The sequence below is a fragment of the Lichenostomus cassidix genome, chromosome W (assembly GCF_008360975.1).
Source record: "Lichenostomus cassidix isolate B80296 chromosome W, HeHo_3.0, whole genome shotgun sequence".
Lineage (NCBI taxonomy): Eukaryota > Metazoa > Chordata > Aves > Passeriformes > Meliphagidae > Lichenostomus > Lichenostomus cassidix.
Window position 1 is genome coordinate 8,450,691 of NC_139510.1, and position 72,089 is coordinate 8,522,779.

Sequence of the window (72,089 nt, forward strand, 5' to 3'; positions counted from 1 at the left end):
ACCAATGTTAGCATGGAAAGTGCTGGGATATATACATGTCTGGTAAAAATTAGGTGGAGTTTTGATTATAAACGAATCGCACTAGGGGTTATGACATGGCAAAGCAACTTGGCAATAAAAGTCTCACCTTACCAAGCATCAATTGACATGTGGGATGGTCCACCCTCAAAAATAAATTGCTCATTCACAGCCCAACATGAATGTAGCAGCATGTTCACGGTTACTTGGTGGAAATTAGCTAGACAGATAATGTGGGAAAGGCCGGAAGGAAAGAGTGACCTGCAGGCAGGAAGCAATAGTGGAATTGGATGGTTAAATGATACTCAGGCACGTGTAGGGAAAAATGAGGGATTATATCTCTGTGTGATAAGCTGTGGTTCTATGATGGGGTACGGGAAGAGAGAAGTACAAGGAAAAAGTCATCTAATGGATGGGTTAAGACCTACCCATGGGATTTACCAGGCGGTCCGTGGTACTTCTGTAGTTTTAGTTTGCCAACCAGAGCGTGGAATTGTTTTCTCTGAATTTGGATAGTGGTTTAAGAAAGGAAATGTCCAGGAAGGGGGGAAATACCAATTAGAGAAGCGATTAGGAGGCATGTTAACTTTAGTGATACAGGATGTTCAACCAGAGGATGAAGGGACATATTGGTGTTGGATTGCCCAAGATGCATGGTGGACACACGCTGTGACTTTGGTATCCCTTACTAGGGCACGAATAAATAAAAGAAGAATTAGAGATGTTGAAATTGGAAATAAAACCTGGGTTTTTCACCATAACCCAGAACAAGAAAACTTAATTGTAGGTTTAATTCGAGACTTTGGAGAAATGCAGAATGTTTCTAAAATCACTGCTTGTTTACCTCTGCCTCGAGCAGCGGGAGAACCAATTCCATGGGGAATAGTTCCCGTCACTGATTTGCCTGAGGCATATGTAAATGTAACTTGGAGCTGTAGATTGGTTCCTAATGAGTACTATGACTGGAAAGAGGGTTGTATGTTGGTCCGGAGGGTTACTGAACACCAATGCAGGCAGATGCCAGGATACTATGCATGGCTGACAACATCAAGAGGTAATAAGTGTGTTGTTTCAGGGCCTGTTTCAGAACCGTGTAACAAAGTGACTCTCAAGGAACAAAAGGTTAGAGAGGAAGAAGTCTGTCAAAATGTTACCCAGACCCAGTCTTTAGAAGACGAATGGGGAACAATTTGGGGACCAAGCCTTTTAGAAACATATAGCTACTTAGGACAAGTTAATTGGTGCATACAATGGACAGGAAGTAAAAACCAGACTTACACTGAGGTAATGAACCTCCAGACTACCAGACGGGAGAAGAGGGACCAAAAAGACATTTGGAATTGTACCCAAGTAATCACATGTGACACACCAAAAGATAAAATAGGGCTCGTACCAGTAAGAGTCTTGCTAAAATGGGGATGTGAATGTCGAGGATACAACCATACAATTACAGACCAAATTCAAGGAGATAAAAATGGGAAGAGAAACATCAATTGTAAATCTACTACTATCAGAAGTCCAGGAAACCTAGTTTGGGTTATGGGGCATGGAAAGTGGACCACCCATATGCCAATAGATGGGCCTGTCACACAAATTACTTTAGGAATTCCGACCTTATGTCCGTTTTGGAAACAGTCTAATTTGACTCGACAATCAGCTAAGACTAAACGAGACTTGGATGATGAAAACGAATGGCATGAGCCAACCAGTGGAGTTAAATTCGGGTGGGCTTTGGAATCCTTGTTTGCACCTGTAGCTTCATATCGGAACAGGGATATGCTCTACAAACTAATGGGGCAGACTGAAAGATTGGCAGCAGCCACCAAGAAAGGATTTAAAGATTTCAATATTCAGTTACAGGCTACCACAAGAATGACATTACAAAATAGAATGGCTCTTGACATGCTCCTATTGAAGGAACATGGAGTGTGTGGATATTTGAGCCAGAAAATTGATCATTGTTGCATCCATATCCCAAATGTAACTATTGATGTGGAAAAGGACATTTCACAATTAGAACAAATAGAAGACAAAACAAAAGATCTCGAAAGGGAAGCAGAACATAATTGGATTGGAGAAGTGTTTAGCTCTTTAGGAATCCAGGTATCTGGATGGATATCATCGGTGATTCAGTATGCGATAATGTTTTTGATTTTGATTCTAATTATCTTTGGAGTCTATAAATGTATTTTAGGAACCATTGGAAGGGAGCGCCTACATACCCGAAGGCTGATCAATGCAATGACCAGGAATGCAACGTCTTCCACACCTCCTCCAGCATATAGAGAAGAAAGACTTTGAGATTTGAGCATCCTTGCAACTTGGAAATTGAAGAATGCTCAAAAGGGGGGACTTGTTGCAAAACCATGAATAAAGACTTTAGTAGTAGTCATGCTAAGGCTTGGAGGGATCAGTAGGCCTGAGTGTAAACAGTGTTGTGTAGCGAAGTTGCCAGTAGCGATCAAAAGGATCAATAGAGCATACTGATGAGGGTAGAAAGACTTATCTAAGGAATGTAGCTATAGAACAGTTTGTTTATTTAAGTAATCTGCTAAGTGGAGTGTGTGACTTATCTAATAGGGTGTAGTAGATTAATGATGATAAAGAATGTTCAGTTAACGAAAAACAAAGTCACAATGTAATCATAAATCAGGTAGATGTGTCTAGAAATCAAATTCGTTGAGATGAAGCAATTTGGAAAGAAAACATATATATACTCAGTGATTTTGTAGCAGGTTGGGGCTCTGACTTTTGGACGCGAGTCCCAGGTCCCCAGGGCCCTCAATAAAGCACCGCATAAAATAACTTCGGTTGTTTTGTGTTTCCTCAGTTCGGGCAACAATGCTGTGTGGGCTGGGGCCACACAGTGGTTGTGTCAGTGGCAAGCATTGAATTGGCAAGTGAATGGAAAAGCAGTTTGGCAGAAAGAGGATTGGGAGTGGCTATTAACAGAAGCTCAGAATTGGAAAATCCAAATAGGCTGGGTTAAAGCGCATTCAAATGACCAAACATTGCATTCATTCTGTGACAACAAAGTAGATCAGCTAACAAAAATAAAAAAGATAAAAAGTGATGAATTAGAGGACCCACAACACTGGTACAGATTAGCAGAATTTTTACATTGTAAGTTAGAACACACAGGCATAAGCACACTCTTTTTTGCAGCACAAAGTAGAGGATAGCCAATAACCAGAACAATGTGCAAAGACATTCTCACACAGTGTCCACAATGCCACCTGAGGCTCAAACAAAATCACCCAGATCAAACACCACCCTTACACATCAAAGATAATAAGGCACTTTGGTCAACCTGGCAAATAGATTATATTGGACCTTTAAAAACATCTAATGGTTATAAGTACTTACTAACAGGGGTTGAAGTTGTATCTGGGCTATTAAAAGCCACAAAAAACAGACAGGCTAACACAGAAGCCACTATCTCAGGACTCAGCGAGTGGTTTTCTAGCCTTCCTATCCCAGACTTTATACAGAGTGACAATGGATCACATTTTACCAGCACAGCAGTACAAGATTGGGCCAGGAAGGAAGGTATCCAATCAATTTTCCACATACCTTATTATCCACAGGCAAACGGGATGGTGGAATGGGCCAATGGTTTGCTAAAATGTTTCCTCAAACCACAGAATTCTAACTGGGACAGACAGTTAGTTATCTTATGCACTGTACCAGATAAATAATAGATATGGGGTGATGGGTAGCCCAGTTTCACAAGCTTTTTTGAGCCCTATTGTTGCCCGAACCGAGGAAACATAAAACAACCGAAGTTATTTTATGCGGTGCTTTATTGAGGGCCCTGGGGACCTGAGGACTAATGTCCAAAGTCAGAGCCTCCCCCGCTACAAAATCACTGAGTATATATATGTTTTCTTTCCAAATTGCTTCATCTCAATGAATTTGATTTCTAGACACATCTACCTGATTTATGATTACATTGTGACTTTGTTTTTCGTTAACTGAACATTCTTTATCATCATTAATCTACTACACCCTATTAGATAAGTCACACACTTCACTTAGCAGATCACTTAAATAAACAAACTGTTCTATAGCTACACATTCCTTAGACAAGTCTTTCTACCCTCATCAGTATGCTCTATTGATCCTTTGGATTGCTACTGGCAACTTCGCTACACAACACTGTTTACACTCAGGCCTACTGATCCCTCCAAGCCTTAGCATGACTACTACTAAAGTCTTTATTCATGGTTTTGCAACACTATGTCTTTCCAAACAACTCCACATGACAAAATTGAAACCTTCCAAAATAATCTAACAGTGGGCAAACCACTTATGGTAAAGCTACCCCAAATTAGGATTGTACCAATGATGCTGACAAATACTCAAGGGCCCATGGCCTGGGTAGCTACTGATTCTAATGGCCACCAGCATAAAATCAGTTCCTGAAGGGTATTCCCCACATTTTAAACTATAACAAATCTGGTTTTGCTCTGGGCAAAACCCTATTCCCTCATTGAAGCCTCGCAAACCGTCCCTACACTGCCCCCATTTGAGAGCAGTGAAAATAGCGACGTGTTGGGAACTGAAGGCCAAAGAGAGAATAACTACTCTCAGGAAAACTTGTTTATCACTGTTTAAATTCTGCTGTTTTAGTTTTGTTAATAACCTTAAATATTTAACAATATCCTCACCAGATCAAAGACTAAGTGTGTACTCCGGACGTGAAACAAGAAACGCTTAAGCAGACGGAGAAAGAACTGTTTGCTATTTTGGGCGATATATATATGTGTGTTTAGCTATGATTAGTTTTCATATATTTTGTAGTATATAAGTTGTTTAGCTCCTTGTTCTGTTCTCTCTTGTGTCTAATTGTCCTAGGTTGCAATATAGATGTATTTAAGTATTCTATTACCACCAGCTGTGGGCTGTTAGCTGCTATCACCTGCTAATGACCCACTCTGGATGACAGACAATGGGCCATCAGGGACCCACCACATGACTCATGGACTTATCTCATCCCATTGTGGGATGCTCTGCCCAGGAGGGAGGAGCCAGGTGTTCCCACCTGGATATAACCTGGCCTTGGAAATGCCTGAGCTAGCCCTGTCTACTGGGTTCCCAGAGGACAAGAGCTACCACTGGACCTTCAGCTGGAGACCAGACCTTCACAGGATCACCGCTTGAACTGAACTACCTCAGTTGGACTGCTACCACCACCCTAACAGGGTGTCAGGTTGTATCTGACCTTGTCAGTGCTTTTCCTTGTATTATTTCACTTATTTTTACTTTCAATCTTGACTTGTGATCTCCCACTGGTTTGTTTTCAAGCCAATACACTAATAAATGGTAATCCATTTTATATCAGCCATCATTATAAGAACTTGCACACGAGACTGGGTTTCTGGGGTGCTGGTTGCTCTAAATAGGTTAACTGCCAGTTGTCACAGGCGTAGGCAACCAGTAAAAAATCTATCAACCCTGTCTCCAGTCATAACAGTCCCTAGTGGAGGAACAGCTTGCCAAGGGTCACATTGTACCAACTAATAGCCCTTGAAACTCCCCTGTCTTTGTCATCCGGAAACCTGGAACAGACAAGTGGAGGCTCCTCCAAGACCTCAGCAAGATCAATGAGGTCATTGAGGATATGGGTCCCCTGCAGCCTGGCATGCCCTTGCTCTCAATGCTCCTCAAGCTGTGGAAGCTTGCCGTCATAGACATTAAAGACTGCTTCTTCACAATCCCCCTACACCCACATGACGTCCCCCTGTTTGCCTTCTCAGTGCCATCCCTGAACCAGCAAGCCCTCCAGTGCAGGTACCACTGGTGCTTGCTACCCCAGGGAACGAAAAAATTCTCCGACCATCTGCCAGTGGAACATGGCCTGTGTCCTGTCCCCTGTCTGCAAAGAGTTCGCGGGTTGTATAATTCTTCACTACATGGACTATGTGTTAATCTGTGCACCAGATGATAAGTACCTGAATGTGACTCTAGAAAAAACTATTCAAGCCATTGAAAAGGCAGTGTTTGAGATACAGCAGGAAAAGGTTCAGCGCACCTGCCTGTGGACTTACCTGGGACTCTGCATCAGTGAACAGACCATCGTACCCCAGCAGCTCACCATCAGGGACAACCTTAGGACCCTCCGGGACTTGCACCAGCTGTGTGATTCTATCAACTGGCTTCATCCTCTGCTGGGGGTTATGACGGAAGACCTCGTGCCACTGTTTAACCTCCTGAAAGGCTGCGAGGACCTGGACTCACCCCGAGTCATCACAGAGGAGGCCCGGGAGTCCATTGCTAAGGTACAGGTTGCCCTGTCACCAAGCCCATTGGACAAATCCTGAGTTACCCTTCAATTTCATCATTCTGGGTAAGTCACCCATGTTACATGGGCTGATTTTTCAATGGGCCACAGCGCAAAAAACCCCACTTCTTATAATACAGTGGATCTACTTATTGCATCAGCCGTTCAAAACCATAACCATGCCGCAAGAACAGATAGCCCAACTAGTTATGAAAGCCAGAGCACACCTCCGTACCCTTGTGGGGCATGATTTCACCTGCATCTATTTGCCATTGGCCAATAATACTCTAGAACACATACTCCAATCAAAAGAACACCACCAGTTCGCTCTGGACAGTTATCCAGGCAAGGTTTCAATTCACCATCCAAAACATAAATTGTTTTAAAGAGAAACGACAAGAGGGATCTCACGGCACTCTCAATATGAGATATAAAGTAAGCTCCATTTTATTTCACCAAACGAGAAACTTATATACTGTTACAGATGTTTCTAATTATAGATACACACACCTGCAGTCTGCTCTCACACATTCAGGGATCCTCCTGTTAACTCCCTTATTCTTTTCTCATAACACTCCTGACTCCTAATCTTTCTCATGGCATTCTTCCCACAGAACATTCTCAGGCAAACAAACCACTGTAGCTTGTTGGAATTTTACTGAAGCCTGACCATGCTGAAGCTTTGCTCAGGCCTGCTCAGTTAGCATGAGTTTTGCTGGAAAACTGCGTTTTCCAACATTGTTCAATTCGGCTTTTCATTTGGCCCCAAAAGAACTCCAAAGTCGAACCCCTCTCAAGGCTCTAACAGTCTTTTCAGACAGCTCTGGGAGATCCCTAAAGTCAGTCATGACTTGGAAGGATCCCAGGATGAAGATGTGGGAGTCTGACGTCCAGGTGGTAGAGGGTTCCCCACACATTGCGGAGTTAGCAGCCGTTGTTAGAGCTTTCAAGAGGTTCGAAGAACCTATTAATGTGGTAACAGATTCAGCTTATGTAGCTGGAGTAATTGCCAGAGCAGAACACGCTTGGTTAAAGGACATGTCCAACCCTAAATTGTATAAACTACTCTCAAAACTTGTTTTTCTACTCTCCCACAGAAGGCAGCCATTCCATGTGATGCATGTGAGGTCAGACACCGATCTCCCTGGGCCAATTGCCAAAGTAATTGGAGGGCAGACGCTCTTGCCATGCCAGTACAAGCTCTCAACATACCGGACGCTTTTGCTCAGGCAAAGCTAAGCCATCAATTTTACCATCAAAATGTACCAGCCCTCATGAGGATGTTTAAACTGCCTTGAAACCAGGCAAGGGAAATTGTAGTGACCTGTGCTAACTGTCAGACCTACCGAGTGCCATCACTGGGGTCCGGGGTTAACCCCCGAGGTCTAGGTACCTGCGAAATATGGCAGACAGATGTAACCCATGTTCCCCAATTTGGAAGATTAAAATATGTACACGTCTCCATGGATACATTTTCTGGAGCTGTTTTTGCATCCGCCCATGCAGGAGAAAAGGCAAGAGATGTTATGAAGCACTTTTTCCTTGCTTTTTCTACCCTGGGCGTTCCTGCTGAAATAAAAACCGATTATGGTCCAGCATACATCTCTAACAGACTTCAAGAATTTTTTAGCTTGTGGGGTATAAAACATACTATAAGCATTCCCCACTCCCCCACAGGCCAATCTATAGTGAGAGGATCCATCAAACAATTAAGAGGGTCCTAGACCAACAATGGGGAAGGTCAGAGGTCAATCCTCCCATTTTGAGACTCTGTAAGGCCCTCTTTACAGTACATTTCTTGAACAATTTGTTCGATGAGCCAACCCCTCCATGTTCTGGCATTTTAGTAATTCGACTCAAGCCAAATTAAAAGAACAACCACCAGTGTTAATCAAAGATCCAGAAAGCCATCAAATATCAGGCCCTTTTTCACTAATTGTATGGGGGAGGGGATACGCTTGTGTTTCCACACCTTCAGGACCCAAGTGGGTACCAGGAAAATATGTAAAGCCCTACCTCAGACCGTCGGTGACAGCTCTTGAGCAGACAAAAGATGACACCCCGGCCACTGATAAAGAAACCCCAGACAAGGAGACCTGTGCCGCTTGGAGAAGACGTCGGCACAAGATACCAGCCACGTGAACATCTTATTATGCTGCCTTCAAGCAGTTCCCCAAACCCACAAATCCCTTATCTCTTACCCTCATGTGTTTCCCTAACCCACAACTCCCTTACCTGTGTGTTATAAGAAAAAGGGGGGGATGAGAGGGGGAAAAGAAAAAAGTAATAGAGAACCATCTTTTAATAATCTTTGCTTGAAATCCCACAGAAAAAAAGACTACCCATACCTTTCTTACCACCATGCCTGTAATTGCCTACCTCTGCATTCTCCTGCCCTCCTGGATCATGTTAGCATCAGAGGTCGCTGCGTGGATTGTCCTGCAGCCAAAAGCCAATATGTGGGTCACACTGGCAAAAGCACTCCAGCAAGACCATATGTGCCTGTCTATGGGCAGCGTCAGTGACCCACTTTCGTCGTGCCTGGTGGGGATTCCTCTCTGTGAAGACGAACCGCCTTTCGCAAACCAGGTGCCCTACCAGGAGGACACTTGGGAGAAATGGGTAAACACACTGGTGACAGCACTGGAGGAACCCCACGAGTTGCTACTACTGGGGTCCTCCTGGGCTACCCATTGCCTCAAGTTTGTCTTCAGCCTGAAACGGGGGATGGCCTTATCCTGGTCAGAACACCATAAATTGAGTCATAGTACAATCGAGACACCTTGAGAACAGGTTTACTCCATCAGTAATTGGTGCCAGGATGATAATCTCATCCTGGCAGAGTCATCCATGTGCCCCAAAGCGCTGCCTGCAGGTGTGTTGCTGATTTGCGGGAATCAGGCGTGGTCTGGAATCCCATCCCAGTTCCAGGGGGGACCATGCACTCTCGGCAGGCTTTCTGTACTAGCACCCAACAAGACCCAAATTCTATATCGGAGAAACCATACTCAATTGGCCCGCCAAAAGGGAAGAATACAGCAATTAGACCCAAATTGTGATAGCAAAATTATTAATTGGTCATTGTCTAAAATGATCGCTGCACCATTTTGTTGCGGTTTAGAGGATGTTACAGCAGACTTTACCCTGGAGCTTCTCTACCCAGCCCGGTTCAGCGCCTCAGTGCTCCAAACCCTCTGTCCCAGGGCTGCACACTGCACTCTCACCGGCCGGGGAGCCATAAGACTAGCTCTGGTTCGTCTGCTTCCACAACCGGCGGTGATAATGGAGGCGAGGAGGGTCTATACGTTGTGTCCATGGAAGATGTTTATTCGCATGGTGCAGCAGAGGCCAACGACCTCCCCGAGGCAGAGATGCCTCGAGGGCGAAGGCCTCACATGCACAGCCACATGTGGAGCATAAACACACGTGGAGCATAGACGGCAAGATGGCGGAGGGTAAGGGGTTTTATAGGGAAACAGAGAGGGGCAGGGACAGCACACTGGCCCAGTGACCTCTGGGTACAGGGGAGGTACAGGGGCGGAGTTAGGAGTACAGGAACCAATAGGGGAAACCCAAGGGAGTGGCCCACGTGGGGTTAGGGTATAGGAACCAATAGGGAAAACTGGGGGCGTGGCTAGGACTACGTGGAGTAGGGAAGGCAGGACAATAGGTGACAAGTACAGTCGTTAAGAAAGGGGTGTGGGGAACTTGCAGCTATTATCACAATAGCATTTCTCCAGCCTGGAGTGGCGGCAGCAAAAGCCTTGGGTGAACTTACCCACCTTGAGTGCTGGCTAGGAAAGCATGCTAACATTACCTTGAGTGCCCTCTCTCAACTACTTGAGGATGAAGAAACCACCAGGCACACAACGCTGCAAAATAGAGTGGCCATCAACTTTCCTTTATTGGCCCATGGACATGGCTGTGAGGAATTTGAAGGTCTGTGTTGTTTTAACCTGTCATCTCATAGCCAGAGCATCCACGTGACGATACAAAAAATGAAGGATCAAATCAAAGAACTAAAGCAAAGAACTAAAGATGGAAGGAGATGCAGACTGGCTTGAAGACCTTTTTGGACAATGGGGACTTAAAGGATGGTTGACATCCTTGGTCAAAGCTGGACTGTGGGTGATTCTAATAATTTTTATTGTTCTAAGCTTGTTTGGTTGCCTTAAGAAGTGCCTAGCTAAGCAGATGGGAGAGGCTTTTCCTTTAAACAGAGAAGGGGGAGATGTTGCACTGGATGAGACCACCTTGGGGGCTGCCGGGGAGCTGAGGGGTCCCAGGGCAGCAGAAACACGGTGTTGGGACAGCTCCGATGTTTGAAGTTACCCCCCTGAGTATTGGATGTTTTCTCCCTAGACTATGATAATCTTCCTATGTTGGTTGGCCTTGACCTGGTCCCTCACTCCACCCCTCTCTTCTCCCCATTGGTCGTTGTATCCCCCCGCCTTCTCCCCGCCCCTGTGCCCTCAGACTATTGGCCCAATATCTCTATATCAATGGTGACTCAGGGTCATTCACCCTCTTTCACTGCTGGACACTTTCGGGAATAAACCATTCTTCGGAACTCCAAGCGATTGAGCCCTTTGAATTCTTTGTCTCTGGTAAAACGCATGAGCTATCCAAAGCTCCCTGGGTGAGTGTGTGATGTGCCTCCCACCAGCACGGGTGAGAGAAGCTGTACTGGCCGGAGTGATCTCTCGGAGCCTTAGAGATGCTTTCAGTAAATGCAGAGGCCTATTCCACTCCACACCCCCCCTGTGTTATAATTATATATGTCTCTCCTGCAAGTTATTGACAGAAAATGTATATGCTTAATTTTTTTAAGAGTTGGGTGGAGAAATCAAGTTGGAATTGAGTTTTATTTTCTTTTGAAAAATCACAGCTTTTCCGGTGTCCTGATTTAAAGAACAGATGTCTGCCAAGAAAGGTGGGAACCTCCCTTGGAATGAAAAATATGACCTTCTTCCCTCTAAATTATTATAGCTTTGAAATTACGGGGCTTTCAGGCAAAGATTTGGGAAAAGGAATAATAGTTCTTTACTACTGTATATATATGTATAACAAGACAAACAAACAACTACAATGTCAGCAACAACAAACAGAAACCAGAAACCTAGTAACAGCCTTCTCTTGGCTGTCAAGCACTTTCCCCTTTGGTGTAGTTATAGTCACAGCCAGCAGGGGCGCTGTTTGCTCCCAACCAGGTAGGGCAGGTGTGATGATTCCCCCGTGGCTGCAGGGGGCGCTGTGGCGCGAGCTCAGCCGCCTCTCTCCACGTGGATAATGGCAACTCAGCTGGCAGGAGAGAGAAGGGGCTTTCCTTTGCAAATCTCACTGTGGGGGCAGCTAGTCTCAGTGCCACTCGGGAAACTGAATAGATCACAGCAGGAAACCTCAGTGCAATGGGCTGGGACAGCAGAGGCGGGCACACCGGGGGTGACAAAAAAAATGTAGCTGAAACTTCCCAGCCATAGCAGGAGCCACGGGGGTCAGGGGGACACTGGGTGTTGATGGCTGGTCCCAGGGTCAGGCTGAGCAGAGGGAGCGGCCCTGGTGGGGGACGGTGGGCTCCCTGGACAGCACGCACTGGCTCTGGGCTCCCACGCAAGCAGAGGAGCGGAGAAGCAAGCTGGCAAGCCCAGTCACAGTGCCAAAGGAAAAGAAAAAAGAAACAGGCAAAACCCACAAGGCAACAGTATCTCCAGTCAGAGGCACTGTGCCACATGGTTGCTGAGACAATCGCCCCACCGGAAGGAAGCAGCCGCCCCTCACTCCCCAACCCTCGCGGGATCCTGGGCTGGCTCCTACCCATTGCAATACTCCTGCTCCAGGGGGCGGGGGGTGGGGGGAGTGACCATTCCAGACACAAAACAAAACAAAAACAAACCAAAAAATGGACATGGGATAAAAGCCATTCCCAAGACAACCAGTAAGTCTTGAAGTATGAACACTGTTAGCTTTTGTGATAAAAGCTTGTCTGCAAGCTCACTGACAAAGAATCCCAGAAAGACATGGAGAGGAAAAGCCAAAATAATAACACCCTGACCCAGCTCATCCCAGGTCCATCACAGGAGCTATCAGCTCTGTGATGGGCCCTATCAAAGACCTATCTCCACAAGCACAGAGGAGCACAGAGGTGCCAAGGCAGGCAAAAACCCAAAGTAAGGACTTGGAGGAATAGATACCCTCTCCTAGGAGACCCTTAGCCCCATTGTCCAGATGTGACACCCATCAAGATGAGTCAACACTAGAGCACCTTTTGGAATGAGAGGTTGCTGCCTAGAGGGTGGTATGGAACAAATTATGGGATGCAGGGGAAGAGCATTTTGGGATTGCACGGGATTTATCATGGTATGTTTAGGGGAGGAGCCAAAGGTAAGAAAGGGGAGGGATTTAGGTGATATGGGGAGGAACAAATATGAGGACAATAGAGGGGTAAGGGGATAAAAGGATTTACTGCATGCAAATAGGTGATGATTGGTGCATTTTCTTGGCCATGCCCTGCACCTGCTCAGTGCAGTTGGTCCTATCTTATTAAATTCCTTTCTTACTCTTTCATGGGTGAGGGATTCTCTATGTGCTCTGTGTGTGTGCAAGTGTGTATTGGGGGAAAGTGTCATCAGACCATGGGTCAGAGGGCCTGCGTAACTATGGTGCAAGTCATTGGAGAAACTGGAGTGACTGGACTTCACTACCAGCAACTGGAGTAAGACCTTGGGTCATGGCATCCTGTGTGTCTGTGGTGTAAACAACTGGAGTGAGTGAGGGTCTGGGTGCCAGCAACTGGGCTGGGACTGCAGGTTGGAGGGCTTAGGTGCCAGTGACTGGAAAGACCGGAATGAGTGAAACTAAGTGTCACCCATTGGGGTTGGGACAGGGGTCAGAGGTCTATTTGTCTGATGCTAACCACTGGAGTGGGTGCAGGTGTGCAAGTGAGTGTGTGAGCAATAGCAAAGATCAAGCCAGACCAATTTGCGAGTAGATGAAGTGGCCTGGAAGCCAGGCATGTGTGTGTGTCTCTCTAAGGGTGAGAATGGCTACTGGGAGAGCAGGGAGTCACAGCCAGCTCTAGATGTGCATGTGAGACAATCAGCTCCAGCAACTGGAGTGGGACTGTGGCCTAGAGGGCTCATATGTTCACATGCCAGCAACTGAGAAGACTGGGATCCAGGAGTAGCTACTGGGCAGACAGAATGCCTGAGTCCAGCTGCTGGAGGGATCTACATTATACATATATATAGATATTCTCAGTAGTGGATCTCCATCCTGCTCAGCCAGAGTGAGGTGCTGTCTTTGTTATGGATGTGCTCTGTCTGTGATCTGTATGGCCAGGCATGTATATATATGGTGTATATACATGCTCTGTGTGCATATGCTTACTGGGAATACATTTTCAGTCTCGCTACTGGTTAGACTGGGGTATGTGAAGCTACACCTCACCTCTCAGGCTGTCAGATCCAGTGTGGAAATCAAGTTGGAGCTGAGAATCAAAGTTTTATTTTCTTTTGAAAAAATCCCAGCTTTACCAGTACCTCTTGCAGTATGAACACTTTCTACCTTTAATATCAAGCATTTCTATACCTTTATAAATATATACATATTTTTATAGGTATTTCATATTAAAGCTGTTTAAGCATTTCATTAAAATAATGCTTCTTTCATGTGCCATTATTTCTTTTTCTAGAGCAGAATATGGTATGTATTGAAACAATTATTGTTATAATTTTTTGCAGGAAATAATGCTATGTATAGTTGTAAGTGGAGGAATTTGGAGTATATAGAATGCTCTGCTTTCCACCTTGTTTTAAGATTAACTGGCCTTCCTAAGAGGGTTGCATGGATTTCTACAAAATCTTAAGCTATTTGTGATAGAGTTCCTTAAACAATCACACTTGCTTTATTGGAGTTCAAACTCTAGTTTTGTGGTTAAGGACAAGCTGATGACTATGTCATTAATAAAATGATTGTGTGGTAATGATATAACACATGCAAAGAATTGCAGAGAGCCAGAATGCTTTCACAGTGTGTTTATGTTGGCTAATGTGTTTGTTGATCAACAATAAAAGTGTAAAGTCAAAGGTAAGAATTCTCAAATTGCATTTCCTTTCAAAACAGTAATAAATAAACCAGAGTTCTCAGGTAGTAAAGGAAGCATACCTAGTATATCTCTATTGAACCATTTACTAGTGCGGACAGATCAAGCCAAACTAGTTTTACATTTTCGCTGCATGGTGAGAAAATGGTTTATAACTGTTCTTACTCTGATGTTGGTCAGATTTGTCACATTACCTCTAACAGTAAAGTACTCCGTGAGAATGTCGTGGATTGATGATATGATAATCCTTTATCCCCTATCGTTGGCTTATATGCCCAAGAAAGAAAAAAATGTGTAAAAATGTGTGGTCCTGTCTCTTTAACTGCACCCAGCCGCAGAGAGAAACGCGGGTTGTTTTGAAAACATTTTCTCCAAGCCTTGCTCCGGGGGAGGATTCGTCGCCCGGCAGAGACTGCGTGCTGGACGCGGGTCGGAGTGAGCTTTGTTCCCGTTTTTTCCATTCTTCTTCTTTTTTCCTCGTTTGGACCCCTTCTCTTCGATCTGCTTCGCCACCCGGAGACCCAGGAGGGCCAGAGGACAGCAGAGCTCTCCAGGGAGCTCCACCCGGCCCCGGGTGGGGGGCAAGGAGGAGAGGGACTGCGTCTGAGAAAAGGACTTTTTAATCAGGTTGAATAACTGCCTTTCACCTTGTTTTTCCCCTTCCCCTGTGCCTTGTAGGGCACTCTGCGTGGTTTTGTTAAATAAATAGTTTTTTCTTCACTTCCATCTAAGAGGTTCTGTTGGGGGTGGGGGAGGGGGTATCGGGGCCCTTCGCTCTCGGAGGAGAGAGTCTTATCATTAACCCGGGACATATTTGGCGCCCAACTTACGGGGCCTTGATTACTTGTTCTACACCTTTTGTGGGGTTAGAGAAAGTGAAGAAAAAGCCCTAATAATTGCATTCTGGTTTTAATCGCTTGGTATTGAATTACAGCCATCAGTAGTCACTATGCTGTTTGATGGGAGGTTGTTTGATGTAATACTGTCTGTTTGGCACATAGGTTTGTTTCCCTACCAACAGGTAGGGGCAATCCTGTCCCTAATGTATAATTTCCACCAATCAGGGACACGACTCCGGATTGTTATAGTAATGTGTGTGATACTGACGATCTGTAAGAAGGTATGGGAAACAGTTAAAGATGTACATGCTCTGTTAGTTTCCTCCTCTAGTTTTAGTAACCTGTTTTGGAGTTTTGTTAGTAATATTACCCAACCTGTTAGAGAAGTAGAGGGTGAAGCTTCCTGGCTCCTCACCCATCTCTTTCCCTTTAAATCTGGTATATCAGCTTTTGAGAATATTCAGTTTCCCCTGGATGTTAAAGAGACCATTAACTTGGTAGTACAGGTGCTTTACCTAGGAGTTTCCGTGTATATGATGTTCAGTGTTACCAGAATGAGGGCTGAGAAGTCCAGAGGGGCTGAGCAGGAGCAGGCACCTAATCCAGATGTGAGGAAATTTGAATGGTGTGGAGTATGGGAGGACATAGGTAAAACTTTAAAGAAATTCTCTGATCAAATAGACTGGGAATTTCCCCCTGGACAAATCCCGAGACCAGCTGAGGTGGGGAAGTATCTGAAAGAGAAGTGCAGAGACAACTGCAGTGCAATATGTTGGGCCCTGGCATATGCTTATCGTACACTGTCAGATATTATAGAACAGGAAGTAAGGGAGCCTAAGCCAATGGCAGTTGCTCCTATTACAAGGAGCAGGAAAGCCCAATTTAAGACTGATCGCCCAGATGACAGTGGGGAGGGACCCTCAAGGCCAGCAACTGAGTCAGAGGTCATTGTTGAATCCATGAATGTGAGAGACCTTCACAGCCTAAGAAAAGATTATGTCCAACGAGATGATGAATCTGTGATTAGTTGGTTAGTCAGTCTTTGGGATGCTGCAGGCGATGTTACACTTCTAGATGCTACTGAGGCAAGGCATTTAGGGACTGTGTCACGTGACCCAGATATCAACCAAACTATACGAGATGGGCCTGACTGCAGCAGCCTCTGGAGACGAGCTATCAGAGCTGCGAGGGACAGATACCTACATCCCGACGATCTCTATTCGCAACAAACCCAGTGGAGAACCATAGAACAAGGGATTCAACGCTTGAGAGAAATGGCAGTGGTAGAAATTGTCTTCCCAGAGGACATAGCAAACCCAGATCCGATTATAGACCCAGATAGGATAGAATGTACACCTGTGATGTGGCGGAAACTCCTAAAGCTTGGGCCATCAGGGTATGCTTCTGCTTTAGCCATTATGAAGCAAGATGACGGGCATGAGACTGTGCGTGATATGACAAGGAAACTCCGGGCGTATGCAGATGTCGTGCATAGCCCAATGAATGCAAGAATCTCAGCTGTGGAAACAAATCTGCAGAAACTAGAAAATCAGATAGAGAAGAATCATGAGAAACTCAGTAAAGAGATTAAAGACAGCCTTCTCCAAATCTCAGCAGTACAGATCAGAGGTTCTGCTACCCCACGCAGACGCTCCTCAGCTAGGAGAACTGGATATATCCCTCGACATGAGTTGTGGGATTTCCTGTGTGACAGTGGAGAAAACATGAACAGGTGGGATGGACAACCCACTGCTGTCCTGGCACGACGAGTGCGTGAATTGAAGGAGGCCAAGACTCAGAGAAGGAACTCCACCAGAAGGGAAGTAGCTCTACTCAATATGTCTGATTCCGTTGAAGGAACCTCTAACACAAATACCCACCATGGTTAGAGGGGCCCTGCCTCTAGCCAGGTAGAGGCCAGGGAAAACCGAAATTTTTGGACAGTGTGGATTCGGTGGCCTGGCACATCAGAGCCACAAGAATACGAGGCTTTAGTTGACACTGGTGCACAATGCACGATAATCCCATCGCGACATGTGGGGACAGAACCTATTTCTATTTCCGGCGTTACAGGAGGATCGCAAGACTTGACCCTCGTGAAAGCTGAGGTGAGCCTGACTGGAAGAGAGTGGAAAGAACATTCCATTGTGACTGGCCCAGAGGCTCCATGTATTTTGGGTATAGACTTCCTCCGAAATGGATATTTCAAAGACCCAAAGGGACTCAAGTGGGCATTTGGGATAGCTGCTGTGGAGACAGAGGGCATAAAACAATTGAACACCTTGCCTGGACTGTCAGAGAACCCATCTGCAGTAGGACTCCTGAAAGGAGAAGAGCAACAAGTACCAATTGCAACCTCGATTGTGCACCGCCGACAGTACCGGACAACTCGTGATGCCGTGATTCCCATTCACAAACTAATCCGTGAGCTGGAGAGCCAAGGGGTGGTCAGCAGGACCCATTCATCCTTTAACAGCCCCATCTGGCCTGTGCGAAAATCTGAAGGAGAATGGAGATTGACTGTGGACTATCGTGCCTTGAATGAGGTGACTCCACCTCTGAGTGCTGCTGTGACAGACATGCTGGAGCTCCAGTATGAGCTAGAGTCCAAGGCAGCAAAGTGGTATGCTACTATTGACATTGCAAATGCATTTTTCTCCATTCCTCTGGCAGCAGAGTGCAGACCTCAGTTTGCTTTCACCTGGAGGGGCGTGCAGTACACCTGGAACCGATTGCCCCAGGGGTGGAAACACAGTCCCACCATTTGTCATGGACTGATCCAGGCTGCACTGGAAAAGGGTGGGGCTCCAGACCATTTGCAATACATTGATGACATCATTGTGTGGGGAGACACAGCAGAAGAAGTATTTGAGAAAGGAAAGGAAGTAATCCAGATTCTCCTGGAAGCCGGTTTCGCTATAAAAAAGAGCAAAGTCAAAGGGCCTGCCAAAGAGATCCAGTTCCTAGGAGTGAAGTGGCAAGATGGACGGCGTCAGATTCCTACTGAGGTTATCAATAAAATCATCACAATGTCCCCCCCAACCAACATGAAGGAGACACAAGCCTTCCTAGGCGCCATAGGCTTTTGGAGAATGCACATCCCTGAGTACAGCCAGATCGTGAGTCCTCTCTACCTCATAACCCGCAAGAAGAACGATTTCCACTGGGGCCCTGAACAGCAGCAAGCCTTCACCCAGATCAAGCAGGAGATTGCTCATGCGGTAGCCCTTGGCCCAGTCAGGACAGGGCCAGAAGTAAAGAATGTGCTTTACTCTGCAGCTGGGAGCCATGGCCTGTCCTGGAGCCTTTGGCAGAAGGTGCCTGGTGAGACCCGAGGTCGACCACTGGGATTTTGGAGCCGAAGTTACAGAGGGTCTGAAGCCAACTACACCCCAACAGAGAAAGAAATCCTAGCAGCATATGAAGGAGTCCAAGCTGCCTCAGAGGTAATTGGCACAGAAGCACAACTCCTCCTGGCACCTCGACTACCGGTGCTGGGGTGGATGTTTAAAGCAGAGGTTCCCTCTACTCATCATGCCACCAATGGCACATGGAGCAAATGGATTGCCCTCATCACACAGTGCGCCCGTATGGGAAATCTGAATCGCCCTGGGATTTTGGAAATAATTACAAATTGGCCTGAAGGTGAAAATTTTAGTCTGACTGAGGAAGAGGAGCTGGAACAGGTGACCCGTGCAGAGGAAGCCCCACCATACAACCAACTGCCAGCAGATGAAACACGCTACGCTCTTTTCACTGATTGTTCCTGTCGTCTTGTAGGGACAAAACGAAAATGGAAAGCAGCTGTGTGGAGCCCCTCACGACGGGTTGCAGAAGCTAGGGAAGAAGAGGGGGGATCGAGCCAATTCGCTGAGCTCAAAGCCGTTCAGTTAGCCCTGGACATTGCTGAAAGAGAGAAATGGCCAAAGCTCTACCTTTATACTGATTCATGGATGGTAGCCAATGCTCTGTGGGGTTGGCTGGAAAAGTGGAAGAAGGCTGGTTGGCAGCGTAGGGGAAAACCAATTTGGGCAGCTGAAGAGTGGAAAGACATTGCTAGTCGGGCAGAGAGACTACCTGTGAAGGTCCGCCATGTAGACGCCCATGTCCCCAAGAGTCGAGCTAATGAGGAACACCGAAACAACGAACAGGTAGATCAGGCTGCAAAGATAAAGGTGTCCCAGGTAGACTTGGATTGGCAGCATAAAGGAGATTTATTCCTAGCTCGATGGGCCCATGATGCCTCAGGCCATCAGGGCAGAGATGCCACCTATAAGTGGGCACGAGACCGAGGGGTTGATCTAACCATGGACTGCATCTCTCAAGTTATCCATGACTGTGAAACATGTGCTGCCATCAAGCAAGCCAAGCGGGTGAAACCCCTGTGGTATGGTGGAAGGTGGTCAAAATATAAGTATGGAGAGGCCTGGCAGATTGATTACATCACACTGCCTCAAACCCGCCATGGCAAGCGCTATGTGCTCACAATGGTAGAAGCCACCACTGGGTGGCTGGAAACCTACCCTGTGCCTCATGCCACTGCTCGTAACACCATCCTGGGCCTTGAGAACCAAGTCCTGTGGAGGCATGGTACCCCTGAGAGTATTGAGTCAGATAACGGAACTCATTTTAAAAATAGCCTCATAAACAACTGGGCTAGAGACCATGGCATTGAGTGGGTGTACCACATTCCCTATCATGCACCAGCCGCTGGCAAAGTGGAACGGTATAATGGATTGTTAAAAACCACCCTAAAGGCATTGGGTGGGGGAACTTATAAGAATTGGGAGCGACATTGAGCAGAGGCCACCTGGTTAGTCAATACCCGAGGCTCCATCAACCGAGCAGGTCCTGCCCAATCTGAGCTTCTACATACAGTGGATGGAGATAAGGTCCCAGCAGTACATGCCAGAGGCTTGTTAGGGAAAACTGTCTGGATTGATTCTGCCTCACATAAAGACAAACCCATCCGTGGGGTTGTCTTTGCCCAGGGACCAGGGTGTACTTGGTGGATAATGCAGGAAGATGGAAAAACACAATGTGTCCCTCAGGGAAATTTAATTTTGGGTGAAGGCCACATGTAAGGTTGGGATGGCAACATACCACCGTTCACCGTTCGTGACATTATTTGTACATAGTTATGTGTATATATGTATATATGTATATATGTATATATGTATATATGTATATATGTATGTGTGTATGTATGTATATAGGTGTATATATATATGTGTGTGTTTGAAGTTGGAAGATGTTAAGGTGGGCCTTAAGCCAACGCTATGGAATAAGGGGTGGAATGTCGTGGATTGATGATATGATAATCCTTTATCCCCTATCGTTGGCTTATATGCCCAAGAAAGAAAAAAATGTGTAAAAATGTGTGGTCCTGTCTCTTTAACTGCACCCAGCCGCAGAGAGAAACGCGGGTTGTTTTGAAAACATTTTCTCCAAGCCTCGCTTCGGGGGAGGATTCGTCGCCCGGCAGAGACTGCGTGCTGGACGGGGGTCGGAGTGAGCTCTGTTCCCGTTTTTTCCATTCTTCTTCTTTTTTTCCTCGTTCGGACCCCTTCTCTTCGATCTGCTTTGCCACCCGGAGACCCAGGAGGGCCAGAGGACAGCAGAGCTCTCAGGGAGCTCCACCCGGCCCCGGGTGGGGGGCGAGGAGGAGAGGGACTGCGTCTGAGAAAAGGACTTTTTAATCAGGTTGAATAACTGCCTTTCACCTTGTTTTTCCCCTTCCCCTGTGCCTTGTAGGGCACTCTGCGTGGTTTTGTTAAATAAATAGTTTTTTCTTCACTTCCATCTAAGAGGTTCTGTTGGGGGTGGGGGAGGGGGTATCGGGGCCCTTCGCTCTCGGAGGAGAGAGTCTTATCATTAACCCGGGACAGAGAATTCTAAAATGTTTGCTCACTTCAGATGTGGAGACAAGACTGCCATTGGCTGAATCAGTAACTGTAGCAATGAGACATGGACAGTGCTTCTTGAGGAGAGAATCACTTTAATGCAGCTACAGACAGTCTTTTATACTATACAGCTAGGTAAAACTTTTATACTGTGCTAAAAATATTCCAGCTAAAATTATACTTGTTAGCATTCTTGTTTACTAAACAAACACACACTGGCTGTGTCCATATCCCCTATCACCTCTCGTGCGGCTGTCCACGCGCTGTTCTGGCCTATGAGGATTCTGGTCAGGTGTCGATCACACAGGTGCTTATATAAGTTGTTTTTGCCTGCATGTCAGCTATAGTTTCCTAAAATGCTTTTTAGTGGGCAAGAGTGAGCAAAAGGCCTTTCACCTTATTCTATAGGATTTTTCTTGTCTCTTACAAGTAACATTAGTCCTGTATCTTGTATGTTTTTCTTAGGAATTATTTTTGGAAAACCCTTTAGATAACTTTAGAGGTGTTCTTTAACACTTATTTGTATGCATTTTTTAATTTAAATAATCCCATCTTAATGATGGAGAAATACAAAATATATCCTTTATAAAATTGTACAAACCATATAAACACCAAGGTCATGGAGGAAGGAGGGTAAGGAAGGGCTCTAGGCACAGGAGCAAAGATTCCCTTGCAATCTGTGTAATAGACCATTGTCTCAGTTTGAGACAAATTAGGGGGGTGAACGCTCCCAAATTCCGGGGAGCCCCTCTCCCACTCAGGTCCAGAAGTAATTTCCTTAGAGGAAAGTGAAAAGAAAAAATCTGTTTATTTAACAAAACAAAACAGAATGCCCACAAGGCACGTACAATGTTATCATTTTTCTGAGTAAGGCTGTACTTTCGAAAAATCCTGGCAAACTTATGCTTACATTAGAAAACTATTGACTGTGAAGCAGGCATTTTCAATAATGCTTATAGTCATCACAGGTCACTCCTGAAGCTGACTTATGTGCAATCATGACATATTTTCCAAACCTTTAAAATCTTTCCGGTTAATCCTGCAGAAATTCAGCCCTCTAGAGTTCCATGTTTCTGTTATCTCATTCACCACTCTGTTGATTGCTTGCAAATTTTCAGTAGTTTTCTTGTAACAATGGAGTCAAAACGAGTTAAATTCTGCTGTATTTGAAACTTTTAAAGTAACACTTTCACCTTTGAATCTCGTTTTGGTAAATTTAAGGCTCAAAAGATGCAAAGGCATCCAAAGTGACTACTTCATTGAAGTCAAGGGAATTTTTTTCACAGGTATACATTGAACAATGTCTGTGTGCATGCGAGTGTAAAAGTGCTGCAGCAAATGTACTAGGAATGCTGTTCTAGCTTCTTAAGTATTTTAAATTTGTAAGTTAGGCCTGTAAGTCAGTTGCTACTGTGTTATGGCAAATTCTATATTAATAAATTGCTAAATAGTTTAATGTAAGTTATCTGTTAAGTTTCTACTGGTCCCTGGAACTTGCCTGTTTTTGTCATTCAGAAAAAGAATGGTAAGTGGAGCTTGCTGCATGATTTGAGAAAAATTAATGTGGTGATGGGAGACGTGTGCCCTGCAGCCAGGGCTCCCACTGCTTTTTTACCATTCCACTGCATCCTGACAATGCTCCAAAATTTCTTTTTCTGTGTCAAGCCCTAATTTACAGGAACCCCTGAAACTGTTTCATTGGGTGATGCTACCACAAGGAATGAAAAACAGCCCAACCATATGCCAGTGGTTTGTGGCACGTGTTTTGAGCTCTGTGCATCAGCTAGCGCCCGAGGCTCTCACATACCATTATATGGATGATATCCTTGTGGCTGCCTCCCAACCTCATGTTATGCAGAAATCCCTAGCCCTCACCACAGAGTTTGCCTGTTATTGAAGCTACACTCTGTTAAGTGTTAGCTTTAAATTCTGTTAAGTCTAGGTGTTAAGGTTAAGTTCTGTTAAGTTTAAGTGATGTTATGTTTGAGTAAAGTTAAGTTTAAGCTCTGTTGTAATATGCTCATTTACTTTAAAGAATACAGTTCTTCTGCTATGGAGATAAGATAAAGCTTTAAAACAGAAACCTTCCTGATGAAGATTTAACCATGTGAACATATGGTCTATTGGATCCTTGGTTTCGTCAAGAATTCTGTGGGTCTAGTTGTTCTACACTGGTTGATTAGTATTGCTATTCATAACAATCTTTGCCATTTTATCTTCCATAGGTAATACAGAAGAATGGGTAACAATTTGAAATTATGGATATTATTAATTGTAAGATGCTTTGCTTTATTTTCATATATGCATAGATGTGTGAAAAATATATCTCACCTTTTTAGAATGGTTACTGTTACTGTATTAATGATTTTAGATATGTTGATAGTGTAATGACATGAATTCACTGAGCTTTTATAAAGAATATTATCCAGAAGATATTATTTGATGTTACACATATGCATTCCTTTAGTTATTTGCAGTTTGTTTATGGTACCATTGATTACTTAGTAAAAATTAAATGGCAATGTCGGCTGCTTTAGAAAATTCCACATAACCTTGTGTAGTTATCTGCGAGAAGTGTATCATTTTAAGAGACTTTCCCAATTGATATTAATAGAGGCTTGTTTGTAGGATGTTTTAGGGAGACCCTCCCAGTCGAGGCCTAGGTTCTGGCCAAGCCCTGGCCCTGGCTGGATGGGAAGTATGCCATCAGTTCCAGTTGTTTCTTCACTAAAAATGTAATTGAGTCACTCTGAGTTCCTGATTTGGGCTTATGAAAGCTGGACCCCCTTCAGGGTAAACTTGGAATCCTTGCTGGGGAAAGGTTCTCCAGGTCCTGCCTGTGAAATGAGGTTCCCCAGCGATTGCAGACTCTGGGTGATAGTAGAGTGCTTAGGCAATTGATGATGTACTTTCCTAAATCACTATCCTTTCTCTCATGTACCAATGTGTGCATGTAGAGCTGAGCATGTAGTAAGCTTATTGTTCTATTCCATGTATTGTTACACCTTTGTGTTGTTTTCATATTCATACCGAGAGAAGCACATTGCCAAAAACAAAAAGGGTGAGTATGGCTCCTCAAGAACAATTAGATAACGCAATATTCACACTAAAACTTTTCGAATGCAGATCATCAGTTTTGATCCCTGACAGAGCGATACTGCTCTGAAGGTCTGCATGTGCAGTAAAGAGAAACGAACGAGAGGGAACTCACAGGCAGTCTCAATATGCGATATAAAGTAAGCTCCCTTTTATTTCACCAAACGAGAGACTTATATACTGTTACAGAAGTTTCTATTCATAGATACACACACACACCTGCAGCTGTTCTCACACATTCAGGGATCTTCCTGCTAACTCCCTTATTCTTTTCTCATAACACTCCTGACTCCTAATCTTTCTCATGGCATTCTTCCCACAGAACATTCTCAGGCAAACAAACCACTGCAGCTTGTTGGAATTTTACTGAGGCCTGACAATACTGAAGCTTTGCTCAGCCCTGCTCAGTTAGCATGAGTTTTGCTGGAAAACTGCGTTTTCCAACAGTTCTCCCGTTTCGCTTGTGAGAACAGACGTTGTCTGTTATCAGATTAATTCGCTTTGCTATAAGTAATTCTCATTATTAGAATTGTTATAAGTTTACCTAAGGAAATTTCATTAGTTATTTAGATATGTTGCCATGGTCTAGAAATTGTCATTGCTGAAAACATTCACTTCACAGGTAAAGCTTAGAGAACCTTTCCCGGGTAAGGACTCTAAGTTTACTTGGAAGAAGGTTTAGCTTTTATAAACTCAATTTGGTAAATGAAAATTAATTGATCACATTTTGATGCAGAATACTTTGAGACTCATGGCATGTTTCCCAGCCAGTTAGAACCAAAGCTTGGCCAGAGCTTAGGTGCTAAGTGGAAGGGTTTTCTTAGAACATCTTATAAACAAGCTTTGATTAATATCAATAAGGAGAGTGTCTTAACATGTTACCATTTTTGTAGATAGCTATATAAGGTAAGATGAAATATTTGAAAACAATAGATATTATTACTTGACTTTAACTAAGAAAATAAAACTGCAAAGCTTTTGTGAATAATAATACAAACTAACAAATTTAAAACTTAAATTAATATCACTAAAAATGAATAAAACTTAATCTTAATAAATCTTATTTTAAACTAACAAATTGGACTTAACTATAATGGAATTTAAAATTGATATCACTTTAACAACTTAACTCTAACAAGATTTAAAACTTAACAGAATTTAAAATTAACATCACTTAATATTACTCAACAGAATTTTAACTTTAACAGAACTTACAACTTAATAGAATTTAAATTCACTATTACTTAACTTTAACAGAATCTATGCTTAACTAAAGATACTTAACAGGTAATTTAAACTATTCAGTATGACTTCACTCACAGGTTTTCATTCACACCTTAAAACTCTCAAGAAATCAAAATCACTCTCTCATCAATCAGGCTTCATTTACACATTAAAGCATTCAACACACTCTCAGTAGGCCTACAATATTCACACATACACACAAATGCTTTAGTAAAATTCAATTTTTGTTCAAAGCTTTTAGTATTCAAGGTGTTATTTTTTATCAGGATAATATCTTATTACAATGCTTCTTTATTAGTAAATTGCTGGAAATAGGTTTTGGCCTGTTGGTCAATACGTGGCAATGGATGTTTCACCCTGCAAAGCGAATAATTAGAGGTTTTGGAGAGAATCTGCAGCTCCGATTCGGGTATCAGAGTGCTGTTTCTGCTGGCAACGCTGTTGGTTAGTTCTGGTTCGCTGCTGAAGCTGTCAATCATTTCCTCATCCTTGGGGAGGAGTAGAGTTTAGAGTTTCACCACAGACGTCACAGTTGGGGCAGTAAAGAGGCGTGGATGGCTCGCGGCTCCGCCCACCAGGGTACCCTCTGGGACTTCCGCTCTGGTTGTCATTTGGCCGGAAGCCACGGTTGGAACAACTTCCGCCACAAGTCTCCTTTGTGTGGCGTGCCGCAGGGTAGGGGCCGCCGCTGCTCCTGGGTCACTGGTCACTTTCTGTTTGTTCTTTTTGTTTCTGCAAGCTTCTGTACTGTGAGTATCTTTGTTGCAGCAGGAACACCAAACTCTTTCATTACAATTCTTCCGCATGTGTCTCTCACTCCTGCATCGGTAACATCGGGATGATTTCTGGTTACTCTGTTTCTTTACCCGCAATATCGGAGCTCGTTCTAACAGGAACAGATTTTTCATCCAATCGAGTAACTTTGTATTCTCGGCTACCAGCAGCGGCACCGTGCGCCCTCTCTCCCCCCCCCTCCCTGGCGGGGGGGGTTTCCCTGGCTGCGCGGCTGCCGAAGTTCCCCGCATAGCAAAACCAGCAGAGTAACTCATAGGTTTCTCTCTGCTCCATGCAGCTGTTATGTCCTGTGCCGTGAGCCACGCAAGGTTTTGCTCCGTGGCGTGTATTTGTAAGCAGGCTACAACTTTACTCCATGGTTTGCTAAGCTTTCTTGCTATTTTATCACAGTTCAAAAGCAAAACAGCTCCGTAATTCAGCCACTCTCCCACACTGAATACTGTAATAGGATTTGTAAAAAATCCATAAGCTTGTCCTACTGCCATCAGGCCAGCCAAATGTAACAGGCTACTGAGTTTGTGCTTTTCTAAAAAGCATAACAATAAAATTTGGGCTACCTCTGATTCCATTTTTGGTCCAGCTGGTTTTCGGGGTCCTGGTCAACACCGTCTAAGCACTGTATTGAAGCTCGCAAGTTGCCAGAGTTTGTTTTTCAGGGTCCTGGTCAACACCGTCTAAGCACTTTATTGAAGCTCGCTAGTTGCCAGAGTTTGTGCAGCTTTTCCGAGTATTAGCCCATCCGGAAGCGGGTCTTTTTCAGCCCAGGCTTTCATAGCCCCCCGGCGCTGCTCTGGGGCCTCTCCGGTCTCGTCGCTCTCTGGGCAGGGTCGTAAAATCCATTGTCAGGGTTCGTAGTCGTCGGTTCTAAATCCTGCTAGCTCCGTATCACGTCGGGGTCACCATTTAAAGAGAAACGAACGAGAGGGAACTCACAGGCAGTCTCAATATGAGATATAAAGTAAGCTCCCTTTTATTTCACCAAACGAGAGACTTATATACTGTTACAGAAGTTTCTATTCATAGATACACACACACACCTGCAGCTGTTCTCACACATTCAGGGATCTTCCTGCTAACTCCCTTATTCTTTTCTCATAACACTCCTGACTCCTAATCTTTCTCATGGCATTCTTCCCACAGAACATTCTCAGGCAAACAAACCACTGCAGCTTGTTGGAATTTTACTGAGGCCTGACAATACTGAAGCTTTGCTCAGCCCTGCTCAGTTAGCATGAGTTTTGCTGGAAAACTGCGTTTTCCAACAGTGCAGAACCAATTTCCAAAAGTTTTATGTAAGGATCCACAATTGGGTGCTCAGTGACAAGGCCCAGATGATTTACTAACCTGGGGAAGAGGGTATGCATGTGTTCTATCACTAACAGGTCCAAAGCAGTTACCTGCTCGTCCGGCAAAAACTGCCCCATGAGTCTGAAGGACCAGTCCAACGACTCGATACCCCAGCTAAAGACACAACATCAACCATCAGCACACAGGTGAACCCAGAGATAACATGAGGGATGTTGAAGCAACTACAACAAAGAACTGACATCCTGATGCACAGTGTAGGAACGGCACCAGCCCCAGAGAACACCTTCCTGGCCTACCTAGCTAGCAACGGTACCATAAGAATTCTGCGATTCCTCTGGACAAACATTGATTGCCTCTGGGGAGACGAGGCTCAGTGAGAGAAAAAATTACCTAATCAGCATCCAGCCCTCACAGGCAAGGCAGGAGCAGGGGCAGGGTTGCCAGGACCATGGGGCTGTGCCTGGAAGCTTACAGAGGCAGCCTGCCAACAGAGACCTTGTGTCCCACAGCACCCACTATCATATTGTTGTGTCCCTGCTGACCTTCTTCAGCTATTTCCTGCTCCATGCTTCCAGAAAGACATTCAGTTATGTCAAAGTTAGCATTTCCAGCTAGTGGACTTCTCTCCTGCCTAAACAGCATGGCCCCCGAGCTCTGGCCATGAGCTCTGGAAGAGAAGCCACTTACTTCCAAGTACAGAAGAAGCAGCTCTCTTCCTGGGGACACTGGACACCACTATTTTGGTTTCCCATGCTGTGGGCCTCTTTGCCTGTGGCATGGCAGTTTTTGACAGGTTTTTATTGATTGTAATCTGTATACTATGTATTTTATCCTGTGTCCAGCAGATGATCAATAATAGTCCTGATAAGGTAATGGCTTTGCAGGTGCAGACTGTTTTAGCATTAAGGTATATGAACCCTTCACGCAGAAAACAAAAAAGGGAGAGATGTTGCGGAGCAGAGCAACAGGCCTTTAAAGCCAAAGCGACCTTCTGTCTCTGGTCTGGAAAAAGCCCTGGGACCAGTGAAAAACATCCTGGTGACAGGGGAAGTGGTCACAGGGGAAGTGGAAAGAGTGCACTGTGGGCCTGTGAACTGCTGGACCTGTCAGAAGTGAGGAACACCATTTGTTACCTTTGATGCCTTAAAGCTGATACAAATAAGAGGCAGACATAGCAGTATAGGAAAAAAGGGTATTACCTTGGTTTTAATAGGATCCCAGGTGCCCCCTCGTCAAAGGTGGAATCACACCGAGGAGCACACCCGTGTACAATGCGTATACAATTTTATGGACCTCACAAATTAGCATATCTACCTAAAATCCTCCAATAAGAAACTTAACAAATGAAGTGATTGTCCTCCTATTCTAATTATCCCCCCAAGTGAGACAACAGCCTAGTTAACAAAAACACGTTCCAGAGAGGAGGCTCCATCCAATGTTGGAGCTTTCGTTTTGAGATAGTTATAAATGTTTCATCTTCCCCCCAGAGAACCCCCAAACTAAGCTAAATATCAGACTACAAGAGTTATAAACATGTAGGGCTAAGGTACAAGGAGTGTTTGCAAAGGGTACAGGAGGAGGGGTGGAACCAGGCCTCTGCGTTTACCGAAAGTGTCTCCAGGCTATCGAGAGATCACTCCAGCCAGCACTGCCTGGTGCTGTACAGAAAAGCCCTTCTCACACCCGTGCCGGTGTAAGGCACATATTCTCACTCACCCACGGAGTTGGATAACTCGTGCGTTACCAAAGACAAAGAATTCAGAGCGCTCAGTCAGCCGGAGGTTCCAGAGTTTATTCTGAAGGGTTCCAGGGTGAAAGAGGGCGAGACACCCCAGCCGTCTACATTTAAAGGGGCGGCTGGAGGGTCAGGGGAGAGGAGGCGGGGGGAACACCACAACCACTGGGAGGAGGAAGGGTTGCAATCAGGGGTTAGGTTACAGCTGGGGGGATTTACATAATTTGGGGAGGAACCATCGTGTTCTCCAGGGGGGAGGACTAAGAAGGCTTCCACCAGTGGGGTTCTGCTGTGTTGGAACCACTCAGCTCCTCAGCAGTTCCTGAGATGGTATCACCCACCCCAACAACTCCCCCTTCTTTATTTAAAGGAAAGGCCTCCCCTACTTGCTTAGTTAAACACTTCTTGAGGCAACCGAACAAGCTTAGAACAAGGAAAATTATTAGGATCACCCACAGTCCAGTTTTGACTAAGGATGCTAGTCATCCCTGAAGTCCCCACTGTCCAAAAAGATCGCCAATCCAGTCTGTTTCTTTTTCTGTCTTCAGTTCTTTGATTTGATCCTTTATTTTCTGTATCGTCGCATGGATGCTCTGGCTGTGAGATGACAGGTTAAAGCAACACAGTCCCTCGAATTCCTCACAGCCATGTCCATGGGCCAATAAAAGAAAATCGATGGCTGCTCTGTTTTGCAGTGTTGCATGCCTGGTGGTTTCTTCATCTTCAAGAAGCTGAGAGAGGGCACTCGAGGTTAGGTTAGCATGCTTTCCGAGCCAGCACTCAAGGTGGCTAAGTTCACCTAAGGCTTTTGCTGCTGCTACTCCAGGCAGGAAAAACGATGCAGCAATCCTTTTAGACAATGACCAATTGATAATTTCGCTATCACAATTAGAATCTAATTGTTGTATATTTATTTTTTGGCGGGCCAATCGAGTATGGTTTCTCCAATGCAGAATTTGGGTTTTGTTGGGTGCTAGTACAGAAAGCCTGCCAAGAGTGCACGGTCCCCCTTGGAGCTGGGATGGGATTCCAGACCACGCCTGATTCCCACAAATCAGGAACATACCTTTGGGCAGCATTTTGGGGTGTACAGATGACTCTGTTGGGATGACCTTTTTATCCTGACACCAATTACTGACAGAGTAAACCTTTCCCTGGGGTGTTGCTTTTCTACTATGACTTAATTTCTGGTGTTCTGACCAGGATAATGCCATCCCTCTTTTCGGGCTGAAGACAAACTTGAGGCAAAGGGTAGCCTGGGAGGACCCCAATAGTAGTAATTCGTGGGGTTCCTCTGGTGCTGTTGCCAGCGTGCTTACCCATTTTTCCCAAGCTTCTTTCTGGGGGAGCACCTCGTTTGCAAAAGGCAGTTCATCTTTGTGGAGAGGGATCCCCACCAGGCATGATGAAAGTGGGTCACTGACGCTGCCCATAGACAGGCACATATGGTCTTGCTGGAGTGCTTTTGCCAATGTAACCCACATATTGGTCTTTGGCTGAGGGACAATCCATGCGACAACCTCTGGTGGTAACAGGATGCAGGAGGTCAGGAGAATGCAGAGGTAGGCAATTACAGGCATGGTGGTAAGAGAGGTATAGGTAGTCCTTTTTTCTGTGGGATTTCAAGCAAAAATCATTAAAAGATGGTTTTCTGTTACTTCTTTCTTTTTTCCCCCTCATCCCCCCTTTTTTTTATAAGACACAGGTAATAAGGTTGTGGGTTAGGGAAACACATGAGGGTAACAGATAAGGGATTTGTGGGTTTGGGGAACTGCTTGAAGGCGGCACAAATAGCTGTTCACGTGGCTGGAATCTTGCGCCGACGTCTTCTCCAAGCGGCACTGGTTTCTTTGTCTGGAGTTTCTTTGTCAGTGTCTGGTGTGTCATCTTTCGCCTGCTCAGGAGCTGTCACTGACGGTCGGAGGTAGGGCTTTACATATTTTCCTGGTATCCACTTGGGTCCTGAAGGTGTGGAAACACAAGCATATCCCCTCCCCCATACAATTAGTGAAAAAGGGCCTGATATTTGATGGCTTTCTGGATCTTTGATTAACACTGGTGGTTGTTCTTTTAATTTGGCTTGGGTCGAATTGGTAAAATGCCGGAACACAGGGGGGTCAGGCTCTTCAAACGAACTGTTTAAGAAATTTATTGTAAAAAGGGCTTTGCAGAGTCTCATAATGGGAGAATTGAGTTCTGACCCTCCCCGCTGTTGGTCTAGGACCCTCTTAATTGTCTGGTGGGTCCTCTCAACTATGGATTGTCCTGTGGGGGAGTGGGGGATACCTGTAATGTGTTTGATGCCCCATGAGCTAAAAAACTCTTGAAGTTTGTTAGAGATGTATGCTGGACCGTTGTCAGTTTTTATCTCAGCAGGAACGCCCAGGGTAGCAAAAGCAAGGAGAAAGTGCTGTATAACATCTCTTGCCTTTTCTCCTGCATGGGCAGATGCAAAAACAGCTCCAGAAAACGTGTCTACAGAAACGTGCACATATTTCAATCTGCCAAACTGGGGGACATGGGTTACATCTGTTTGCCAGACTTCACAGCTGCCTAGACCTCGGGGGTTAACTCCAGACCCTAATGATGGCACTTGGTAGCTCTGACAGCTAGGACAGGTTGCTACAATTGCCCTTGCCTGGTTTCGGGGTAATTTAAACATTCTCATGAGTGCTGGTACATTCTGATGGTAAAATTGATGGCTCAGCTTTGCCTGAGCAAAGGTGTCTGGAATGTTAGGAGCTTTCACCGGCATAGCTAGAGCGTCTGCCCTCCGATTCCCTTCAGCAACTGGTCCAGGGAGATCGGTGTGTGACCTTACATGCATCACATGGAACGGCTGCTTTCTGTGGGACAGCAGAAAAACAAGTTTTGAGAGCAGTTTATACAATTTAGGATTTGACACTTCTTTTAGCCAGGCATGTTCTGCTCTGGCGACTACTCCAGCTACATAAGCTGAATCTGTTACCAGATTAATAGGTTCTTCGAACATCTCAAAAGCTCTAACAGCAGCCGCAAGTTCCGCAATTTGCGGTGAGCCTTCGATTATTTGGATATCGTGCTCCCACACTTGCGTTTCGGGATGTTTCCAAGTCACGACTGACTTATGGGATTTCCCGGAGCCATCCGTAAAAACAGTTAGAGCCTTGAGAGGGGTTCGACTTTGGAGTTCTTTTGGGGCCAAATGAAAAGCCGAATTGAATAATTTGTGTTTTGGATGATGATTTGAAATCTTGCCTGGATAACTATCCAGAGCAACTTGAAGGTGTTCATTTGTTTGGAGTATGTTTGCTAAGGATTCACTTTCCAATGACGGATAGATGCAGGTGAAATCACACCCTGCAAGGGTACGGAGGCGTGCTCTGGCTCTCATAATTAGTTGAGCCACTAGTTCCTTTCTTGTTGTTATGGTTTTGAGCGGCTGATGTGGTAAGAAAATCCACTCTATTATAAGAAGTGGGTCTTTTTGTGCAGTGTCCCATTGAAAAATCAGTCCATACAGCCTAGGTGACTCACCCAGAACGATGAAATTAAAAGGCAACTCAGGACTTGTCCGATGGGCTTGGCGAGAAGACAGGGCAAGCTGTACCTTAGCGATGGATTCCCGGGCCTCCTCTGTGATGACTCGGGGCGAGTCCAGGTGGTCACAGCCTTTCAGGAGGTTAAACAGCGGAGCAAGGTCTTGCGTAGTAATTCCCAGCAGAGGACGAATCCAGTTTATAGAACCACACAGTTGGTGCAAGTCCCGGAGTGTCTTTGGGTTGTCTTTGATGGTGAGCTGCTGGGGTACGATAATCCGTTCGCTGATGCGGAGTCCCAGGTAGGTCCACGGGCAGGTACGCTGAATCTTTTCCTGCTGGATCTCAAACCCTGCTTTCTCAATGGCTTGAATAGTTTTTTCTAGAGTTAAGTTCAGGTATTTATCATTTGGTGCACAAATCAACACATCATCCATGTAGTGGAGAATGATAGAACGTGCAAACTCTTTGCGGATGGGGGACAGGACGCGAGCCACGTACCATTGGCAAATAGTTGGAGAATTTTTCATACCCTGGGGTAACACACACCAGTGGTGTCTGCGCTCGGGGGCTTCCTGGTTTAGGGATGGCACGGAGAAAGCAAACCGAGGAGCATCACTTGGGTGTAGGGGGATTGTGAAGAAACAGTCCTTAATGTCAATGACAGCAAGCTTCCAATTCCTAGGAAGCATTGAGGGCGAGGGCAGGCCAGGCTGTAGGGGTCCCATATCTTCAATGACTTCATTGATTTTCCTGAGGTCTTGGAGGAGCCTCCATTTGTCTTTTCCAGGTTTCCGTATGACAAAGACAGGGGAGTTCTAAGGGCTATTAGATGGTACAATATGACCTTTGGCGAGCTGTTCTTCTACTAGGGATTCTAAAGCGCTGAGCTTCTCTGTGCTTAGGGGCCACTGGGTCACCCACACGGGGTCGCTTGTCTTCCAGGTTAGAGGCGGGGTGGAGTGCACCCCAGTGGCCCCAACTAAAAATCCTGAGATGGAGGTGGGATTACCAGCTGAGTCCCCCACTGGGTGAGGAGATCTCTGCCCCAGAGGGTAAAACCAGAGTCAATCACGTACGGGCGGATGGTGGCTGTGTGACCCTCAGGGCTTTCTATGATGATATTATTTGTACTCCTCTGGGAAGTTGCTGACCCTCCTATGCCTGTGATTCTGCCGCCTGCTGGTTTGGTCTTCCAGTCCTGGGGCCATTCTGCTCGAGAAATGATGGTTACATCGGCCCCTGTGTCTACCATCCCCGTCAGGTAAGCAGTGGATTTATCATTGTGTAGTTTACAATGCATCATGGGCTTGTCTGCGCCTACAACTTCTGCCCACCATATGGAAGGTGTTCTGTGGCACCTGGGGTGGTTTTCAGGTAGTATGATAGCTTGTGCTACCACCTGACCCTTTGATAGAAACCAGGGAGTGTTGTTACAGGAGACAGAAATTTGTACTTGTCCATTGGGGTCTATTTTGTGCACCTCAGGTAAAATAAAAAGTTCGGGTGGACCATGCTTAGTGTCCCCGACTACTAGAATGTCCACAGTCCTGTCAAAAGGTTTTTCAAAGCCCACATATATGTGTTGTTGATTTCCATTGCGGAAGTGGTGTGTATCAGTACTTACAAGACAGAGTCTCTTGTCCGTTCCGCTGTGTGGTGTGCTGTTATCATCCATGGCAGGGGTGGCAGGGCAGGGAGAGACGGCTGTAGAATTTGTGTCCCGGCGCGGAGCCGTGCCGCGCTTCAACGTTCGTTTCCCTGGTCCTTCTGATGGTGATGCTGGCAGGGACAGCCTGGGGGCACGGCTTCAGTATTATTGTTAGTATTTCTCTTAACACGCTTTGGTTTAGGGCAGTCTTTGGCAATGTGTTCAAAACTCCCACAATTATAACATCTCCGTGGGGGTTTCTGAGATGCTGCTAGTGCTTCTGCTACCCCTTTTGAAACTGCTTGGGCTATGGCTGCCTCAGGAGATGCTAATTTGGTGCAAGCCTCAATCATCTGATCGAGGGTAGGAGGTGGGTCTAGTGGGAGTGCCTGGAGGACTTTTTTACAACTCTCATTAGCATTCGCCATAGCTAATGCACGCAGCAGCTCCTTTTGGGCTTCTGGATTCCCAACTTGCTTTTCAACTGACTCTTTTAGTCTATCGAAGAATTTTATAAAGGACTCATCGATAGTTTGTTTTATGGTGGAGAAATTCAGAGAGGGAGTGGAATCCGAGGGGGTTGAGAGCAAAGCTCTGTCAGCCTCTCTTTTGATATCTTCTAAAATCAGTTCAGGCAATTGTCTCGCCTGATCCTGGGGTTTAACCAGGTTTCCTTCCCCGCAAAGATCATCCAGTGTTATGTGAGCCCTGTTGGGATCTCTGTGATATACCTGGAGGAGGTCTTTTAATTGTTTTCTCCAAGTTCTGTCCCACAGCATGTATTCTCCAGGTGACAGAAGGCATGCCATAAGATTTTTTATATCATGTGGGACCAGTACATTCGCAGCAAAGGTAGCTTGGAGTAGGTTCTTAAAGTAAGGGGAGTTACGCCCAAAATCCTTCCCTGCCTTGCACATCTCTTTTATCTGTGCATATGGGAGGGCATCCCAGCGGGGGTTCCCTCCAGCTCTATTATAATGGACTGGCGCAGCAGTGACAGAGATTTTGTTGGCTATTTCCCAGTGCCCCTCGTGTGCTGCTTGTCTGCGTATTTCAAGCCAGGGATCCTCTTCAGAATCGCTGCTTTCCTCATCCGAAGAAGAGCAGGCAGCCCGAGGCCGGTGCCGGCGGGGCTGGCTCTTCCTCGGTCGCTGGCTGGCTCCGTTGCCGTGGGAACCGGGGAGGAGCGGGGCTGCAGGAGCAGTGCTGCAGGGGAGGGGGGGGTGAACGAGGGAGGGACCCGCTCCCGGGTGGGAGCTCCCCGCGGGGGGCAGGGCCGACGCAGGGACGACACCCGACACCGTGGGGGGGGGTGAACCCGGCGCAGGGATACCCGATGATGCAAGGGGCGGGGCCGATGCCAGCCCGGGAATTTTAAGCCGATAAGGATCAGGCATGCTAGCTTGTATCTCCACGTGGTCCGCGCCATATGGACCCGCGGGGGGGGGTAACGCGTGGTTTGTGCCGTCTCGTGAGAAACATGGAGTCAAGGTAGGGAGGTTTTGGGGAGCTGGGAAGAGGGTGAGGGACAGGCTCGAGCCGGGCTGGCCAGACCCGGCTGGAGCAGGGGATAGGGGAGAGAGCGCTCCTCCCCCCTGGGGTTCCGAGGGTTTGGGGACAGCGGGGGAGGGGACAGACACGGGGGAGGCAGCACGAGAGAGATCTGAATTTTTAGGCAGAACTGTTTCAGTCTTGGCGTTCTTAACAGACTTATAAATCACTACAAACAAAGGGAGAAAATTAGCAACCTTTCGATCCCCAGCCTGTGTGAGAACAGTCAGCTCGTGTCCGATTTTATTCCAGAAGCAAAGAGACTTAACAGTAGCTACAGAAACATTTGGAAAGATGTTAAAAATCCAGCGAACAAAACATTTTAAATTCCCCTTAGAGAACTGGGAATTATCTGACTTAAGAGTAGTTTTAAGGGAGGTATAAAGCTCTGATTGAGGACGGGTTAACTTCCCACCCATATTCCCCAAATAAATTCTTCCCAACACCGAAAGAAAAAAATTAAGGAGAAAAACAAAAGAAGGATTCACCCCAGCAAAGCCTCACTTACCACCTCGAGGCTTCCGAGAGTGTAAAAAAAATTTCGGCGTGGTTCTCTGGTTTGGCCGATTTCTCCTGTCCCAGACAAACGGAGATTTCTCGGCTGCCTCTTTAAACAGATCTAATAAAACTTAGACCTGTTTTCGAGGGAAGTAGCTGCTCCGATCGTGACATCTATGGCATAAAGCCTTCCGAGACACTTTCAGGGATTTTTCAGGTCCCTGTATCGAGCGCCACTCAACGCGGAGGGGGAGGAGGGGTGGAACCAGGCCTCTGCGTTTACCGAAAGTGTCTCTATGGCTATCGAGAGATCACTCCAGCCAGCACTGCCTGGTGCTGTACAGAAAAGCCCTTCTCACACCCGTGCCGGTGTAAGGCACATATTCTCACTCACCCAAGGAGTTGGATAACTCGTGCGTTACCAAAGACAAAGAATTCAGAGCGCTCAGTCAGCCGGAGGTTCCAGAGTTTATTCTGAAGGGTTCCAGGGTGAAAGAGGGCGAGACACCCCAGCCGTCTACATTTAAAGGGGCGGCTGGAGGGTCAGGGGAGAGGAGGCGGGGGGAACACCACAACCAATGGGAGGAGGAAGGGTTGCAATCAGGGGTTAGGTTACAGCTGGGGGGATTTACATAATTTGGGGAGGAACCATCGTGTTCTCCAGGGGGGAGGACTAAGAAGGCTTCCACCAGTGGGGTTCTGCTGTGTTGGAACCACTCAGCTCCTCAGCAGTTCCTGAGATGGTATCACCCACCCCAACAGGTACATAACATCGCGACGAGAGGGAACTCACGGCAGTCTCAATATGAGATATAGAGTAAGCTCCATTTTATTTCACCAAACGAGAAACTTATATACTGTTACAGAAGTTACTATTTATAGCTACACACACACCTGCAGTCTGTTCTCACACATTCAGGGATCCTCCTGGTAACTCCCTTTTTCTTTCTCATAACACTTCTGACTCCCTATTCTTTCCCATGACATTCTTCTCACAGAACATTCTCAGGTAAACAAGCCACTGTAGCTTGTTAGGATTTTACTGAGGCCTGCGTATGCTGAGGCTTTGTTCAGGCCTGTTTAGTTAGCATAAGTTTTGCTGGAAAACTGCGTTTTCCAACAGTTCCCCCGTTTCGCTTGTGAGAACAGACGTTGTCTGTTATCAGATTAATTTGCTTTGCTATAAGTAATTCTTATTATTAAAATTGTTATAAATTTACTTAAGGAAATTTCACTAGTTATTTAGATATGTTGCCATGGTCTAGGAACTGTCGTTGCTGAAAACATTCACTTCACAGGTAAAGCTTGGAGAACCTTTTCCGGACAAGGACTCCAAGTTTACTTGGAAGAAGGTTTAGCTTTTATAAACTCAATTTGGTAAATCAAAATTATTTGATCACATTTTGATGCAAAACACTTGGGACTCATGGCATGTTTCCCAGCCAGTTAGAACTAAAGCTTGGCCAGAGCTTAGGTGCTAAGTGGAAGGGTTTTCTTGTTCATCAAGCTTTGATTAATATCAATAAGGAGAGTGTCTTAACATGTTACCATTTTTGTAGATAGCTATATAAGGTGAGATGAAATATTTGAAAACAGTAGATATTACTATTTGACTTTAACTAAGGAAGATAAAGTGCAAAGCTTTTTGTGAGCAATGATATAAACTAACAAATTTAAAGCTTAAAATTAATATCACTGAAAATGAATAAGGCTTAATCTTAATAAATCTGCTTTTAAACTAACAAATAGGACTTAACTATAATGGAATTTAAAATTGATATCACTTTAACAACTTAACTCTAACAAAATTTAAATCTTAACAGAATTTAAAATTAACATCACTTAATATTACTTAACAGAATTTTAACTTTAACAGAATTTACAACTTAATAGAATTTAAATTCACTATTACTTAACTTTAACAGAATCTATGCTTAACCAAAAGTACTTAACAGGTAGTTTAAACTATTCAGTATAACTTCACTCACAGGTTTTCATTCACACATCAAAACTCTCAAAAAATCAAAATCACACTCTCATCAGTCACAGGCTTCATCTACACATTAAAGCACTCAACACACTCTCAGTAGGCCTACAATATTCACACATACACACAAATGCTTTAGCAAAATTCAGCTTTCGTTTAAGGCTTTTAGTATTCAAGGTGTTATTTTTTATCAGGATAATATCTTGTTACAATGCTTCTTTATTAGTAAATCGCTGGAAATAGGTTTTGGTCTCGGTGTCAGTGCAGCCAGGCTGAAGGAAGAGCCGATCTGCTCCATTTGCTTGGACATTTTCAGGGAGTTTCAGTTGCTGAAGCTGCAGCAGGTGGTGAAGGTTTGCCCGGACAAGTGCTTACAGAAGAAGCCAAGCTCAGAGACATTTTCCTGAAACTCTGGAAAAGCTGAAAAGTCACAAGGTTATACTGGATCAGCTATAGCAAGGCTGTGCTGCTGGTTAACATGGGGCAATGGGTGTTTCACCCTGCAAAGCGAATAATTAGAGGTTTTGGAGAGAACAGCTGGAGAACGTGTTCAAAGATTTGTATCTGTAGCTGGAGAGCACAGCGGGACCGCTGCCGCCATGGGGAACGACATGGACGTGATTCCCGAGCGGGAGATGAAGGATCTCCAGTTCAGAGCACTGAAGAAGATTCGCATCTTTGAAACTCTTAAAAGTTCTCCATGACTACAAAAGAAACAACTCCATTCTGTATCAGACTGCTGTTTCTGCTGGCAACGCTGTTGGTTAGTTCTGGTTTGCTGCTGAAGCTGTCAATCATTTCCTCATCCTTGGGGAGGAGTAGAGTTTAGAGTCTCATCATAGACATCACCGTTGGGGCAGTGAAGGAGGCGTGGATGGCTCATGGCTCCGCCCACCGGGGCACCCTCTGGGACCTCTGTTTTCGTTGTCATTCGGCCGGAAACCACGGTTGGAGCAACTTCCGCCACAGGTCTGTTTGTGTGGTCCGCAGGCGGCGCGCAGTGAAGGGTAGGGGCCGCCGCTGCTACTCGGTCACTGGTCACTTTCTGTTTGTTCTTTTTGTTTCTACAAGCTTCTGTGCTGTGAGTATCTCTGTTGCAGGGGGAACACCAAACTTTTTCGTTACAGTTCTTTCTTATGTGTTTTTTACTCCCACATCGATAACATTGGGATGATTTCTGGTTACTCTGTTTCTTTACCCGCGATATTTGAGCTTTTTCTAACATTGTATTCAGTTGTTCTGGCAAAAGTTCAACAGTGACTCTCTCAAACAAAGCAGCTAAGATGTTTTTCGTTGTAAAATTGCCAAGCTCTGTGATATATTGAGACAGGAATAGCTTTTTCATCCAATCGAATAACTTTGTATTCTCGGCTGTCGGCAGCGGCACGGAGCGCCCTCTCTCCCCCCCCTCCCTGGCAGGGGGGGCTTCCCTGGCTGCGCTGCGGCTGCCGAAGTTTTACGCATATTAAAAGCGGCACAGTAACTCACAGGTTTTTCTCTGCTCCATGCGGCTGTTATGTCCTGTGCCGTGAGCCACACAAGGTTTTGCTCCGTGGCATGTTTCTGTAAGCAGGCTACGACTTTACTCCATGGCTTGCCAAGTTTTCTTGCAATTTTATCACAGTCCAAAAGTAAAATAGCTCTGTAATTCAACCACTCTCCCACACTGAATACTGTAATAGGATTTGTAAAAAATCCATAAGCTTGTCCCACTGCCATCAGGCCAGCCAAATGTGACAGGCTGCCTTTGCTAAGTCCGTGCTTTTCTAAAAAGCATAACAATAAAAATTGGGCTACCTCTGTTTCCATTATGGTCCAGCTGGTTTTCAGGGTCCTGGTCGCCGCCGTCCACATTCTGCTGGAGCTCGCGGTCGCCACAGTATGTGCAGTTCACCGAAGTGTAACCCCCATGGTAGGCAGGTCCTATTCGGCCTGTGCCGCTGGATCTCCCCCGATTCGGGCGAAGATCTTGACACACCGTCGCTGCACAGCTCCGACGCCTCTCCGTTCCCGCCGCTCTCAGAAGCAGGGTCGTAAAACTCTGCTGTTGGTGTCCGTAGTCGTCGGAGTCACCATTTAACATCGCGACGAGAGGGAACTCACGGCAGTCTCAATATGAGATATAGAGTAAGCTCCATTTTATTTCACCAAACGAGAAACTTATATACTGTTACAGAAGTTACTATTTATAGCTACACACACACCTGCAGTCTGTTCTCACACATTCAGGGATCCTCCTGGTAACTCCCTTTTTCTTTCTCATAACACTTCTGACTCCCTATTCTTTCCCATGACATTCTTCTCACAGAACATTCTCAGGTAAACAAGTCACTGTAGCTTGTTAGGATTTTACTGAGGCCTGAGTATGCTGAGGCCCTGCTCAGGTATATTCAGTTAGCATAAGTTTTGCTGGAAAACTGCGTTTTCCAACAGGTACAAGGAAAGGGAAAGGATATAAAAATGTATAAAAAGGGCAAAAAAACATCAGGCATCATTTCCCCCCTTTTTAGAGACTAACCAGACTTTACCTTGTCTAGTCTCTCCACTATACTAACTATAGCACCAGTTTACACAACCAGCTATAGCAAAAATAATAACTACAATTACAACTATTATAAATGCTTTTTTTTATCCAGGCCCTGTTTAGTAACCATGAAGTGAGGGTGTGGAAGATATGGTCGAATTTCAAGGCATAGTTTCTGGAACCCACTTCATATAGAATTTGAGTCCTCTTCTAAATTTTCTTCAAATCTTTCTTAATTTTTCAATTGCCAGTTACTACATCCATCTAGAGGTGGTAATTGGGTACAGATCCAGCAATTGCTCATATCAAGAGCTCTGGATATATTTTGGATCACAGTGTTGTGCAACTTTTGGCTGAATTTTGCGTCATGGTTACCAATTGGGCAAACAACAGACATGTAAAGAACAATTTAAACCACATCATCTTGATTTGCATCAGTCTCTGTTTTTTCGATGGTCTCAGGGGCAGAAGCTTTCTTCATTCTGGAGTAGTGGATACACGGTCTTTTTCCAGCAACCTTTTCTAGCAGTGAGGGTGGTCAGTAAAACTTGGAATGGTCTCTTCCACTTAGCTTGGAAGGGGTCGCTGTCCCACCACTTGATATAGACCCAGTTTCCAGGCTGAAATGGGTGAGCAGGGGTTTCCAATCCTATAGGTTTAGACAGCACAACGAATCTCTGGAGCTTCTGCAAAGTGGAGCTTAAAGCCGTTAAGTATTTTTCTAAATCAATTTTACCCTTCATGTGAATTTCTCCTGGGATATGTCAGGGTTTGACCCTGACTAAATGCCAGGCACCCCTGCTCTCTCCTGCCACAGACATGCAGGAGAGGGGAAAGAAAAAACTGTTAAACACACCGAATTCATGAGTTACGTGAGATAGGACACTGGTAGGAGGACGCATGGAAGAAGGGCAGACAGGCTCCAAACTTAAAGTTGCAAAGTGATTTAATTACCTAACAGAGTCGGAGGATAAATGAGAGGTAAAAATAAGGTTTTCAGACACCGTTTGTTCACTCACCCCCCCTCCCTCTTAAGACACCATTTTCTACTCACTCCCGTCCCTCCATACAACCAACAGCTTGGGTAGGGGGGCAGGGTATGGGGTATTTTCTTAGTCCAGTCCATAAATCTATTCATCACTACAATTCTTCTGCTGCAAATACTGTTTCTCTGCTCATTCTTTCTCTCTTAAGACAGTTTCTCCAATCACCCCTCTCCCTCTTAAGAAGCTGTTTCTCCGCTCACCCCCCTCCCTCTTTCCAACCAACAGCATGGGCAGGGGGCAGGATAAGGGCTTTTTTCTCTGGTCAGTCTGTCAGGGAAAGGGGTCCTCCACTTAGCCATGGGGTCCCTCCTACGAGAGACAGTCCTCTGGGAACTTCTTTGGCGTGGGTCTAATCTCACAAGCAGCATCCTGCCCGAATTCTGCTGCAACATGAGTCCTCTTGTCCATAAGGTGAAGACTCTCCCGAGCTGAGGCCAGGCTGCTTCCATGCCAGGAGCAAGGCCTTTCTCTCCCTTGCAAGGCCTTTGAAGCTTTAACTCTTTAGATGAGACTCCCACTGGATCACAGCTTCTTTCAGGCATCCACCTGCTCCTCTGGTGTGGGCACCTCCCCACCTGCTGTGGGTGGATTTCTGCACCCCTGTGGACTCCATGGGCTGCAGGGGGACCACCTGCTCCCCCCACGGTCTTCACCACAGCTAACAGAGGGTTTTCAGCTCTGGCAGCTGGAGAACCTCCTCCCCTACCTTTTCCACTGACCTTGGTGTCTCCATGTTTTTCTCCCTTCACATATTTTTACTTCCTCCTCCTCCTCTAACTAAAAAGAAGTGCGTGACTACTTTGATTTAATTTCTTCTTAAATATGTTTTCACAAAGGCATAACTAGCACCTCTAATTGGCCCAAACTTGGCCAGCAGCATGTCCATCACTCTCAGAGCCATCAGAGATTGGCTCTGCTGGACTTGATGTAAAACTTCCAGAACTTTCACTCAGGACACACAGGAGCCATCTTTGTGCCACTCCCCACCCCTCAGACACTTCTTCAGGCCTACTACAACAGCTTTTGAGGGGCCCAAATTTCTCTTAGATGTTAAAAATACCTTGCTGATGTTCTGGGCCAATCAAAACCACCACAGATAAGTGGAACCTGATATGGTCTGCCATATAAGATTTCATAGGGACTTATATTGTCCCTTCGCCTTGGTTGTATGTGGACCCTCAGTAAGGCTATAGGCAAAGCCTGAACCCATGCCATAGATGTTTCTTGGCAGATCTTACTAATCTGGGCTTTGAGGGTTCTATTCATACATTCAACTTTCTACTTGCTTGGGGGCTGTATGGTGTGTGCAAGTCCCAAGTAAGTCCCAAAATCTTGCTAACTTCCCCGATCACCCTTGCAACAAAATGTGGTCCTCTATCTGATGACATTTCCAAAGGAACCCCGAACCTTGGAATTATATGGTTGAGCAAGGCTTTCACTACTTCCTTTTCTGCATTGGTGTGACAGGGATAAGCTTCAGGCTACCCACGTAACATTTCAACCAAAACCAGTACATATTTTTATTTTTCCTTGAGTGACATTTCAGCAAAATCTATTTGCCAGTAATGTCCCGGGAGAGGCCCTACCTTGGTCACTCATAGCATTACACTCTTGCTTGTGTCAGGGCTGTTTTTGCAACAGGTTTCACACTTGCTTGTTACAGATTGCACTTGTTACAAGTGGAGACAGAGGGTGGATAGATTTTACCAGCTGTTTAGGCCTATGACAACTAGTGATCAACCTATTCAGAGCAACCAGCACCCCAAAAACTCAGTCTCACTCACAAGTCCTTATAAAGACGGCCGATTTAGGTCTAATATAAAATAGATTACTGTTTATTAGACACAAGAGAGAACAGAGCAAAGAACCAAACAACTTATTACTACACAATACATGCAAAGCTACTCATAGCTAAACAAACATATATATATATATATATATATATAACGAACGGCGAAAGGAAACAAGCAGCAGTCTCAATGTGAGATATAAAGCAAGCTTCATTTATTTAAACGCGTGTGCTCTTTATATACTGTTACAGTGCTTATATTTATTAATCACTAATCTACTCGTTAATTGCAGCAGTTACAGCTTACATTTCTTCTACATTCCATTCTCACATCCACAGGGTTTACCCCTCATTCTTTGTTAATCATAAGTTCCCTCCCGTACATTCCTTACACAGCTGCATCTTTTTGATATTTTCTCACGAGGAATTCTCAGGGAAGCAAGCTACTGCGGCCTGTATATGGCCTGACTGCTACTTAGCTTAACAATGATCTTGCTCGCACAAACCTTCTAATAATTCATGTCCGTGATCTTGAAGCCATTGTGTAACAATTCCCCCTTTTCTCTTTTGGGCGAGCAGGATCCCGTTAGTTGTTTGATTAATTTGCTTAACAACACACTTATAAGTAATTTTCACTACAATAACTATCAATATAAGAATTCCTAGCCAACGTAGACCTTCTTTAAGCAAGGATATCAGCCATGGTGACAGACCTCCAAACAGGGATGATAACCATTTGTCTAAAGGATTGACATCAACTGTAATTGTAGAGGTGTGTTTTTTCAACCACTCTAGTTGCTTATGGATGGAATTGCTATGATCTGACAAATTAAAGCAGCACATCCCTTCAAAGTCTTTACAACCATGGCCTTGAGCTAACAATAAAAAATCAATAGCAGCTCGATTTTGAAGCACGGCATGTCGCAAACTCTTTTGGTCAAGCAGCAATTGGGAAATAATATTAGTAGTAACATTTGCTTGTTTAACTGTCCAACATGCTAGTTTCTCAATTTGCCTAAGGGCTCTTGCAGCGGCTATTCTGGGGGTGAACAGGGAGGTGAACACCTTAGCTGTTACTGACCATAATTCAACATCATCTTTGCACCGTGAGTCTAGTTGGTGAGACAGAGAACGCTGCTGGCGCTTTGGCTCAGCGACTACGCTAAGCCACATGCGTTGGTAGGGTGCTAAAAGAGTTAGTTCTCCTAAATAGCATGGCCCTCCAAAGACGTTATGAGGGACTCCTTGCCATGCTCTGTCTCCACATATTAAGAACACAGATGGAGGTAACGCTTTGGGTGTTCTGTTGTTCCAAATTGTAATCGGTGGTTCTCTCATTTCAGCTCCCAAAGCACCCAAGCTCTGATTAGCAGTGTTGTTACTTCCGCAATAGCCGCCTTTAACAGTGTATGAGTATTCTGCTATATTTATCGGGCTGACATTTGTCCAGCCTTCGTTAGAGTGACTTAGATCTGGGTTTGGGTTTCGTTGTCCACTTCGCACACACATGTAACTGCGCCCTATATATTTAATTTCTGCCGGGCCTTGCCACAGGCCTGTGCATGGGTCGCGATACATAACTATCATGGGTGCTTTATGCTCTGAAGCTGCAGCTCGGCCATGCACCTGTGCAGGAGGAGAATCCTGGTCTGAAAAAATACACAAATAGTTTAACACAAACAATGTTTTAGACAGCTTTTCACAAACATCACAGATATCATTGAACTTGTCCAAGTATCGTTTCAAGGTTTGATTTGCTCGCTCGACAATGGCTTGCCCTGTTGGTGAATGGGGAATGCCTGTTACATGCTTGACCCCCCACTGTTGACAGAATTGTCGCATTTTTTCACTGACATAGGCGGGCCCATTGTCGGTTTTGATCTGTTGAGGCACTCCCATAACTGCAAAACAGCTTGTCAAATGCCATATGACGTGGGAAGCCTTCTCTCCTGTCTGAGCCGTGGCCCACAGAAATCTGCTGTATGTGTCGATTGTAACATGCACATACTTTAGTCGGCCAAACACTGCTGGACATGGGTGATATCCATTTGCCAAAGTTCACAAGGGCCTAAACCTCGTGGATTCACCCCAATTCCTAGGCCTGGCCCATGATGGCTACAACTAGGACAAGCTCTGACAATGCCTCTTGCTTCTTCCATAGTTATTTTAAACTGGTGGAAGAGTCCCTTGGCATTTTGATGAAAAGTGTTGTGAGCTTCTCTGGCTTTAACAAATTCGCTCAGTGGTACTGCTACGGAAACCAAACGATCCACTCTCTCATTGCCTTCTCCAAGGCCTTTCGACCATTTGTGGCTTCGTATATGAATGACAGCATAGGCACATTCTCGCTGATAAATTGCAGCCTGCAGCTGTCTCAGGAGTTCAAACAGTCGTTTATTTTGGCAGTCTTTAAGTCGGGCATCCTCGATACGTTGCACTATGCCGGTGACATACATGGAGTCAAAAACTACATTTAACTCTGTAGAGTGCCAGTTCACAAAGGCCCAGATGACTGCTGCCAGTTCCAGGGTTTGCAGTGAGTCTTCTTCTTTCGCGGCTAATAGGTGATGATGCCATTTACCATCTTGCATCCGAGTTGCCGCTGCACATCGAGATTTCCTTCCTGCATCTGTAAAAACTGTTACTGCATTTTGCAATGGGCGTTCACTCCTTTTTGGTATTGTAATCCAATCTTGGTTACTCACCCAGCACAGGGTGGTAGACTGCAGTGGCTCCACATTAATTTCCACTGCCTGGGACAGCAGGCTAATTTGCAGCGCTTGTGAATGCTGAAGGTACCACTCGAGATCTCGTCGTTTCATTGGTAGGTAGTTTCTGGCTCTTGGCTTGTTAACTGTAAAATCCTGGTGCGGCCCTTCTGGATCAATTCTGCTATGTTTTCAACTTTTTGTTGAATTGTAGTTTTGGGCTGAATGCTGGTAAACAGCCATTCTAATATTTTCACCTTATTCTCCCCCTTTTTATTTTTGCACTGCGTCAGTGCACCAAGGAGTTGTTTTTTTGCCGCTTAAAATTGTAAGGTCCATGGGAATGTCTGAGTCGCAACAGTCGACCCAGCGCTGTGCGATCTGTGTACCGATCTTCTGAATAATCTGCTGTTGCACTGGGGTGGGATGCACTGTCCATGCTGGGTCGGTGCCTTGTAGCAATGGTTGCAAAGCATGAATGTCATCATTTGAGATGCCAACAACTGGACGTAACCATTGAATGTCTCCCAGGAGGTGCTGTGCGTCAAGAAACGTCTTCACCTGAGTGTTAAGCTGTAATTTTTGTGGTCTCACATGCCCTTTTGTTATTTGCCATCCCAAGTATTTCCAAACAGGGTTACGTTGGATTTTTTCAGGAGCAACAATTAGTCCGTGTCTGCTTAACTGCTGCTGTAGCATGTTTTCTTGGCTGCTAGTAAAGGCTGAGGCCTGGGCAAATAAAATGTCATCCATGTAGTGATAGATCAATGTTTCAGGCCATGCCGTACGAATGGGCTGTAGTGCATTGGCCACAAACAGCTGGCACAGGGTGGGGCTATTTTTCATTCCCTGTGGCAGAACAGTCCATTCAAATCTTAGGAAAGGGGCTTCTCTGTTAATCGTCAGTAGGGTAAAAGCAAATCGTGCAGTGTCCACTGGATGCAGTCGAATTGTAAAAAAGCAGTCTTTCAGGTCAATGATCAGCAGGTGCCATCCCTCAGGAAGCATGGCAGGGTTTGGCAATCCAGGCTGGAGGGCCCCCATTGCTTCATTTATGCATTAACTGCTCGCAGGTCGTGTAACAGTCTATATTTGCCGGATTTTTTCTTGATGACAAAGATGGGCATATTCCAGGGGCTCGTGGAAGGTCGCAAATGTCCTTGTTGCAGTTGTTCTTGTACTAAAAGCTGTGCTTGTTCTAGACTTTCCCCTTTTAGCCGCCACTGCCCTATCCATACTGGCTTATCGGTAGTCCATGTGAGTTGGATCGGGAAAGTCCATCTGACAGCGACCGCTGGGGAAAATGCTGATTGGTTAACACAAGTCCTAGTTGATCTAGCACATCTCGGCCAATTAAGGCATGCACTCCTTTAGGTAAGGGCATGATGGTTACATGGATCGTAGCCACTCTGCCTTCAATGGCTACCTGAATTGGGTTGGAGCTCCGCTGCACGGAAACTGAACCTCCAACACCTTCGATTCCACTCAAGGTGTGGTGATGCAGCCATTCTGTTGGCCAGCAGGCTGTGGCCATGATAGTAATATCTGCACCTGTATCAAGTAGCGCTGACAAGGTTTGAGAGATATCTCTCCGAGTCCAGGTAGTTTCCACAACTGGTCGTTCTGTCAATGGAACTGTTAGCATTGCAAGTCCTCCCGTAGAGCCAAATCCACCGGATCCTCGGTGCACGAGTGCTTCGTGTTGTTGCATCTGCGCAACCATTTGTGGGAGCGGAACAAGCTGAGCTAGTCTGGTGTTTTTAGGAATGTAGATAGGGGGAAACATAGTCTGCACCATGATGTAAATTTCACCTGTAAAATCAGCATCAATTACTCCTGGTAATACAAACAGTCCTTTTATGCTAGCAGACGAACGGTCCACTAGAAGTGCGCCCACAGGTTTGTTGCCAATGCACAGTGGGCCTTGAATTCTAGTGGGAATTTTCACAGGGCGCAAATTGGTGATTGTCACGCCTACTGCTGTTGCCAGGTCCAGGCCGAGGCTTCCTTTTGTGGCAGGCCGAAGGGTGTTTGCTGATCGAAGGGGTTGATGGCGGGCGAGCTCATCTGCGGAAACGCAGTCGTGTATGAAGGCTGAACTGGTGGGATAGTTGCGGGAGAGAGGGCTGGAGCTGCTATTTGTGTCAGGGCGTGGCGGCTGGACGCGCTCTTCTTCCCGTTTCCCGACCGTCGGCAAGCTAGCGTGGCGTGGGTGTCGCTGTTGCAGTTGTCACACCAGACTGGACCCTTACACTGCTTTCTTGTGTGTCCCTCAAGCCCACAACGATAGCACTTCATACTTTTCCCTGATTTTGTCCCACCTGCAGACAAGCTAAGGGGTCGCAGTGGCCCTAAAGCAGCAAAGACTTGAGATTGCGTTTGGGCTAGCTTCTCTCCTAGCTTATCTCCTAGCTTATCTCCTAGCTTATCTCCTAGCTTATCTTCCATAGCTGTCACCAATTCTGCTACAAATGCCTGGGTACCTACTGGCACGCGACTCAGGCGTTCTAACATCATCTCTAGGGTAGCATCCATAGGCAGTGTGACAAGAATGCTTTTTGTTTGCTGGTTACAATTTTCTGCCACACACTGACGCAATAATGCTCCTGACATCCATGGTGCTACCCCAGCAGCTATCATTGCAGCTGAAACTTTGTCAACAAAGCTGGCAAAAGACTCATCTTTTTCTTGTTTAATAGACATATAAGATGGCGGGGGGGGCGGTATGCACTCTGAATATAGCATCTCGTGCGGTCCGCATAGATTCTAACAAAATGTCTGGACCTGTTTGCAATTGCTCAACAATTGTAGACCACAACCCCTGGCCCATTAACTGTTCTGGAATGACCCCTCGCAGGGGGTCATTTTCCCCCCGTGGCTGATTTGCCGACTCTTGGCACAGCTCTCGCCAGTGAGCTTGCCACAACAACTGTTGCGATTGGGTCATAATCATTTTAATAATAGTTTTGATGTCTTCTGGACACAGTATATAATTTCCCCAAATATAATTCAACATCATTCTCGTGGGCTCACCATGCAGACCCGATTCAGTAGTTGTGCTACGCAGCTGCATGAGCAGCTTCCAATCGGTAGCAACATGGGTCGCTTGCTGCCCACCCCCTTGCAGTGGCTCAAAAAATACAGGAAATGCTTGCTCAGCTCGACTTAGTGGTGTAACTGTTTCTGCAATTTCTATATCACCTTCTTGTACAGCTTTTTCTGCAATGGTTTTCCAATTAAATCTCCGCTTGCCACTTAATCGGCTATCATTCTGAGGAGCTTGCCTGAGGGGAACATAATCCTCATCAGGCGGGGGAGGTGCACTGGGCCATTCTTCAGAGCCCGATGTACCGACAGGGTTTAAATCAGACGTAATACCGTGCTTTGCTAACAATCCCTGAACTCCTAGCACTTTGCATTTTCCCGTCGGGGGCAAGCTGGGTGGATCTGCGCCCATGCCAGGTGTGGAGGTTTGCCGGTCCGAACCGGCCGACCTGGAGCCTCGGACATCGGTTGTCAACATGGCGCAGCTCCCCAGAGGGGATGCTGCCTCGTCCGAGGACTCTGAGGATGAAGTGTAACCTCCCACACCTCGCCCCCTGAAAGTTTTCTTTTAGTTTACTGGTTAAAAGTTCTGTTGTCCCACCTTGTTACCACCCCAGTTGCCATCCTTGCCTGGAAGGTTCTGTTTCCCTCGCTCCCTCATTGGTTAGATGGTATTCCTTCCCTAGTTTTGTATTATTTGCCACCCCGCTTGTATATCGACACTGTACCCGAGCTGATTGGCTCCGCCCCTGCTGAGCCGTCCCTGGAGACCCCGTTTTCCCCCTTAAAACCCCGCAACTGCTGGAGCTCAAGGCCGTTCGTGCCTCGTGGAGTCTTGTTACAAGACCCCATGCCCGCGAACTGCCTGAGAGCCTCCAGGGTGCCCGCTTCCCTGCCTCCCTTCTAATAAAGCACCTTGGACCTCTCACTCTCTGTGCTTCTTTACCTCTTGGGGACTGGAAACCACCTCGACTCCCCGCTGCCGGACCTGACCCTCTGCCACAGGGCGGCTTTCTCCTCCTGTCCCCATCCGGGGAATCAGGCAGTGCCCCCAGGGGCCGACTGGACTAGTCCGGAGGGACGGAGCCGGAGCCGAGTGGGCTGAAGGTCGAGCCCTGTCGCTGTTGAGCAGCTAGCAGAGTAATGAAAACACCAGTTCTCAGTGGCAAGAAGGAATGACCTTTATTGTTTTGATTTCATCACATATATAGAGTTCTCAAAAGTCACCCAGATTGGTCAGTCAGAAGCCTTCCCCCAGGCCTGATTGGCCAGGCCTGCACTGTCCAAGTTCTGGGACACTGTTCCAATAACATCCAAACTTTATCTTTATTTATAAAACACAAGAAGAATTCTCGTGGGAAAAAACCTGTGCTAGCCACAGAGCCCAGCTCCTGCAGCAGCCAAGCATGCCTGGAGTGGGACGCTCACTCTCTCCAACCCCTTTTCCCGAGCCGGAGTGCTCCCCCCCGACATCTGCTCCCAGTTTCTCAGTGGCTACGGCAGCTATTTTCTTTTCGGCTTTAAACCACTGTAAGCAATTAATCACTTCTTTCCACGGCCTCCCTAATTTATTGCACATCTTATCACCCTCTAGCAATCCATCAAACAAAATATCTCCAACCTTCCGCCATTCGACCTCTTCAAATACTGAATCAGGGTCAGCAAAAAACCCTTTAGCTTTCCCTGCAGTAACTAAAGCGGCTAAATGTTTTACAGCATCTTTGCTTACTCCGCGCTTTTCTAAAAAGCATAATAATAAATCTTGGGCTACCTCTGTCTCCATTTTGGTCCAGCTGGGTTTAAAGTATCGTGGTCGCCGCCGTCAGAGCACTCCGCCGGGGCGTCTCTGTATATTCCGCGGTTGCCAAGGTCAATGCAGCTCACCGAAATGTAGCCCCCGCAGTAGGCAGGTCTTGATCGGCCTGAGCCCTCGGATCCCCCCGCTAGCAGGGGCAAAGATCTTGGCACACCAGCGCTGCTCTGGTGCCTCTCCGTTCTCGCCGCTTTCTGGAACAGGGTGCTAAACTCTGCTACCAGCGCCCGTGGTGATTGTCGTCGTCAGGGTCACCATTTAACGAACGGCGAAAGGAAACAAGCAGCAGTGTCAATGTGAGATATAAAGCAAGCTTCATTTATTTTAATGTGTGTGCTCTTTATATACTGTTACAGTGCTTATATTTATTAATCACTAATCTACTCGTTAATTGCAGCAGTTACAGCTTACATTTCTTCTACATTCCATTCTCACATCCACAGGGTTTACCCCCTCATTCTTTGTTAATCATAAGTTCCCTCCCGTACATTCCTTACACAGCTGCATCTTTTTGATATTTTCTCATGAAGCGTTCTCAGGGAAGCAAGCTACTGCGGCCTGTATATGGCCTGACTGCTACTTAGCTTAACAATGATCTTGCTCGCACAAACCTTCTAATAATTCATGTCCGTGATCTTGAAGCCATTGTGTAACATATATATATATATATATATATAGCCCAAAAATAGGGACACTAAAAACAATAGAGCACTTAAAAGGTACCTATTAATATTATTATGGCTAGCAAAGAAGAATACAATTTAGGAAACCAATGATCTTACCAAAATCCAAATTTGGTGCTGGGATACATTAGAATCCTCCCTCAATCTTGCAAGAAGTTACCACAGAGCTGCATCCAGACTCTGGGGAGAGGCTTTCCTCATGCTCCAGTGTCCATGTAGAAAAGTTTCTACCTTTCCTGAAATTTCGTGCATGTTTTATAGGATAAGAATATGCCAAGTGGGTCGCTAAAAATTTCTCACATTCTCTCTTCATTCCACAGGGTAGTGTTTTTTAGACTTCCGGGTGCCATCAGATGACCCTGATTAGGCTGTTAACCTAGTCTGAGCCATCCATCTTCTGTGACTGAGCAGGGAGAGAGAGAAGGGGGGGGCGAACTTCCTGCCACATGCACAATATCAGTCATCCCTCTCTCTATTGCTACTTTCTTTAGATGTTTTAAAAGGTTTTCTGTTCCCCAGTGGGTACTCTCATGTTGAGTCACGGTCCGGGAGGGTGGCACAGGCTGGCTGCCCCCCCGGACCGGGTCCCTGGTTCTTGTAATCCCACCAGATCTGGGGCGCCCGGCCCCCGAGGTTCTGCGGCATGGCGTGAGTCTTCAAACCATGTCAATTCAAGCAGGAATATCGTGAGACTAGGAAAGAACTGGACTCCATCTCTGTTCTGCTAGAGGTTTATTTGGGGTAACGGGAAAAGGGGTGCAGGGAAGGAGAAGGGGGAAGGGAGACAAGGCAGGGAGGAGATGCTAGCAGCCCAGAGATGGAAAAGACCTCGAGCAGATCTGGACATCGCCTTATAAAGGGAAAGGAAGGGGAGGGACTGTCTCCCCTAGAGCCAGTCCCGGGGAGTCTGAAGGGAAGACAGGCATAGGGAACCCACCAATAGATTTCGGGGTACAGCAGAGCATATTTCAAAATGAACCAATGGTATACAAAGCAGAGGCACAAAGGAGCACATGGAATCCTAAAACTCCACGTTGCAACACTCTCATGCTCCCTCTGTGCTATTTTTCAAAGGAGCAGGGGTGGGACTACAACCTGGCCTATCGGGGTAATAGCTCATCCACCTTCCTTAATCTTAGCCTTAAGGAACTTAATTAATTTGTGGTCACTCTGATCATATTTTGGAGCAAACCCTGTCAGATCTATTTTTTTCCTGTGGTACTACCGAAAATATGCCCTTTTCTGCTATTTCTCTTGCCATTTTGTCAACAAAATGATTTCCCACTTCAGGGGTTCTCTTTCTCTTTTGATGACTTCTGCAATGCATGACAGCTACTTCTGTAGGCTTCCAGATGTTCTGCAGGAGTGCAAGGATTTTTTTTGCATGGTAAATGGCAGTACCTTGAGCAGTCAGCAGGCCATGTTCCTTCCAAATAGTTCTGTGGGCATGATAACACTGAAGGCATATTTGGAATGTCCATATGTTTACCTTCTTTTCCTCACTCAATTCTAGAGCTCTGGTCAGTGCAATCAGTTCTCAATCTGGCTTTTCCAGAGGCACATCCTTCAGGTCTGGTCTGCTGGAATAGTTCTCCTCTACTGTCTGTAAACAGTCATGCTCAGGCACATCACCAAGCAATGTGGATAACAAAAACATTGCAGAGTTTACAACAGATGTTGTTTTTAGGGTAACATCATCCTGTTCTAGCAACACAGATTGGCATTTAAGCATTCTGCTTAGATACCAGTGTCCCACCTTTTGCTCCAGCAACAGAGTTCATGGCGTGGGGTACATACATGACAATGTGCTGCCCAAGGGTGAATTTACGAGCCTCCTGCATTAGGATGACAGTTGCTGCTACGGCTTTCAGACACCCAGGCCACCTGTCTTGGTTTGAAAGACAGGTGCCTGCTAAGAGAGATGGAACCCTCCCTTGCGACAGAGAATGTGATCTCCCTTCCCTCCAAATTATTTTAATTTTGAAATCAAGGGCTTTCAGGCAGAGGTATGGGAAAAGGAATAACAGTTCTTTACTAGTATCTATAGCAGAGTAAACAAGCAATAGCAAAAGTAACAAGAACAAATAGGACCAGAAAACCAATAGCAGATGTCTTTTTGAGCTGCCGAGCACTTTCCCGTGTGGTGTAATCACGGCCGCAAGCAGCAGGGGCGCTGTTGAGCTCCCGGCTGGGCAGGGCAGGTGTGATGACTCCCGAGCGGCTGCAGGTGGCGATGTGGCGCAGGGTCAGGTCAGCCTCACGCAGCTGGTAATGGCGGATGGGCTTAGAAGTAGCCAGGCAGCTCGGGGCGGCGAGCGGGGCAGCAGGGGCAGGGGCTGGCTCTCTCCCAGGCTAGCCAGTGAGGTAGCAAGGACTCTGCAGTTGCAGTAGACGCCATGATCTCGTGCGGGGCAGGCGACAGGGACAGCCGGACTCCCCTGCAGCTGCCGCAAAGCGCAGACGGGAAAGGTGCGCGTTCCCAGCAGGGAAAGGGTTAGATCCCATGCCTTTTACCCAGCCAAAAGCTTACCCAGCCAGAAGGAGAAGGCAGAGCATAGTTGGATCTCCCGCGGTTGCAGCCAGAAGCAAAAAGCAGTCGCTTTTTCCTCCCTGGTGTCTGACAGACGAGTGCCGGTCCCAACGGCCGGCTGGCTCTTCCCCTTGCCCCACCTAGCACACCCTTTTGTCTCTTACAAAAGATTTGATGGCTCTAATCACCCAGATATTTGTTGCTTAGTAACAGGGATGGAGAAAAAATTCCAACTTCCCCAACCTCTGACACCACCCTTGGCTAACATGGTCTAGCTTTTTTGAAAAATAGGCCTCAGCTCTTTGCTGGTCCTCAAGGTCCTGTGCCAGTACCCCAAGAGCAACATTTTTCTGCTCGTATGTAAAAAGTCCAAAGGGCTTAGTTAGGTCTGGCAGCCCCAAAGCTGGAGCAGACATCAAGGAATGTTTTAGTTGTTTAAATGCAGTCCTTGCTTTCTCTGTCTAGTTGATGGTTCCTTTCTCAGCTTCCTTAAGGGCTCCATATAAAGGTTTTTCTTGTTTTTTCTAGTCCTCTAGTTCTTTTGACAGCTGATGTTCAAATATTTTTGGCCTAATTTTGAACTCTTGGGGTAGTACTGTCCAGGTGAGTTGAGTCTTTCCTCCTATCTCAGGATTTTCTCACTCAGAAGTAAAGAGTTCTTGACTACTTTCACTTATAAAAACCCAGAAAAAGGCATCCTTGAGATCTAAAACTGTGAACCACTCTAGTTCATTTGTCAGTGTGGTCAGAAAAGTGAAGGGGTTTGGCACAACTGAATCTATGTCCTCTGTGATTTTGTTAATTGCCCTTAAATCCTGCACTAATCTGTAACTCTTACCATCAGCCTTCCTTACTGGCAGGATGGGTGTGTTGTATTTGGACTCACATTCTACTAGCAACTCAAATTTAAGAAATTTTTCAATTACAGGTGCTAGTCTCCAACAACTTTCTAATTTCAGAGGGTACTGTTTCTCCCTGACTGGTGTCGCTCTTGCTTTGAGTGCAATACTCATGCATTCAGCTCTTTTGGATCTCCTGGGAAAATTACCAGCCCATAATATTGGGATGACAGCACCTTCAACTTCTTTAGGAATTTCTTTATAACACTCTTGTATGAGAATAGTAGCTGCTTTGACAAATTTAGATTCAGGAATTATAACTTTCACTCCTTGTTCTTTGGAAAATTTATTTCCTGCTTCTAATTTTTCTAATAAATCTTTGCCCAATAATGGCTTTGGGGAATTTGGCATATATAGAAATTGATCAGTCATTCAGTGTTTCCCCAGTTTAAATTTTAAAGATTGGAAGAAAGGCTTTGTTTCACTTATCTCTGTGGCGTCGGGCACATTTAAAATATCTTGACTCAGTTTCCCCTTTAAAGTATTTAACACAGACTACTGCTGTAGTTCTCCAAGGGAGAATGATGCTTTCATCCAACTCACTCTTTGATTCCTGACAGCTTGCTTCAAAGGTGCTTCTAGGACAGCTTTCTCTTTTCTTGGTTTATCCTTCTTAGATCTGGTGTGTTTAGTTACTGGAATAGCAGCCTCTGTGGCCTTCCAGGCTACCTTTCCCCTCTTCTTCTCGGTAAGCCCGCTGGCTGCTGTGGCTGTAGCCCCAGCCCCAGTCTCCTCCTCCTCTGAGTTATCTGCATTGAATTTATCTAGCTCGCTTTTAATTGGGGCTATTTTTCTCTCAGCCCTGTCACTGACCGTGCGGCAGAAGGGGTGCTGCCCCCAGCCCCCCCCCCCCGCTTCCCCAGCCTGGGAGGGGCCAGGTACAGCGGCAGATACACTTCCCTCCTTGCCTGGACCTGCCCCTGCTCCTTCCCTGCTTCTGCTTTCAGGGTGGCTGGTGGGTGGTGACAAGCCCGCCCCTGCTCTTCCCCTGCCTCCCCCTGCTGGGTGGCCCAGGGAAGGTGGCAGCGGAGGGGCGGTGGCCACCCATCCCCATCCACAGCCCCACCGTGGCAGGGGGGAGGGTGTTGCAGTGGATTGGCCCCATGTAATTCCCTGCTTTTGTCCCATTTATGATTTATGTTCCAGAATTTTCCCCCAGAAAAACATTTCATTGGTTTAAAGCTTTGTACCCTCCCTCGCAGTATGGTCACTGGTTTGTACCCCTGTCCTTCCCCCTCTGACCTTCCCTGGTTGGCCCTTCGGGGCTGGACACGCCCCGTTCCCCCTCCCCCCCCCGTTTTTAACGCTGTGCAGCTTTTGTTCGGGGCTTTTGTGTTCCGGATTCCCGCCACCTCGCTACCGCCCCCTGTTCTCCGCCCTGCTCGCCTTCCCTGCGATCCTACAATAAACCTGCTGGAATCCCAAACGCAAGAGCCTACGCCTCCTTCATTTCTACCGCTTTCCCAATGCGCTACCGTCCCCCTGGGCGTTCAGCGTGACCTTTCGTTGCTGCTTTTCGGCATTCAGCCGCTTTTCGGAGGGCAAAACAGCAGGAGGGGAGCTGGCGGCGGCGGCTACCTATCTCCCATCTCCAACACCGCATTGGCCCGGGGCAGGGGCAGGCGCTGACTGCAGCAGCGGCGGCAGAGGAGGGGGCCAGGCTCCCCCCACCTCCACCGGTCCGGCTGGCCCCTGTAGCAACAAGTGGTATGATACTCTTTTCCGCAAGGCAGGCAGTCTTTTTTGTTTCTTTGTACACCTCCTCCCAATTCAGGATAATAGAAAACATTTTTACATATTTCATTTCATCAAACCTGCCCTGGGCCCAAAGTTCTACTAGTAATTTTGTGATTAATTGGTTGTCTAAATTACCTAGATGGGGCCATTTCTTTCCTGCACTCAATTTCAAAACAGGCCGTAAAGGGGTCCTGGACCCCCAAACTCAGTTCGGGATCGGGTAGGCTGCTTAAGCGGAGCCCGGCAAGGCAGCCCGCTCTCAGGTGGAAGCGGGGCGACCTGGAGCTCGGCAGAGCTCCCGGAGGAGCGGTGCAAATCAGGGATCGAAAGCAGACACAGGAGATGCAGGCAGTCAGCCCGGCGGTCCAGGGGATTTATTAAAAGGTAAGGGGAGATGGAAGAGGGAAGGAATAGGGCTGGATCAGCGAGCTAAAAGCGGGGTTTCTGCGTTGTGTTGCGGCTTATAAAACAGGGGAAAAAGGGAGGGGAGAAACCGAGAGAATCAACAGGGTACATAGAACTCTGGATTGACAATAATTTCATTTTATGGGGGAAAAAGGGGGGAGGATTTTAACTTTAAATTTTCCAATCAGAGAACATGGCAAAGGCAGACGAGAACTTTCTAGAATTAATATGGGAGGGGAGATAAGGTGGGCCAATAGCTTTACTTCAAGGCTCTCTGGGAGCACCCCCTTTAGGGTTGCTTTATTCCCATGACTCGTTCCGTGGGGCAATGCCACTGCTAGGGACGCTCAGCTGAGCTAAAGCCACGGCAACAAGGCCGCACCCACAATGAGAGCTTAGTGAGTTCTTCTGTGTTCAGAGGGGTTCTTTTTCTCGTTAGGTCATGCCAGATTTTTAGGATCAGACTCAGTGGGGAATCTTGTGGGATTATTGGGTTAGCAGAAGATGCACCACCCATGTTTTGTTTATAAACGGAAAAGAAATAGCCAGAAAGAAAACTCTTAGTCTAGAGTCTGGCGCGAGAAACGTGCCACAGCAGAATAAGGAAAGCAAAAGCTTAAAAGAGCACACGCATGTGGCTTAAAACCCTGGTGGGGTTCGAACCACTGACCCTCATATAGTTGAACTCACACCCCAAACCTCTGGGCTATGGGCTCCCCCTGAACTACGGTCTGGACCCTGTGAGTAGATAGTTAGATGCTTTGCTCTCCTCACAGCTCCCTGCAGGAGCGGAGCAGATTGTAAACCCCTCTTTTATGGCCCCCCTTGGCCATACTCCTGCCCTATCCCTGGAGATCTCCTCTAAATGCTAGCTAGCAATAAAACTATAAAACCATTCTCCTTTGATCTCACCTCTCCTGCTGTGTTTCTGCATTAGGTCTTTTGGAAACTCCCTGGTTTTCGCAATCCTGGATCACTGCTTCCCTCCCGAAGTGCCGGTGAGTGGGAAGTGCAGCAGGGTGTTTCTCAATCCAGAACTCGGTTTTGGGGTTCCCTTTTCTCCTGGCTGGCTCGCCAGGAACTGATGCCTTAAAGCTGGTTAAAATATGAGGCAGACATAGCAGTGTAGGAAAAAAGGGTATTACCTTGGTTTTATATAGAATCCCAGGTGCACCCTCGTCAAAGGCAGAAACACGCCGAGGAGCACACCTGTGTACAACGCATATACAATTTTATGGACTTTACAAATTAGCATATCTACCTAAAATCCTCCAATGAGAAACTTAACAAATTAAGAAACTGTCCCCCTATTCTAATTACCCCTCCCAAGTGAGACAACAGCCTAGTTTACAAAAACATGTTCTCTAGAGAGGAGGCTCCGTCCAAGGTTGGAGCCTTTAGTTTTGAGATAGTTATAAATGTTTCATATTGCCCCCCCGGAGAACCCCCAAACTAAGCTAAATATCAGACTACAAGAGTTATAAATATGTCGGGCTAAGGTACAAGGAGTGTTTGCAAAGGGTACAAGGAAAGGGAAAGGATATAAAAATGTATAAAAAGGGTATAAAAAAAAGAACAAAAACCCATTAGGAATCACTTTAATAGGTATTGTCTACCTGTTGCCGTAAAAGGTAATGTTGTCAAACACAGTAGTTAATTGGAGCACTTTGTAGTGTAGAGTTACTTCCTGTTTGTGTTGGAGTATATAAGCAATTATCATTGCACAATAAAGATCTTCACCATACCATTGTGGAGATCGTGTGTGCCCTTAAAGAACACCGCACATGGATAAAAAAATAGTGCAGTTTACCAATTCAGCATTATAGGTCTGGTCGCATTCAGTAAGAACTTGTGTTATCACAGATTAATGAATAGTACAATTAACCAATCTGACACTATAGGTTTGGTCACATTCAATCAAAACATTGCTATCACAGATTCATGAATAGTACCGTTTATTGAAGCTACAGAAATACAGATTCAGAATTACTGTTGATAAATGCACTAGGTGTGATAGAGCTCTAACAATAACAATAATATTGTGTTAACCCAGGTAATAATTGTATGAAGAAGCTTACCAAGAAGGCATCCACGCTTGGGGGAAGGAAAGGAGAGTCGCCCGTCAACTCTCTCTGAGATCTTTTGGGTCTTCCTCCTAACTAAATGGAATTTCTACCTTTCTTATATACAGCCTAATTTTATCATCCTCCTCCTATGTTATGTAGAGCATGATCTAAGTGGAAAGTTGAGTAACAGAGCCATATACGTGGTAGCATGTACTTCATTAAGCTTAGTATATGCAGGGATGTGTGTTTTAATATTTAAATGTGCTCTACACTGCAGCTGGAGCACACTGCAGCTGGAAAGAATAGTCCTTCCTGGACTCTCTGGCAAAAACTACCCAGGGAGACTCAAGGACAACCCCTGGGGTTCTTGAGTCAGGGATGCAAAGGATCTGAGGCCTGCTACATCTCAACTGAAAAAGAGATACTGACAGATTATGAAGGGGTTCGAGCTGATTCAGAAGTGATTGGCAACAAAGCACAGCTCCTCCTAGCACCCTGACTGCCAGTGCTGGACTCGATGTTCAAAGGGAAAGTCCCTTCCACACATCATGCCCCTGATACTACGTGGAGTAAGTGGATTGCACTGAACACAGAGTGAGTTCAAATAGGGAACTCCAATTGCCCAGGGAACTTGGAAGTCCTCACAAATTGGCCCGAAGGTGAAAATTTTGGACTGTCATCATCATCAGAGGAGGACAAGCAAGTGACACATGCTGAGGAAGCCCCACCATATAATCAGCTACCAGAAAATTAAAAGCAATGTGCTCTATTTACTGACAGTTCCTGCCTTATTGTAGGGCTACGATGAAAATGGAAAGCTGCCATATGGAGTCCTGAGCAGCGAGTCACAAAAGCGATTGAGGGACAAGGTGGATCAAGTCAAGTTGCAGAGCTGAAAGCTGTCCAGCTGGCTTTAGATGCTGTTGAATGAGAGAAATGGCCAGCACTTTACCTCTACACTGACTCTTGGATGGTAGCAAATGCTGTGTGTGGGTGGTTGGAACAATGGAAAAAGACCAATTGGTATCACAGAGGTAAACCCGTCTGGGTTGCTGAAACATGGCAAGACATCACTGCTGGAGTAGAGAAGGTGTCTATAAAAAGAAATCATGTAGATGCAGAAGCCACCAAATTACCGAAAATGGTTGAATAAAACTCCTTAACAACTATCTAGTGTTAAAGAGGGCATCATTTATTCAGGCGCCTGGACAGGCACAGGGAATAACTCCTCCTAACACGCCCCCCGATTTCTACAAGTGTGTTGCTCATATACAGTCACTACATGCATATTATAATTTGTCCATTACCATAAAACCCTTCCCATGTTCCCCAAGTTCCCAAAGTCAGTCCTTGTTTTGGCTGTAGCTGCATTCCTGAGCCAGACATCTTCTCTTTATCTTCCACCTATCCTTGCTTGGAAAGCAATTTCTGCACTCCTTGTTTCTCTGCTAACGGTTCACAGACACAGTGTCTTCTCTGCTAAAAGCTCACAGTCACAGTAGAAATTGAATGAATGTTTTTGGTATCAATTCCCTGCTTTGAAACTTCTCAAATTGCTTAAGGCCATTTGATGTTTCAACTCTATATCTATCTATAGTTGCATACATTCCCACAAGGTTACAATTGATCATTTTGCAAACACAGCCAAAAGCAAGACTGATAATTAGTAAAATTATGACTATAATAATGATGGTTTCCAGTGTTTAAGCCAGCAATCCCCTCAGGGACCATCCCCCTATTCCTTGAAGAATTTTATTGGACCAATTTGTTTCAGAGGTCTTTTGGACAGCATTGCTATCCTCAGCAACTTGCGGCATTTTGTCAAGTTTTTTTTGGAGATCTGTTACATTTTGGATGTGTACACAACAGTGTTCTCTATTCAATTTCAAATACTCACAAAGCCCTTGTTCTTTGGCCAGCAAGAGATCTAAGGCCAGCCTGTTTTGTAATGTCAATTTGGTATTTGTCTGTATTTGCCTATTTATGATTTGGAATCCCCTTTCTGTAACTTCCAATAGTTTCCTTACTTGCAAAGTTAGACTCTCACAGAATTCTGTTTTCTAGAGCCATGACTCTGGGTAAGAGAAAACTCTGTAGGGCCCATTCAAACTGTGTGGAAGCTGAATGCCCTGTGCATTCATCCTCGGTGTCTCATTTTACTTTACTCCAATATTGGGCTTTTTATGGGGCTTCTTTTCCAAGTTGGACATAGGGTAAATAACCCTAAGGTAACTTGCTGGGTGGTCTGTCCAAGCAGGAGTCGGGTGGTTCAATATCCATCCGAAGTAGCCCAGAGAGTGTAACCTGGAGAAGGAACTTCCAGAGATTTAACACAATTTAAAGGTTGGTTACTACAATTTATAACTAATTTGGCCATCCAGCTTATGGTGCTAGACTGACTTTCATGGTTTTGTTTTTCTCCACACCTCCATTGGCTCTTATTTAGGTTATACATAGGTGTGATTCCCCAATCCAGATACCACTCTACCTTCCCCAAGTATTTCCATTGTCCTTCTAAGGGTTTTGTCCAGGTACGAGGCTTGCTTTGGAGAGTTTGACACTCTGGCAAGTATAAAACATTTTGGGTGTAATTTTTAGTAACAAATAAATCTAACAACCTGGCTGCTTCTACTGAGGCTGCTAAGGCAAAATCCAGAAAATGTTGGTCGAGAATATGGGACCCTGTCGGACACTCCTTACCTCCTTTTTTCCAGAAATAGTTCTATTATCTCCTGGCCTCCAAGCTATTGGATCCTCAAGAATACCATCTCCTTGTCACCTACATCTCTCCTTCTTATCCAAATAGTGGGTGATATTTGCCTTTGCTATTGCATTAGTCAGATTATCATATTGAATTACCATTGACAGATCTACAGGCATAATTCTCCAAGGAATAGGTTCCCCTGCTGAACTGGGAATAGGGAGGCAGGCTGTAATGCTGGACAAATTATGCCTTTTACCAAAACCTTGGATTAAAATTAATACTAAATTTTATTCAACACCTCCACCTAAAGATAAAAAGATTCCCATAAAGATTAGTCTATACATTTCGCTGCTCATTTACATATGTCTTTGAAACTTTCAACCACAGGAGTCCTGTGTTTTCCACTGTTCACTCTAAGTTGAGAGCCTTTCTTAATTCAGGTGCCCAAGAGTTAATTCTTTTCACTTTCACTGTAATTCTTGTCGTGAACAGAACTAGATAAGGTCCTTTCCACTGCTCCTGAAGTGGTTCAGATTTTCAGATCATGATGTATATGTGATCCCCAGGCTGAAATGAATGAACTGGGGTGTCTAGGGTAAGAGGTTCTGAGAGAATGATATACCTTTTTAGTTCATTCAAGGATTTTCCCAATGAAATTAAATATTGTTCCATTTCCTGTTCCCCAATTTGTTACTCAGATTCAGGGAAAGTTGTAATAGAATATAGTCTCGCAAACATAAACTCATTTGGACTCACAAAACAGGTCAGTTCGGGGTTGCACTCTAATTCGTAACAAAACTAATGGTAACACCTGTGGACATTTCAAGGAAGTTTCCTGACACAGTTTGCTAATTTGTCTCTTTAGAGTTTGATTCATTCGCTCAACCCTTCCATTAGATTGTGGTCTCCATGGAGTATGTAAATCCCAACTCATACCAAACGGTTTACTAAGTTGCTCCTACATTTCAGATATAAAATGGGTATAAAATGGGGTCCCCTATCAGATGACATCCCTATAGGCACCCCAAACCTGGGTATGATTTCTTTGAGGAGTACCTTGGTTACTTCCCTGGCTTTGTTGGTACTGCAGAGGAAAGCTTCTGGCCACCTGGAAAAGGTATCTTTTAATACTAGGAGATACCTTTATCCTTGTTGGTGTGGTAGCTCAGAAAATTCAACTTGCCAGTAATCTCCTGTCGCTGTTCGAGATGGGAATGACACACAAAGACACAACTCCAGGCCAAGTAGAAAGGAAGGCAGAAGCCAAGTTTATTGCTACAAAGTCTCTTTCATACTATTTTCTAACATTCGTGCCATATGGCCATTGGCTCCTAAACCTGTTATTATACAACACTATTGGTCAGTTATTCCTAGTACACATCTTTTGTGAAAAACAGCCTCCCTGCTGCAGGTGTGAATTCCTCTGTGTTTTTCTGTCCTGTTGACAGGTTGTTGTCCACACTTTGTTTTTGCTTCTTGCTTCTGTCCATGCTAGGGTTCTCACAGGTATGAGGATGTTTGTAATACGGTCAGTGTTTGTGAGCTAAGACAGGCCTGCTGTCACTTCCCACAATCTCCAGGAGTGTTTCCTCCTTTAGTGATCCCTGGAGGCAGTCTTTTTGAATTCAAAGGGTTATTTTTAAGACATATCTAGCATTTTTCTGTAACAGACTTGACAATCTTCATCTTACGGCCATTGAGTATCTGAGTCCGTAGAATTGTCATCATAACGTCGATTCCCCAGTGAGCTTGCTGGTGTTTCTCTTTTACACTATGTAACATCAGTTGTGGTGGGACTACGACCTGGTTATTGGGAGTTACTAGCCATCCAATCTCTTTATTCTGGGCTTTTAGATAAGTAGCTAATTTTAAATCTGCTTGACTATATCCAGGGCTAACTTCTGGCAGTGAGATAGCTTTCTCAGGTTTTAACACTAGGATGCCTTATTGTGCAACCTCTCGTGCAGCTTTATCTGCAAGTCTATTTCCTACATGAATTTGGGAATCCTCACATTGGTGTGCTTTGCAGTGTAGTATGGCCACATCTTTGGGCAGTTGTGATGCCTTAATAATTTTGGAGGGTTTTTTTCTCTTCATGCATCTGTAACTTGGTGTAGTTCTGTGCTCTTACAGAATGCTGAAAACCCCTGTTCCCAACACATTTAACCAAAACAAAGCTCTCTGGATAGAGATTCAAGGACATATTCGTTACCCTAGGGCCCAAAATATGTAAACAATGGTGGAAAGGGGGGAGCAAGGCCTGGGGCAGTCAATATCATCGCCTGAAGGTGTGATTGGAGAATTAGGGACTAATATGCTAATAAGAAAAAACTTATAAAAGGTGAATAGCTTGTGACCTGGTGTCCATTTTGGGTGTAGTCCCTGGGGGGGGGACTTTGCTTGCCCGAATGTACCTTGAAGGCCTTGAATAAATTTGTCCACTTTTTATACACCTAATTGTTTTGGCCTGTGTTTTCTGGTAGCCTCTTTCAGGCATCAGTTGGATAGCATCAAGAAGGGGCAATATTTCTTGTTTATATTTAATCGGAGATCCTTGTGCTGTCAATAGACCTCTTTCCTTCCATATGACTCCATGGGCATAAATGATGCTAAAAGCATATTTCGAGTCAGTCCATATGTTTACTCTTTTTCCTGCTGCCAATTCCTAGGCTCTTCATAGTACTATGAGCTCTGCTCTTTGTGCTGAGGTGTCTGCGGGCAGTGGTGCAGCTTCTATTATCTTGGTTGATGTGACTACGGCATAGCCAGCTCTTTGTTTTCTATCTTGCACCAAACTACTTCCATTTGTAAATAACTGTCTCTGGATCTTCAATGGGTGTGTCTTGTAGGTCTGGTCGCCTTGCATAGACTTGCTCAATTGTCTGTAAGCAATCATGGCTTAGCTGTTCATCCCCTTGCATTGGAGTGTTCAGGAATTAGGCTGGATTTACCACTGTGGTTACTTTAAACTCCACATCTTCTTTCTCCATTAGAATAGCCTGATATTTCAGCAAATGACTTGGGGAAAGCCAATGCCCCCCTTTTTGGCCTAATGCAGTAGTTACTGCGTGTGAGGTCTGTACTACTATCTTTTGTCCCAAAGTCAATTTCCTGGCCTCTTGGATGAGGAGAACTGTGGCTGCTACAGCTCGTAGGAATCCAGGCCATCCCTTGCTGACCTTGTCAAGTTGTTTTGAAAAGTACCCCACAGGCCTCTTGAAGTCTCCTACCTTCTGAGCCAGAACTCCGAAGGCTAGGTGCTGTTGTTCGTGCACAAAAAGCTCTGTTAAGTCTGGAAGTCCTACGGCAGGTGCAGACATAAGGGCCATCTTTAAGTTACGGAACTCATGTTCACTCTCAGGAGTCCAAATCAAAGGTTGTTCCAGGGCCTCCTTTAAAAGCTCATACAATGGTTTGACCAAAAGTTCATAATTTGAGACCCACAATCTATACCAACCAGCCATACCCAAGAATGCTCTTAAATCTCGGGCAGTCGCAGGTTGGGGTACCTGGCAGATGGCTTCTTTTCTGTCCGTTCCTGATTTCCGCTGTCCTGGAATTATTTCAAACCCTAGGTAGGTAACTTGCTGCTTGAAGATTTGAGCTTTTCCCCAAGATACTTTGTAGCTTCCTTGGCCTAGGAAATTTAGAAAACTGAAAGTCAATTCCTTATTCTTTTCATTAGTTTCAGTTGCTAGTAAGATGTCATCAACATACTGCAGGACCAACCCTTTGGGATTCTCCTTCCAGGTCTCTAATTCTTTTGCTAATTGATTCCCAAAAATAATTGGACTATTTTAAAATCCTTGTGGTAACACAGTGCAGGTAAACTGAGTCTTCCAGCCAGTTTGGGGATTTTCCCATTCAAAGGCAAAAATGCCCTGGCTTTGCTTATCAAGAAGTATGTAAAAGAAGGCATCCCTAAGATCTATTACTGTAAATCATTGGTGATATTCCATAAGGGATGTTAACAGGGTATAGGAATTGGCCACAACAGGGTTGATATCCTGAACTATTTGAGTAATCGCTCATAGGTCTTGTACTAACCTGTACCTGTCTGTTCCAGGCTTTTTAACTGGCAAAATGGGAGCATTATATTCTGATTCACATTCTATCAATATTCCAATATACCTGAAATTTTCTCTTAGGCTTTCGATTCCCCTTCTAGCTTCTAATTTTAAAGGATATTGTTTCTGCCTTACTGGCTTTGATCCAGATTTTAGGGTAATGCTTAAAGGCTGAGCTTGTCGGGAATGTCCTGGGATTCTGCTGGCCCAAACCAAGTGTGTTACTGCATTTTCTATGGCTTTTGGTATTCCACCAGCATTGTCTGGTTCTGGTGTTCCCTGCAACGTAAATGTTCTGGCCTCAACGGCTTTAGTCTCAGATACCAATAATTGTATTTATCCACCTTTAAATATAATTTGAGCCTCCAATTTACTTAACAGATCTCTTCCCAAAAGAGGTACAGACACTCCAGCATATACAGAATTGGTGTGCTATCCATTGTTTACTGAATTCAAAATTAATGGGGTTAAAGAATGTTTGTTATCTGCTATCCCTCTTGCACCAACAACATTTACAGTTTCTTGGCCTAATTTTCCCTGGTTAGTATTTAATACCGAATAAGTGGCCCCAGTGTCTATTAAAAATTCAATTTTCTGTTTCCATTTAAACAATATCTGGCAATTTCTGATATCCTTGAAGGAGACTGCCTGTTTACACTTTAAGCAACTGAGCGTGTTTAACACGAGTGCAATATTGTGGTGAAAACTTCTTTTAGATTACATATTAAGCTTTTTGTACTGCAGTTTCAAGTACCATCTCTCATTTTTTCCACAGACACATAGGCACACACAGCGTACACAGGCATACAGTGTATGCACACCAAAACAAGAGACACACACACAGCATAAACACAGTGCACTGAGACACACAGAGCACAGACACAGTACATAGAAAGCACACACAGCTTCACATCCACAAATGTGACTTCAACCACTCACACAAAAAACAAAGCACGTACCACATACATACAGAAAACAAACCATATATCAATCACTTCAAAACCCCAACTCAGCTACATTTCCACACTCTCCCAGCAACAAATTTTACATCACAGGCATCCCCATGTTCATGTGCCAGTAAACGCAAATCAACACACACTACAAACTCCCACACACACACTTCCGGAGTCCAAAAAGAATTTACAGCATCTGAGTAAATTTTACTGTTAGTTCAGATTTAAGTAGTGGGTTTCCTCCCATCTTTTTTCAGTGGTTCAATATACATTTCAACAGAGAATTCAGAATATCACTTCCCACTTTAGTTTTAGAAGAAACCATCTCCGTGTTTGATAATACAAGCAACAACTATCAGAAAGCGAATTCAACAAGTACTTAAGACAGATGCAGAGAATTCCCACCATGGTTTCTGGGATCAGGTGGGGGGGGGGCTGCCCAGGCATGGTCAGGAGTGCCACAGGGAAGCCGTGCAGGTTGCTGGCAGCGTCTATGGCTAAGACGCTGCTGGGCAGAGGGGTGTCTGCCTTCCTGCCTGCACCAGGACTTCAGCATGCAGTACTCGCGGGGGATGGGGGTGTCCAGCAGCACGGCACAGAACAGTACACAGACAAAAATTTTTCTCTCCCCTTTTTTTTCTTTTTCTCTTTACTACGGTGAGATGCTTGGCTGGGTAAAACACTTGAAGTTCCCAGGAGGAATTGAACCCCTTATCCAGACATGACCAAGGCATTATGGATGCTCAGCTGGGTACAATGCTTTCAGAGAGCAATCAAACTCCTTATCAGGTGCCCTGGACCTGGGGGACTCTAACCCCCAGTAAGCTAACCAACAGACAGGACAGGGACTAAAACCCTGCTAGGGGACTCATAACCCATTACCAAAGTTACTAGAAACTTAGTGCGGGGTTAGTACCCCATAGTCAACAACCCCAAGATCTATATTATGCCTTTTACTTATCCCAGGGATTTTGCCTTCAGTCTCTAAATGATCCAAAGCTGAGGGGTGCCCCCCGAGAATTCCTTGGTGCTGGCTGGAGGCCTCTCAGCCACGGATTCGCTGAAGCTCCAAGGCTGATTTTTTGGCTGGCCGGCCAATTACCATCACCAAATTACCGAAAATGGTTGAATAAAACTCCTTAACAACTATCTAGTGTTAAAGAGGGCATCATTTATTCAGGCGCCAGGACTGGCACAGGGAATAACTCCTCCTAACACGCCCCTCGATTTCTACAAGTGTGTTGCTCATATACAGTCACTACATGCATATTATAATTTGTCCATTACCATAAAACCCTTCCCATGTTCCCCAAGTTCCCAAAGTCAGTCCTTGTTTTGGCTGTAGCTGCATTCCTGAGCCAGACATCTTCTCTTTATCTTCCACCTATCCTTGCTTGGAAAGCAATTTCTGCACTTCTGCACTCCTTGTTTCTCTGCTAACAGTTCACAGACACAGTGTCTTCTCTGCTAAAAGCTCACAGTCACAGTAGATATTGAATTAATCTTTTTGGCATCAATGCCTCAGGTCATCAGGGAAGAGATGCAACATACAGATGGGCTCATGATCAAGGGGTGGACTTAACCGTGAACACTATCTCCCAGATTATCCATAACTGTGAAATGTGCTGCAATCAAGCAGGCCAAGCAGATAAAGCCTCTGTGGTATGGTGGATGATGGTCTAAATACAAGTATTGGGAGGCCTGGCAGATTGACTGCATCACACTCCTGCACACCCGCCAAGGTAAGTGCTACATGCTTACCACAGTGGAATCAACCACTGGATGGCTGGAGACATACCCTGTGCTTCATGCCACTGCCCAGAACACCATCTTGGGCCTTGAAAAGCAAGTCCTGTTGTTGCCCGAACCGAGGAAACACAAAACAACCGAAGTTATTTTATGCGGTGCTTTATTGAGGGCCCTGGGGACCTGAGGACTAGCGTCCAAAGTCAGAGCCCCAACCTTTTACAAAATCACTGAGTATATATATGTTTTCTTTCCAAATTGCTTCATCTCAACGAATTTGATTTCTAGACACATCTACCTGATTTATGATTACATTGTGACTGTTTTTTGTTAACTGAACATTTTTTATCATCATTAATCTACTACACCCTATTAGATAAGTCACACACTTCACTTAGCAGATCACTTAAATAAACAAACTGTTCTATAGCTACACATTCCTTAGATAAGTCTTTCTACCTTCCTCAGTATGCTCTATTGATCCTTTTGATTGCTACTGGCAACTTCGCTACACAACACTGTTTACACTCAGGCCTACTGATCCCTCCAAGCCTTAGCATGACTACTACTAAAGTCTTTATTCATGGTTTTGCAACACTGTGGTGACATGGCAGGCCAGAAATAATTGAGTCAGACAATGGGACTCATTTAGAAAAAGCCTCATAGACACCTGGGCCAAAGAGCACAGGATTGAATGGGTGTATCATATTCCCTCTCATGCACCAGCCCCTGGGAAAATACAGTGGTATAATTGACTGTTAAAAACCACTTTGAAAGTGTATTGGGTCTGACTGAGACAGAGTTCATTTTTCCTTAGCAGCCCTCCCAGTGCTGTGCTTTGCATTTGTAGCTGGAAGGGTGTTGGTAACACACCAGTGTTTTGGCTACTGCTGAACAATGTTGTCCCTCTAACATTCCCCCCCCCCCATCCATCAAGGGGCTGGGAGTGGGCAAGATCCTGGAAGGGGACACAACCAGGCCAGCTGACCCAAATTAACCAAAGAGATATTTCATACCATATGACATCAGCTCAGATATAAAAGCTAATGGAGAGAGGTAGAATGGGGGGGGGAGGGGCATTTGTTATTCTACAATGTTTGCCTTCTGGAGCAAGTGCTAAGCGTGCTTAAGCCCTGCTTTCCAGGAAGTGTCACTGATGGGAAGAAGTGATTAACTTTTCCCTTTGCTTATGTGTGTGCAAACTTTCTCTTTTCTTTTTTTGCTCTATTAAACTGCCTTATCTCAACCTACTAGTTGTTTTCCATCTTATTCTCTCTCCCCTGTCCTGCTGGGAAGAGGAGTGATAGAGTGGCTTGGTGGTGTTACAAACGGAATGAGAGCTTAGAGAAGTCCTGCCTTTGACTCAGATTTCTGGCAGTAGCTCTGTTTGAGGCAGCCTGCACCCCAAATGGTTCTTGCTCTCAAATTCTTAAGAATGACAAATTAGGTCTATTATAAAATTATTTATTGAATAGACACAAGATTAACAGACAGAAGACTTTAAACAGACTACTTACTACACAGGATAAAACAAAAGAACTACTAGTAGATAAAAAATATAGTGCATGATAAAAGGTACCTATATTACAGCTAGCGAAGAAATAGTATAGGTTAGGAGTCAATGTAACTTACCACCAAATTGACGATGGAGTACACATAAAGTCCTTTCACTCAATTTCCAGAAAAGTAACCATGAAGATGTGTCCAAACTTCAGGGAAAAGCCATACACATTTCCAGGGTGTGTGTAGGAGACTTCCAACTTCGTGAAAGTTTGTGTAGCTTTTATAGTTCGTAAAGTGAAGTGTCTGTCAGTCATAAATTCCAGCAGCTTGTCTCCCTACATCTTGTTCTGAAGGCAAAATGTTTATTGTCAACTGGGAGTTCCACCTCTGGCGCCAGAGAGAGAGATAACTCACTAGCTAGAGATAACTCACTACTGGACAGTCCAGGTTGGGTTATCTCATCAATTCATGTGAAGGGGAGAATGCCTGGAACTATCGCACCAGCTGATAGATCAGATAAGCTCTTCTGTGGTAGGGGGAAACATCCTGCCACAGGTGAGTACCTGGTACCCAGCCAACCAGCCAAAGTCACCCCTCTGCAGTCCTTTTTGGCGCCCAAACATGGAATGAGATAAAGGCGGGTTTATATATATATATATATATATATATATATAGCATGCAATGGTAAGTAGTAAATCGTAATTGAGTAGCAAGCTCCTGTGTGGGACACTAAGTTTGTCCGCTGCAGTGCTTATGTCTTTATTTTGCTGAGTTTGGGAACATGTTAACACAAACGATGGCTCTCTGTTTTGCCCTTACATTGACAGTCTTGCTATGGATGGGGAACTATCTTCTGTGGACAATGAGGAAATACATCTCCTCCCTGCCCAAGACTGATGTGAATTCTTTTATAATGCAGTCTCCCACAGTCTTTGTTCATCCTTATGTAAGCTGTTTAATACTGTTAATAATATTAGCTAATACTGTTGGTGCACTATGGAGTTCATGAAATCTGGCATCACCCTGATGTAAGAGAAAACAAACTTCAGCAGAGGATATATTGGAATCTGCCCTGAGGCATCAAGTTCCTGGGTGGCAGGAACTTGATGCAGAAGGATTTGGGCAGGTTTTTAGGGCAGTTATCACCTCCCATGACGTGAGACTTTACACCTGAACAGGTAATCAACCCTGACAAACTGACCCATTAACTGATAGAAGGGTGCCTTACCTACCCCAGTGAAAACCAGGATCTTCTCGCCCTGTACTGGGACTTGGTCTGTGCCTACTGAGCCACTGTTCAATACTCTCAGAGGACTGTAGTTGAGGCAGGAACCCAAACTGCA

General features: G+C 45.4%; 1 protein-coding gene and 1 pseudogene across 1 annotated transcript; both read right to left on the reverse strand.

Annotated features, from left to right (window-relative positions):
• Positions 1 to 8,716: 8,716 nt before the first annotated feature.
• LOC146425446 (uncharacterized) lies at positions 8,717 to 30,903 on the reverse strand (annotated as a pseudogene).
• A 13,152-nt stretch (positions 30,904 to 44,055) lies between these two features.
• Positions 44,056 to 45,380, reverse strand: LOC146425447 (uncharacterized). Its single transcript, XM_085041735.1, has one exon. The coding sequence runs from the start codon at positions 45,223 to 45,225 to the stop codon at positions 44,368 to 44,370; it is 858 nt and encodes a 285-aa protein (XP_084897861.1). The 5' UTR covers positions 45,226 to 45,380; the 3' UTR covers positions 44,056 to 44,367.
• Positions 45,381 to 72,089: the final 26,709 nt, after the last annotated feature.

Bases quoted from the DNA above. Each gene is read 5' to 3' on its own strand.
- LOC146425447 (XM_085041735.1), bottom strand. From the start codon at position 45,225: ATGAGAGAACCACCGATTACAATTTGGAACAACAGAACACCCAAAGCG.